The sequence below is a fragment of the Notolepis coatsorum genome (assembly GCF_963971535.1).
Source record: "Notolepis coatsorum genome assembly, chromosome: 7".
In the NCBI taxonomy this organism is placed as follows: Eukaryota; Metazoa; Chordata; class Actinopteri; order Aulopiformes; family Paralepididae; genus Notolepis; species Notolepis coatsorum.
The window spans coordinates 7,322,170-7,394,258 of NC_140171.1; the positions used below are offsets into that span (position 1 = coordinate 7,322,170).

Sequence of the window (72,089 nt, forward strand, 5' to 3'; positions counted from 1 at the left end):
ATATCTTTTTTTTATCATTCTTTCCAAAAGAAAAGAGGCATAGAAGCGTGGCTAACGCTAATGGCACGCATACCAGAGGCTAACTGCCTACTAAAACAGGCACAGAGGCACTGAAAGAGGATTTCACCCGTCTAATGAACACACTAGACTAGACAAATATCAAGATGTATCCATCAGTGGACCAATTGCATGCTTTTGCAGAGCACAAGAAGCGTTCAGTCGACTCCTTCAGACATTAAGCACCCCCCACAGCCCAAATGGAATGATACCTTTTTTTCTTATTAAAAAGAAAATATTAAAAATATTACACTTTTTTTTGTCGACCAATAGTCGACTAACAGCAAATTTTGGCCAATCATAGTCGACCATTCAAATCCTTAGTCGGGGACAGCCCTAAAACATACATTCCTTCAAGACACATCATTGTACTGCCTATATGGTTGATATCTCCGCCACGCTGTGTCAGAGTACCTCTGTGGCGTCTACCATCAAAGTCTGTCTAGAAAGAAGAAGAGGCCTCTGACATCAGCGACTGGGGCGGGGCAGGGGGCGGGGCAGAGTGCACAGTGGCGTGAAGACATCCACCACTAGGGGGGGCAGAAGGACCATGTGCGTCGTCACTCTTTAACCCTTTCACTACCACACTACAAAAAGGGTTAACCCTTTCACAACCACACTACAGAAGGTTAACCCTTCCACTGCCACACTACAGACGGTTAACCCTTTCACTACCACACTACAGACGGTTAACCCTTCCACTGCCACACTACAGACCGGTTAACCCTTTCACTACCACACTACAGAAGGTTAACCCTTTCACAACCACACTACCAAAGGGTTAACCCTTTCACAACCACACTACAGAAGGTTAACCCTTCCACTGCCACACTACAGACGGTTAACCCTTTCACTACCACACTACAGACGGTTAACCCTTCCACTGCCACACTACAGACCGGTTAACCCTTTCACTACCACACTACAGAAGGTTAACCCTTTCACAACCACACTACCAAAGGGTTAACCCTTTCACAACCACACTACAGAAGGTTAACCCTTCCACTGCCACACTACAGACGGTTAACCCTTTCACTACCACACTACAGACGGTTAACCCTTCCACTGCCACACTACAGACGGTTAACCCTTTCACTACCACACTACAGAAGGTTAACCCTTTCACTACCACACTACAGAAGGTTAACCCTTTCACAACCACACTACAGACGGTTAACCCTTTCACTACCACACTACAGAAGGTTAACCCTTTCACAGCCACACTACAGACGGTTAACCCTTTCACTACCACACTACAGACGGTTAACCCTTTCACTACCACACTACAGAAGGTTAACCCTTTCACTACCACACTACAGACGGTTAACCCTTCCACTGCCACACTACAGACCGGTTAACCCTTTCACTACCACACTACAGAAGGTTAACCCTTCCACTGCCACACTACAGACCGGTTAACCCTTTCACTACCACACTACAGACGGTTAACCATTTCACTACCACACTACAAAAAGGGTTAACCCTTTCACAACCACACTACAGACGGTTAACCCTTCCACTGCCACACACACTACAGACCTCCTTCGTTGGCGCCAGTGATGTACTGGAACAGCCTCCTGAAGGCCATGGCGGCGCCCACGCCCATGAAGTAGGCCTCCGCGTCCGTCGACACCCAGCGGGTGGGGCCGTAGTGTCTCACCTGGGGAGACGGACACGCGGATCAATTATTTATGTACAAAATCAGAACAGGTCACACACACACACACACACACACACACACACACACACACACACCGGGAGAGGAACACACACGCATGACACTATGGCCTGGTGGTAGATATGCATAAATAGACACAAACACACACACAGGGGATATTGTGTATATATGTTTTTCTATTTATATAAATATTGGACTAGTTGTTTTGTTATCATCTTATTAATTATTATATCAATATTTTATTTATTTTATGAGAACTGTGTGGCTCTGTTGTAGCCTATATGAAAAGTACAATTAATATGATTCCCATTACTTGGATGTGAGTGAGTGAGTGAGTAGATATAGGCCTCGATAGATGCCTTCAAATCTAGGCTCAAAACCCACTTCTACCTACTAGCCTTTCCCGTTCACTGACTCATGCCCTGTTTGCCTGTTTGTTTGCCTGTGTGCCCTCCCATAAAACAGAGTTGTGATTGTTGTCAATATGTATCTACCCTCTGTACAGCACTTTGGTTGACACAAGTCATGTTTTTTTTTTTTTTATTATTATCTTTCCCCCCCCTCCTTTTTCCGATTTTTCTCCCATCCCACTGTTAGTCATTATGCCAATTCCCAACCCCCTTCCTGGTTGTTGCGCACCCCCCCCCCCCCCCCCCCCTACTGTTGGTCCGGGAGGCCGGAGACTGTCACATGCTTTCCTCCGACACATGTGCAGCCAGCCGGCAGCCAGCCTGGCAGCGCAGATTCTCACTGGGAGAGTGTAACGTGTGGAAGGTCACACTACCTTTCTCCAGATCCTACCCTCGCTGAGCAGGCGCCCCGACCGAACTGTAGGGGTCGCTGTCCACAACGCCCAGGACCCACCCACGGCTTCCCTCCCCCTAACTCAGCCAAACGAGTTAGTATAGCGATCAGCCCGAGCCAAGGCAATGCTGACTCTCCGGGAGTCGAGACCGCAGCCTCTTGCATTGGTGACGAGCACAATCTCCGCTACGCCACCTGACCACCCAAACACATGTCATGTTAAATGTGATTGATTGATTGATTGAGTGAGTGAGTGTGGTTCACTACTGACCTCATATTCATCTGTTTTACACACCAGCTCATAGTCCAGACACTCCTTTGACTCAGTGCAGAAACTGGAGTTGGTACTTGGACTGTAAGAGAGGAGATGGAGAATTATACACACACACACACACACACTCTCTCTCTCTCTCTCTCCATTCTCGCACACTCATGATCTCTCTCTCTCTCTCTCTCTCTCTCTCTCTCACATCTAAATTCTCTGAGTCAAAAGAAAGATGATCTTACCCGACTCCTCCTTCTGCTGCTGACACCACCAGCGCCAACGCCAACAAGCCAGAAGAGAACATCCTGGTAGACAAACACAATCAATTAGTAACACAATGCTGTGTGTGTCACAGAGAGAGAGAGAGAGAGAGAGAGAGAGAGAGAGAGAGAGAGAGAGAGAGAGAGAGAGAGAGAGAGAGAGAGAGAGAGAGAGAGAGAGAGAGAGAGAGACCGACCTTCACGTGGTATTGTGTGAGAGGGGGAGAGAGAGAGGAGAGAGGAGACAGAGATACCGAGAGACCGAGAGACAGAGGAGAGAGAGGAGAGAGAGAGAGTTAGAGAGAGAGAGAGAGACCTTCACGTGGTACTGTGTGAGAGGGGGAGAGAGAGAGGAGACAGAGACAGAGAGAGAATAATGAAATAAAAGCTGGGTACAGGATCTACATGAGCCAAATAACCTCCAATATCATATAAAAAGATTTTATACTTATTTAAATATATCAAAGCAGGGTAGCCGGACCAGCACTCACAGGTTCAATGTTTTTTATTGGCAGCCTGAATCAAAAGCAGACATGTTTCAGACAATGTCCTTCATTGGATTGACATTGGATGAAGGACATTAGTCCGAAACATGTCTGCTTTTGATTCAGGCTGCCAATAAAAAACATTGAACCTGTGAGTGCTGGTCCGGCTACCCTGCTTTGATATACTGAACTTTATGGGATTACAGCACCCAGTGTGAGAACTTGTGAGCACGGTCTAACTTGACTATATACTTATTTAAATAAAAATAGCTCTTTTTGTGTTATTTCCCAATTAGAAGACCTTATTTTTATGTAATTTCAGTCAGTTTGGTAACACTCACTATAACATATATACACTATGAATATCAATCATAAAGATTCATATCAACCTATATGGGGGGGACCCTGATGGAAACAAGAGGGGGACCCTGATGGAAACAAGACAAACGTCTTTTTCAGGTCTGCATCCCCTTAACAATTGTATGTATTGAGCCGTACTGTATTGTACCCATTCTGCAATCTGTTAAATAAAGTTTTCATTCATTCATAATAAAGGTGGGTTTACCCTCCACTACATCCCTGATGACAGGAGGATGTTGACTATGGTCCAACCCTCCATACTCATATACTGCTATGCTGCTCCTTTGGGGACAGGACCGGGGCATTCTTCCCTGGGCTGGGTGTATATGTGATATCTTCTAAGAAAGTAAATCAATTAACAAATAGAATCCAGTTTTCAGTCATGTGATATGGTTTCAACTTTCCCTCAGGGGTGTCAAACTCAATTACCAAGGGGCCAAAATGAGAGCTACAGATCACTTTGCAGGCCGGACACGTATAGGTAAGACCTAAAAAGATGCATTTCCTTGAGGTCACTTGCTTAATTGGTAATTTTGTGTATCTATTACATGTGTGCATCCCAGCTCGATATGTTATTGTAGGCCTATAAATACACTTCTGTTCTGTTCCAGTGCCTGAATGAATACAAGGGAGGCTATATTCGTTTAAAAAGTGGGTAAGGAGGCGTCATTTATGGATATGATTACAGATTCAAATTACATATACTGGTATTAGGATTCAATTAATTATTCACCCACAAGAGGTTGCAAGATTAGCAATCCTAGGCTAAACTTGGAGAACGAGGTAGAACACACGCACAGGAACACAAAACATCTCTGACCTCGGCTTTCACTGGTCTCACGCAAAGCCAATTATTTCCACGGCTTTGATTTCAGATATGTGAAATTAATAAAAAATAATTATGCATTTGCAAGCTAATCATACATATTAGGTTTTCAATGAGTTATTCACCGACAAGAGTTTGTCAGATTAAAGTGCTTCTAGGTTAAACTGGTCGTGGATTTGGAGAACTGGAACACGCAACACATCTCTCTCCCACCTTGGCATCTCTCTCTATACCCTTCACCATGCAGCCGTCATTATTTCAACACACCACCAGTCATTTACACGGGTCTGACTTCAGAGGAGGTACTATATGAATTAGCAATAATTCACTTGAAAAAGTAAAAATTGGATGGGACCAAATAATAACACGGCCTGAGTCGAGGCGATGACTGACTAGCTTCTTTTTTTTTTTTTTATTATTGCAAAACAGAAATTATTAAAAGTCAGTACTCAACACACAATGCATAATGAAACTAACAGTCAAGGTGGCTAAAATTACATGCAAGTACAGAAACAAGACAAAAAAAAAAGTCTATAATAATATTTTACCGTATACAGTGTATATCCAACGAAATTAACAATTATACAAATGCCTTATACAGGATATACCCCTAATACCTATTTTCTAAAACCCTACACACATATGCTCCAGCTCGAACCCCCCCCTCCCGGACCCCTCCTTGTATAGTACCTCCATTATCCCTCACTCCTAACCACACACTACCATTATAAGCTAGCTTTTATTCTCTCCACCACTTCTAACCACATTGACATTTTGGATTCGTTGAGACCCAGAATTCTTGCTGTAGATATTTCTTGATAAATCACATCGAGATATGTAAGAAACCACACTTTCCGGCACATTTTTTCCGGTTGAAACCAGCGTGATGCGATCAGCTTTTTAGCTACTGCGATACCCGATAAAACCAATCTCTTTATCTGTGGATTTACTGCAAACTCAAAAACATCATTCAAAAGCAATACAGAGGGGTGTACTGGTATATTCCAAGATATGACTGACTAGCTTATAGGTATAATAATCTGTAATGCTGTCAAACGGCGACCTCGAGGCAAAAGAGCCCATAGCTTTGTTTACTTTTTTGTTTTGGTCTGACGTGTGGGTCGGAGTTCAGTAAGTTATTATACTGTGAATGTCTCCAGATCTCTCATGGCAGAGCCCGAGGTGTGGCCAGCAGTAGCAACCCCCTCCCGGACCCTACACCGACTGAAATCCAATCCACACATCACACCAAAACAAAAGCTGTAAACAAATCGCAGCACCGAGCATTATTGTGTCACAAGTTTTGATAGCAATCTAGAATCGTATATCTAATCTTATTGCCTATAGCCCTAGGTAATTGTAATGAACTAACGTGTAACACACCTGGGTTCAAACCCAGCTTTCCTGCGTGGATATAGACAAACATCGACTATCCCAGTCAAGGACAAGGCTTCGGGGCCTCTAAGATGCGGGGCCAGGCCAGGCCAGGCGGTGACGTCAAAAAAGCAACGGTACTAAAATTCTTTAAAAACTGGGACTGGTGACACAAGCAGCTAGCAATGGTGGTGCAGTTAAAACATATGTGCTATTTTCTGAAGTTGTTAAGAATACAGACTGCAGTGTGTGGATCTGAGACTCATGGATTAGGAGGAGAATTAAAGATTTAGGTGTGAGTGTGTGTGTGTGTGTGCGTGCAGGTGCTTTCACTGCAGATGTTATGTGGGACACATTATCTTTTCGGAGAGACAGAGAGGGAGAGAGGGAGAGCGAGAGAGCTATTTTCTGCATCATCATGCTATCTATATCTTCTCAACAGCAAAGGCGTTTTAAGGTCACAAAGGAATGGACTCATTAATAACCTTTATTATTACATCCCTTTGTGTCAATTGATTAGAGCTATACCTTTCATACATGGAAGTTAAGATCATTTAGGATTAGGATATAGGCTACAACCCTGTTACCTGACTAATATTAGCAACAGATAAGGGGAACTATTGTAATTAAGACACTGAGCGTCCCTCAGGACAGGTTGGTATATTGATCCAAATGTAGCCGGTGACATGACTTGACCAATTCAATGTATATATGCCATCCAAGTTGCATATTATGCGTAGAATTTATGAAAATATTATTTTAAACATAGTAGGATATGTGGCAATAATAATAATACAAAACATTTATAAAAAAATAAAAAACCCACATGCACACGCATGATCTGGTCAAGGGCGATGGGAAATTATACTGCTATGTCAGAACTAACCGTTGTATATAATAATTACATAAAATCTACTATTATGAGTATGCAGATTGTTGGACCAATTAAGCATATAAGAAAAAAAAAAAAAAAAAAATAGGCTAACTATAAATACATCTCTCAACTACTTCAGCGTGTACTGTAGTCAGACTATCTATGATTTATTTATTGTCCCGCATTTACATTGGCCAAGGTGACTTGCCTCATCACAAGAAGCAGGTTATTATTACAGCAATGCATCAAACTCACATCATCATCATCCCGGTGGTCCCTGCGTGCGTCGCTTCCCGGCAGCGAGGAGGAAAAGACTGCAGTGTGGCTGCCGACTGGTGCGCTCCTCGGACGGGCGCCTGTGGATCCTGCAGACTGCGCTAGAGGAGGAGGAGGAGGAGAGGGAGGAGAGGGAGCCGTCTGGCGGGAGGGGTGTGTGGCGAGAGGGAGGAGGGGGGTGTGGCGAGAGGGAGGGGGGGGGGGTGTGGCGAGAGGGAGGCTGCCACCAAAACACACCGATAGGCTATCATTCAATGTCCCGGGGGGGGGAGCTCTAGTGCTTTCTAGTGAAGTCAACCGTGGCGCAGCAAAAATATGAAATGATCTGTTCAGGCACTGACACTGTCTAGTAGCAGCTCATGTATAGATGTGTGTGTTAAAGGGCCAACTATGAATTGAAAATGGGGGACCCTGATGTAAACAAGACAAACGTATTTCTCTGGTCTGCATCCCCTTAACAATTGTGTGTATTGAGCCGTACTGTATTGTACCCATTCTGCAATCTGTTAAAGTTTTCAATCAATCAAACTGAACTCCACTGATGGGACTCTGCTGTCATTGGATCAGACCGTTGTGCCGAGTCAGCCGAGCAGTGAGACAGCATTGTGCTGCACAAGTTAAGTGGGTTCAGAGACTGTGGAGCTCATCTGAGGGCATGGCTGCCATGAGGGCATGGCTTTAGCCAATCAGGATGCAGTCAGTCCACGTCCAGTCCACCACAGGGACCGGTAGGAGCCTGAGAGAAAGAGAGACAGGTAGGAGCCTGAGAGAGACTGGTAGGAGCCTGAGAGAGAGACAGGTAGGAGCAGTGCACCCTACTCTGGGAACCACTGAACAGGGGCAGATTTGCCCAAAGTCGAGCCAGCGGGCCAAGTGTGGCGCTCCATAGCTCTTGTCCCTCTTTCAAGACTGTGATAACCAAGATATTCTGTCTGGTCTATTTGAATGAGGCACATTTTTTAGGGATGTCAGATATTATCGGCCGATATCGGCATTAAAATGTGATATTTTCAATATCGGTATCAGTTTAAAAAAATTAAATAAAAATTTACATTTCTATAACCTTTATTTACCCAGGCAAGCAAGTAAGAACAAATTCTGATTTTATTTATTGTCAAAAGTATGCATAATGTTGTGTTAATTCCACAACAAGACATATGTAATGTTAATTACCTGAAATTATAAAAAAAAAAATTGGGGGGGAAAACCCTGCATATATCTGTATCGGTTGATATCGGTATGGGAAATTAAGAGTTGGACAATATCGGTATCGGTAAAAAAGCCAATATCGATATTTTTGATGAGTCTCTTATTACAAGGCGTATTAACAAACACCATGACGACGACAGGACCTAAGAAAGTAATAATTTGTAACAAAATAGGAAACGTGTAAAATTTCGTATACATTTTATGTCAAATCACCGTTTCCCAGCCCATACTCCATTTCGTCCCCCCTCCAGGTTTGGGCTACCCCTGGACAAGGGGCATGTGTCCCCCCCCCCCCCCCCCCCCCCGCCCTCCTCGGTGGCATTTGATCCAGCAACAATTAACAAACGAGCCAGTCGTCTCTCCTAAAAACAGTGGGGAGAGCGTCTGGCGCTCGACGTGCAGAAAGAACAACACGGGGACGTTTCACTTATTTCAGAAAATGATTTCCCCATTTCCTTCTCAAAACATGGGCTTTATTGAACAGTTCACACAGACATCAAAACACCCCTCTGTAGCAATAAGCACAACCTCCCCACAACTGACCCCCGTCACCGTCTTATCAAGACCCGCTCCAATATTATACCTACCTCACGGGTTAAACTGTCCCAGCTGTTGAAATGCAGTGCAAAGCCTACTTGGGAGAGAGACTACGCATCACTTGTTATTATGGAACCAGCACAGAACGTACGATATTTTCCGTTATCAAACCAGCAGAGAGGCACGGTATTCTGTTTATGAAACCAGCAGAGAGGCACGATATCCTGTTATGAACCCAGCAGAGGTGCACAGTATTCTGGCAGAGGGGCTTCTTGTGGTTGAATCTCAAGCGATGGTTCCCCTCTTGGAGACACTCGCCTCCGTCTAAACAGATCACAGTATGAGAGACCTCACCCGTCACAACTCATAGCGGTTACAGAGGGCAGGAGGAGAAGAAGAGCGATGATACGGGATCATTGGAACTGAACCGGGTGGCAATAGTGTCCGAGGCACCGTGCTAATAAAGCCTCTATGCAACGCTTATGAAAGTAGTATTATTACGTAGCCTCCGCGTATAATTATTAACGACAAGTCTATCTCTGTAAATTATTTACAAAACGCACATCTCTGCCCCCGTTTCACGTAGTTTCTGATCTTTTATATATAACTGATTATGAATCATTGGAATAAAATAAGCATAAATATCAACACCAAAAGTAAAACCAAAAAAGCAGAGAAAATATGCAAACATTAGTTAGTTTCGTCTCTTCAGCCAAATAAACTGTGGCAAAATAGTCAACAATGGAAACTCCTGGGGGGGGGGGGGGGCTGAACCGAGGAACACCAGCGTTCAGTCACTTTAAAGGAGGTCCACTTTTAAATCAACCCCAGGACTGAATTCTAATATTTCTGAACCGAAATCACAGAAATGGGAGATGAACTCAACCCAGGAAAAAGCTTTAAATGACAGCAGTGGTCCTCAGGAGGACCTGTTCTAATGCTTCTCATAAAAACAGACACACATAGAAAAAAATTAAGAAAAAAAAGAAAAAAAATTAAGATAAAAGAAAAAAAATCAATACTGAAATATATACAACCATATATTTCAATATGGAAGTGGGAAAATATTGAAATATAAAAATCGCATTTATATATTTCAATACAAGTCAAATAACATTGTAAATAAAGCAATTGTCACGTGCGGTGATTAAGTCGTATGATCAAGATGGACCATCGGGGCATTAACCCCTGCGTGGCTGGGCCAGGAGGGGGGGGGGGGCATTAACCCCTGCGTGGCCGGGCCAGGGGGGGGGGGGGTATTAACCCCTGCGTGGCCGGGCCGGGACCCTACCGGAGATTCACATCTAAAGTGATTAGCCTACTTCCTGAGCGCGGGCCGTCTGTGAGACTCGCAGGGGAAACGCTTGGTCAAATTTAGTGTTCTCTCTCTCTCTCTCTCTCTCTCTTACGAATTGCACACGCACACTCACCACACACAGAAAAAGGTACAACTAAATAGTCTGCAGTAGTAGTACCGTTTAAATAGCCAAGTTATAAACACGCAACCAAAGCAAGTCTTCTCTAAAATGATTATTATCTTTGGACAGAGAGAGAGAGAGAGATAGAGACGAAGAGGGGGAAGGAGAGAGATGGAGAGAGAGAGAGAGAGAGACATGAGGAATATATAGAACATCTGAGCTCCCTTCCATTCAATCTCAGACCGTTCCATCCGACCGTGAAGGTAGGGGGCCCTCTCCTCCTGGAATAAACCACTCTGAGTCTCTGGATGGGGGTGTTTCAGGAAACAAAGAAGGTCCAACGACGAAGTCTTTTTTTTTTTTTTGCATAGCCAGACAAGTGGTTCCTATGACAGCAACCACTTAAAGAGAGTTTCAAAGAAGAAGTTGTTTGTAGCGAGTGGAGCCTTGGTCCGTGAACATGCCCCCCTCCACGCCCTCTAGTGGCTGGCCTGGGGATGTTCAGTGGGTCCCTCCCTGAAAACACACCGGCTCCCAGCTCACAAGGTGGACTCCTTCTGGCGTTCTCGTCCGTTGGACGTCTTCTTGACCTTGGATATCCCCTCCAATACACCGGACTCAGTCACCCTGGAGGGGGGGGAGAGAGAGAGAGAGAGAGAGAGAGAGAGAGAGAGAGAGAGAGAGAGAGAGAGAGAGAGAGAGAGAAAAGAAAGAGAGAGAGAGAGAAAAGAAAGAGAGAGAGAGAGAGAGAGAGAGAGAGAGAAAAGAAAGAGAGAGAGAGAGAGAGAGAGAGAGAGAAAAGAAAGAGAGAGAGAAAGAAAAGAAAGAGAGAGAGAGAAAAGAAAGAGAGAGAAAAGAAAGAGAGAGAGAGAGAGAGAGAGAGAGAAAAGAAAGAGAGAGAGAGAAAAGAAAGAGAGAGAGAGAGAAAAGAAAGAGAGAGAGAGAAAAGAAAGAGAGAGAGAGAGAAAAGAAAGAGAGAAAAGAGAGAGAGAAAAGAAAGAAAAAAGAAAGAGAGAAGAGAGAGAGCGAGAGCGAGAGCGAGAGCGAGGAGAGAGAGAGATCAATCAAGGTCCTTAGAAAAAAAAATGTGTGGACATCGACACCAATACGGAAATGCAGTGCCCGGCCCAGGATTACCTACCAGTGTATACCAGCTTGCTAGCTGAACTAGTCTGATTCTCCACCACAGTGTGTACCAGCTTGTTAGCTGAACTAGTCTGATTCTCCACTACAGTGTGTACCAGCTTGTTAGCTGAACTAGTCTGATTCTCCACTACAGTGTGTACCAGCTTGTTAGCTGAACTAGTCTGATTCTCCACTACAGTATGTACCAGCTTGTTAGCTGAACTAGTCTGATTCTCCACTACAGTGTGTACCAGCTTGTTAGCTGAACTAGTCTGATTCTCCACTACAGTATGTACCAGCTTGTTAGCTGAACTAGTCTGATTCTCCACTACAGTGTGCACCAGCTTGTTAGCTGAACTAGTCTGATTCCCCACTACAGTGTGTAGCAGCTTGTTAGCTGAACTAGTCTGATTCTCCACCACAGTATGTACCAGCTTGTTAGCTGAACTAGTCTGATTCTCCACCACAGTGTGCACCAGCTTGTTAGCTGAACTAGTCTGATTCTCCACTACAGTGTGTACCAGCTTGTTAGCTGAACTAGTCTGATTCTCCACCACAGTGTGTACCAGCTTGTTAGCTGAACTAGTCTGATTCTCCACTACAGTGTGTACCAGCTTGTTAGCTGCACTAGTCTGATTCTCCACTACAGTGTGTACCAGCTTGTTAGCTGAACTAGTCTGATTCTCCACTACAGTGTGTACCAGCTTGTTAGCTGAACTAGTCTGATTCTCCACTACAGTGTGTACCAGCTTGTTAGCTGAACTAGTGACTCTCCATCACACCAGCTCCCAGTGTGTAAATACGAAGCAGCATATTCGACTGCGTTTCCATTTCAAGCAGGTCCTGCTGCAAAAGGATTGCCTTCTGGGGTAGATTAGGGGGACTGAGTGACATCATCGATGGGGGGGGGGGGAGGCATGCTTTATGCAGTCACACGTTCCACGGAGACCGTCTCTGCCGCCGTCTCTACTTACACTTCATCCATCTCCACGTCCTCCTCGTCCAGGGGCAGCTGCAGGTAGGGGTTGTTGGACGCGGGGCGGAACTTGTAGCCCGTCAACACAAAGAAGATCAGAGTCGACACCTCGACCAGGAACTGAAGAGGAGGGAAGGAGACATTTGGACCGGAATTACGCCACTTGGCTTCAGAACTGTGTAAGTGTCTAGATCCCATCGCCCAGAAGGATGTATATGAATGTGTTTTTAATTTGTAGGTGGGGGTTAGGGTTAAGGTACAGGATAGGTTTCGAGTTACGGATTCATAGCTTGGATACAAAGTGACAACCTCCAAACGTCCTTCCCGAGCGATGGGCTCTAGACACCACTTTTAGGATTCACTTGGTTGGCTTTATGACAATATGACCGAATCGGTATCTTTTAGACACAAATGGAGCGTTGCATCAGTTTGACCCCACAGAATAAGGGGGGGGGGGGACAAACTACTGTTCCCCTCTTGTTCCCGGCTACGGGAGACGGGCCAGACTGTCCCCCCGGGGGAACGGAACGACCATCGCCGTCTTCCTGTTGGGGCCGAACAATATATCGAATTCATGCTGATATGGCAATATGAAACAACACAATATCTGTAACAGAAAGGGTGCAATATGCAAATGTGTCAAATAAACACACAGCCACATCAAAGGGAGGTCTAAAGATTGAAAAAGTACAACTATAATTAAAAAAAATTATATTGCATGACGTGTTTCTTCCTCCATATCATGCAGCCCTGCGTCCCGTTGATGTCTCTGTGTTGATGTGACGTGTGATGTGGGCGGAGTCTCAGGTGTCTCTGTGTTGATGTGACGTGCGATGTGGGCGGAGTCTCAGGTGTCTCTGTGTTGATGTGACATGATGTGATGTGGGCGGAGTCTCAGGTGTCTCTGTGTTGATGTGACATCATGCGATGTGGGCGGAGTCTCAGGTGTCTCTGTGTTGATGTGACATGATGCGATGTGGGCGGAGTCTCAGGTGTCTGTGTTGATGTGACGTGCGATGTGGGCGGAGTCTCAGGTGTATCTGTGTTGATGTGACATGATGCGATGTGGGCGGAGTCTCAGGTGTATCTGTGTTGATGTGACATGCGATGTGGGCGGAGTCTCAGGTGTATCTGTGTTGATGTGACATGATGCGATGTGGGCGGAGTCTCAGGTGTATCTGTGTTGATGTGACATGCGATGTGGGCGGAGTCTCAGGTGTCTCTGTGTTGATGTGACGTCATGCGATGTGGGCGGAGTCTCAGGTGTCTCCGTGTTGATGTGACGTGTGATGTGGGCGGAGTCTCAGGTGTCTCTGTGTTTGATGTGACGTGATGTGATGTGGGCGGAGTCTCAGGTGTCTCTGTGTTTGATGTGACGTGATGTGATGTGGGTGGAGTCTCAGGTGTCTCCGTGTTGATGTGACATGTGATGTGGGCGGAGTCTCAGGTGTCTGTTGATGTGACATGATGTGATGTGGGCGGAGTCTCAGGTGTCTCTGTGTTTGATGTGACGTGATGTGATGTGGGCGGAGTCTCAGGTGTCTCTGTGTTTGATGTGACGTGATGCGATGTGGGCGGAGTCTCAGGTGTCTCTGTGTTGATGTGACGTGCGATGTGGGCGGAGTCTCAGGTGTCTCTGTGTTGATGTGACGTGCGATGTGGGCGGAGTCTCACCTCGTAACACCACTGCCACTGGAAGGGCACGGTCACCTTGAGCAGGATGGCTATGATCCTCGTGAAGTAGATGTAGCAGACGATCTACAGGGAGGAGCGTTAGGGACCACATGTTGGAACAACTGTAACAATGACAATAAAGATCTATTCTATTCTATGTTGAAGAGTTCACTCAAAGCTAGTGATGCACGATATATCGGCCGCCGATATAATATCGGCCGATATGGCAGTTTTTTTTTACACATCGGTATCGGTCCGATATCAAGATAGGGCCGATATGGGCCGATATAAAAAAAGAATAATAATACATATATATCTTTTTATCTTTTTTCTTAACATGCTTTGGCCTTAAATAGTTTCAAAATATCAGTAATTTCTGAAAATAAGTTACAAAAGTTCTAAAAATAGCTCTTTATTTGATTATCATAAAAAAGTGTTTTCTATACAGAGATATCGACATCGGTAAATGTCGGTATCGGCCAGAACAGCAATATTAATATCGGTTATCGGCCACAATTTTCACATCGGTGCATCACTACTCAAAGCTACATAACGATCTACAAGGAGGAACATTTACATTATGGACCACCACAACTATCCCTTTAAATTGGTCCCATTCTTTTCAAATGTCATATTCTCTACGAAGTCAAAAGTAGATAGCATGATTGGAGATTTAATCATAATCAGAGTAAAAATGTATATTAAATTAACCAACATCCTGAAGGATATAAGTAGAGAAAACGTGTCTCTCTCTCTCTTCATCATCATCATGCACCCTCAAAAACGATACGTGCACATTCTGAAAAGGTCACGCTACACAGATCCAGTATTTTTAGGCGTCCACGGGGTCAAGCGCTGTGGCGTAGATCAGACCTGGTGGACAAGGACTAGGAGCCTCGGTTTAACTTTACCATGACGTAGTAATGTCTGAAGAGCTTCAACTTCTCCAGGTTCATGGCAGCTAGAGGAGGAGGAGGAGAAGAGAACACATCAGAGTCTACACACAGATGCTACAACACATCAGAGTCTACATAGTAGGGATGGGCATTTTTAAGACAAATCCAGATCGATTGATCGCATGCTATACTCGAGTGATCGTGTATTACTCGTAAAGGGTAAAAAAACTCAAATTAAAATTAAAATAAAACATTTTGAATATTTTTTTTTAACTTAATTTTGTTCATTCACGTATATGTTTTAGGAAACCAACAAACAGTTATAATCTTACACATACATGTGAAACAAATATGTAAAAAAAAAATATATATATATTTTCTTTTCATAAAGATTATTAATAATTTAAGATCGCTTTTTCTCATAGCTACGATTAATCGATTACTCACGCCCACCACTACTACACACTGATGCTACAACACCTAGGGGTGTAACGATGCGACCTCACAACGATTCGATTCTATTACGATTCTTCAGGCAACGATTCAATGCATCATGAAATCTCTTCATTTGACCACGATTCGATTCGATTCGATTAATTTTCTATCAGTTAATTCCCCCAAAAAATTTGAATACACAAATGTGGCTGGGGGAACTGATTCACTCAGCATGAATGGACTATAGGTCAATAAAAACAATACACAAAAAAAAAAAACATAAAAGAAAAGAATAATCTTTTTTCCCCGATTATAAATCGATGCATCGAATCGAACACATTAGAATCGATGCATTTCGATTAATCGATGCATCGTTACACCCCTAGAGTCTACACACTGATGCTACAACACATCAGCAACAAGCAACAACCAACGCTACGACAAGTAATGCAACACATATGGTCCTTGCGCTGCCCCCTAGTGGTCGATCATTTCACTCTGCTGCATTACTCTGCCCCAGCCCCGTTTGTGATGTCATAGTGCCTCTTTTCTCTTCCTAGACAGACTCCAAAGAGGCACCCCGTCATCACAGATTGGGGTGGGGCAGAGTATGCCACATGGTGAAAACATCAAGCACTAGGCCATAGGTCTGGGCGATTCATCCAGTTTCAATTTCGACTTCCCAAGATAATAAGAGATAAAATTATTATTATTATAGTGCGTTGCCATCATTACGTCTATGCAGCACACCCTTCCTTCACAGCGCTGCGCGCGCTCCATCCACCCCCCCCCCCCCCCCTCCCCCACAGGAGTTTCAACAGATATTTTGAAATGTCTTTGGCAAGATTCAAGACTTGTAGAAGATGACCGAAAGGGCAGCCTTTGGTCGAGGACAAAGGTAAAAGAAATTCAGTCGTCATCATATGATGTTCTTAAATCAATGAGTAATTTAATTTAATAATTGTGATTTCAATATGAAATCAAAATAATAGTGATTATGATTTCCGCTGTAATCGAGCAGCCCTACTATGGCAGCAAAAGGACCGACGGTTGCATTATTCTTTAAAACCTTACTGGTAATAATGACTAGTGGCTATGTCTTCTTACCTTTGCCGTCAGTGCTGGAGGCCTCTTGTAGGTGACGGATAGACCTGTGAGAACACACACACGTCACTACTGCTCCAGATGCAGGTGCATACAGTGCTCACGCAAACATTTATTCACACTACACTTTGTTTTACAGTGCACACAAACATTTATTCACACTACACTTTGTTTTACAGTGCTCACGCAAACATGTATTCACACTACACTGTTTTACAGTGCTCACGCAAACATTTATTCACTCTACTTTGTTTTACAGTGCTCATCACGCAAACATTTATTCACACTACACTTTGTTTTACAGTGCTCACGCAAACATTTATTCACTCTACACTTTGTTTTACAGTGCTCACTCAAACATGTATTCACACTACACTGTTTTACAGTGCTCATCACGCAAACATGTATTCACTCTACTTTGTTTTACAGTGCTCATCACGCAAACATTTATTCACTCTACACTGTTTTACAGTGCTCATCACGCAAACATTTATTCACTCTACACTGTTTTACAGTGCTCACTCCAACATTTATTCACTCTACTTTGTTTTACAGTGCTCACTCAAACATTTATTCACTACACTTTGTTTTACAGTGCTCACGCAAACATTTATTCACTCTACACTTTGTTTTACAGTGCTCACTCAAACATTTATTCACGACACTGTTTTACAGTGCTCACGCAAACATTTATTCACACTACACTTTGTTTTACAGTGCTCACGCAAACATTTATTCACTCTACACTTTGTTTTACAGTGCTCATCACGCAAACATTTATTCACACTACACTTTGTTTTACAGTGCTCATCACGCAAACATTTATTCACACTACACTTTGTTTTACAGTGCTCACTCAAACATTTATTCACGACACTGTTTTACAGTGCTCACGCAAACATTTATTCACACTACACTTTGTTTTACAGTGCTCACGCAAACATTTATTCACTCTACACTTTGTTTTACAGTGCTCATCACGCAAACATTTATTCACACTACACTTTGTTTTACAGTGCTCATCACGCAAACATTTATTCACACTACACTTTGTTTTACAGTGCTCACGCAAACATTTATTCACACTACACTTTGTTTTACAGTGCTCACGCAAACATTTATTCACACTACACTTTGTTTTACAGTGCTCACGCAAACATTTATTCACACTACACTTTGTTTTTTGACAATTGCCCACTGGGCAGCTCTACTGGAAGAATTGGGGGTGCATTGCTCAAGGGCACGTAAGGATAGTTGTTGAGGAGGAGGAGAAGAGTATGAATTCACTTCCCCCACCCAGAGTTTACTGTTGGTCTGGGGATTGAACCTACAACACAACGGTCTCAGGCCTGCTTCTTCTTGCTACTGCAGTCACCCCGGACTCAAGTACACACACACACACACACACTAACCAGACTACAGGGAACAGGATGGCTCCGCAGCAGATGAGGTCGACCAGGAAGAGGATCTCCTTCCAGAGAGCGTATTCACTGGACCCCTCCTCGGTGGACTCGATGATGATGTAGGCTACGTTAGCCAGCACCTGCGGGGCAACCAGGAAGGAGTCACCACGACCAATCACATAAGGCAGTGTCTACATCCCATAGCTGGGAAGGACGTTCATACACTTATTTTTAATTTGTATGTATGTAGTGGGAATGGTTAAGGTAAGGGAAAGTTTTATAAACAACGTTTTAGGTGGAAACTATGACCCGGCTTTGCAGCAAGATCAAAAAGTTACGATTCTCATAAAAAACTAAAAAAAGTCATTCCAGGCAATGGGGTCTAGAGACACTACTCTCCCATGAGGGCTGCAACAATTAGGCAAAGGCATTGATCATCGGAGATGGGGAATTTAGTTTGCTAGGAGGCTTGTTTGGAAGTGCACACATCCTGAGAGTTGGAAGTCATCTTTGCTTTGTAATTGGTTATATTAAATACCTGAATTTCCCCAAGGGGATCAATAAAAGGTATATCTTATCTTAAATGACTATACATGGAGAATTAAGAAAAAGTGGAAATTCTGTTGCAAAAGGTGAGATTTTCTAGTGGGCATTTCAATGAATTAATAAAATAATTAAGATTTATCAATTAGTTGTCCTAAATTCCATGTCTAGAAACAACCACACAACCACACACACACACACACACACACACACACACACACCCACCTGCAGAGGGATGACGATCATGAAGATCTTCTTCTCTTTGTCAGACAGGATGTACTTGACGAAAGCCCAGCCAGTACCAATCAATGCCAGAGTGATGAACAGGAGCGCCCCTTTGAGCCTAGAGAGAGGACAAACACAAACCACTGCAGCATTACACCAGATAAAGGCCCAATACATAATCCAAACATGAACAAATGAGTAGCCCCACCACAAATATTTAAATAAACACGAATGGAGACATATGTTCATTCTCTAGCTGATCGAGTGAGTGCCTGATACAAAGTCTAACACTAGACAAAACGGTAAATATGAGTTCTTACAGTATTTTATGGCGCCTGGAACACTTTAAAAACCTGCATTTATCGAATCACTTTATTCTGAAATGAACTGTATGTTCTTCGAGCGTAGGGACCACATGTGGAGCACTAGGCCCATATCAGCATGAGATCACTGGCATGAGCCAATATACTGAAGCATGAAAAGTTCCCTTCCCATTTACTTATGTACACAGGGTTATGAATATTAGGGGTGTAACGATGCGACCTCACAACGATTTGATTACGATTATTCAGGCAACGATTCAATGCATCATGAAATCTCTTCATTTGACCACGATTCGATTCGATTCATTTTAGATTCATTTTCTAAGATTCATCCGTTAATTCCCCCAAAGAATTTGAATACACAAATGTGGCTGGGGGAACTGATTTACTCAGCATGAATGGACTATAGGTCAATAAAAATAATAAAAAAAAAAAAATTCTATTAATTTCTATTATAATCGATTCTAACATTCAAATCAATGCATAGATTCTAACACATTAGAATCTATGCATTTCGATTAAACCCCTAATGAATATGTATCCCACTTATAACCTTAACTGGGATGTTAGCTAGTATCCAGTACACATCTATAACCTTAACTGGGATGTTAGCTAGTATCCAGGATATGAATGTGCCCCAGGTGGGAACAGGGTGGAAAGGAACACAACCTGAGCATGACATAAGAGACATGATGTAACTGAGGTCCAAAGTACTGACAGTCTCACTTACAGGTGTGTGATATAGTACATGACGGCCCAGCCTTCGATGGGGTGACCCTTAGTGTTGATGAAGTGAAAGTTGATCTGAGAGAGAGAGAGAGAGAGAGAAATGGCACACTTGACTCAGACTGAGGGTTAAGACTACAGGAAATTAATATATATAATTTATATTGTTAGTACTTCTATTTGTTCATTCCTTCAAAATGCTATCACTAGAGGCACGTTTTTTTCCCTTTTCAAGTGTCTGATTTTACCCACAATTCAGAGTATATGACTATCTAAGTAGATCTTATGTTAGCTTTTAGCATTACTAGTAAGTCTCAGGGATTAGAGCAAAAAAACATCTCCTGACTGAACTTTCTTTGAGGCCAAGTCATATTCTTATTTTAACCTCCACTGTATATTTATATTTAATAGCCTTAGCGTTTTAAGGGAACTAGATTAGATTGCTTTTACGTAATATCAATGCGGTTTTCAATTCATTAAATAAAACTGATACTTTTTGCAAGGGTGAGTGACTTTGTCATACAAATAATCAACTTTTCAGTGGACGTTTTTATTTACATTGTGACAACTGAACAAGCTTATGACTTGAACAAGGAACTAAACAAGGGAAACGGTGCAATAATACATAATAACATTTTACAAAAGCAAGAAGTGCAGTTTACGTACAGAAAACTCTTAAGTGAATGCGTTTCTGCTACTGGATCTACCTGCCTATGGATCATGGTCTATGTATGCTGAAGGTCGATCAGACCAAGTTTAAAAGAATAAAAGTGATTAAATCTTTATTACTTTTGTCCTGTAAAATGTATATGCTTAAAGAGAATGTAGCGTATATCAGCCTATGATTTATGGCAAAGTCAATCCCGTGGGGGTGCGTCATATAGCCTAGGTAGGTGTATATCCTATATAATTTTCTAAATCCGTAGCCTACGGGGGGTTAATTTAAGGCAGGTCGGTCTTTAGAATTATAGCCTTATAATCGTGTTTTCGTTATAATAGCCTAATAATAATAACAACAACAACAACAACAACAACAACAACAACAACGTGTTTTCAGCTAATTTTGCATGACAGTGCCTGCTTCAGAAAAGATTAATCACTATCGGGCTAAATCCAAACTTTGATTTGATCGCAATCTTGATTAGGCCATTTTCAACTAGCTATTTCTAACGCTTGCTGCACATTAAGACACTTGTATGGGCTAATTTGCTTGTGTGACGTTTATAGATGTAGGCTATATAGTTAGGCCTAATAACGTTGGCTCGTGTGCCTATTTGTGAGCTCCCGCACAGACGTGATGGAATTCAAGTTTTTATTGATCACATAGGCAGGCAGCTACACATGGCGTAGGCTACATGGCAGTGAGATTCATTGTTCTTGTATGCTCTCTCTCTCGTATTATTGTTATAGGCTATTGTCAAGAAAGGAAGTACATTATTTTCAATCGTTGGTGTACTACTCACACTGTTCCACTGAAAAGGTCTATTGGTGAACTCCCTGTTCCACTGAAAATGTCTATTGGTGTACTCACTGTTCCACTGAAAAGGTCTATTGGTGTACTCACTGTTCCACTGAAAAGGTCTATTGGTGTACTCACTGTTCCACTGAAAAGGTCTATTGGTGTACTCACTGTTCCACTGAAAAGGTCTATTGGTGTACTCCCTGTTCCACTGAAAAGGTCTATTGGTGTACTCACTGTTCCACTGAAAAGGTCTATTGGTGTACTCACTGTTCCACTGAAAAGGTCTATTGGTGTACTCACTGTTCCACTGAAAAGGTCTATTGGTGTACTCACTGTTACACTGAAAAGGTCTATTGGTGTACTCACTGTTCCACTGAAAAGGTCTATTGGTGTACTCACTGTTCCACTGAACAGGTATATTGGTGTACTCACTGTTCCACTGAAAAGGTCTATTGGTGTACTCACTGTTCCACTGAAAAGGTCTATTGGTGTACTCCCTGTTCCACTGAAAAGGTCTATTGGTGTACTCACTGTTCCACTGAAAAGGTCTATTGGGTACTCACACTGTGGAAGACCAAAGAGATGGACTTGGTGAAGGCCAGAGCTGCCATCAGCCAGTGGATCTTAAACACACTGTACCTGAGAAACATAATAAAAAAGGTGAGGAGAGATAACTTTATTATTTTAGGGTCTGAGCAGCAGTCGAGCATAAAGGGAGAGAGAGAGAGAGAGACACACAACACACAACCCACAAGAAAGGATGTAAAAAGTTAAAATCAACATTTACATAATAAAAAGAAATCAACAAGCTGAGATTATTCGGTTGATAGCGTGCTCTGTAACTTGTGTGTCTGAGTGTACCTGTAACATGTGTCTGAGTGTACCTGTAACTTGTGTGTGTCTGAGTGTACCTGTACCGTGTGTCTGAGTGTACCTGTACCGTGTGTGTCTGAGTGTACCTGTAACTTGTGTGTCTGAGTGTACCTGTAACTTGTGTGTCTGAGTGTACCTGTAACTTGTGTGTGTCTGAGTGTACCTGTACCGTGTGTGTCTGAGTGTACCTGTAACATGTGTCTGAGTGTACCTGTACCGTGTGTCTGAGTGTACCTGTACCGTGTGTCTGAGTGTACCTGTACCGTGTGTGTCTGAGTGTACCTGTAACATGTGTCTGAGTGTACCTGTACCGTGTGTGTCTGAGTGTACCTGTAACGTGTGTGTGTCTGAGTGTACCTGTAACTTGTGTGTGTCTGAGTGTACCTGTACCGTGTGTGTCTGAGTGTACCTGTAACATGTGTCTGAGTGTACCTGTGCTTCATGAGTCTGTCTGAGTGTACCTGTGCTTCATGAGTCTGTCTGAGTGTACCTGTGCTCCATGAGTGTGTCTGAGTGTACCTGTGCTCCATGAGTGTGTCTGAGTGTACCTGTAACATGTGTCTGAGTGTACCTGTGCTCCATGAGTGTGTCTGAGTGTACCTGTAACATGTGTCTGAGTGTACCTGTGCTTCATGAGTGTGTCTGAGTGTACCTGTACCGTGTGTGTCCGAGTGTACCTGTGCTTCATGAGTGTGTGTGAGTGTACCTGTACTGTGTGTGTCTGAGTGTACCTGTAACATGTGTCTGAGTGTACCTGTAACATGTGTCTGAGTGTACCTGTAACGTGTGTGTCTGAGTGTACCTGTACCGTGTGTGTCTGAGTGTACCTGTAACGTGTGTGTCTGAGTGTACCTGTACCGTGTGTGTCTGAGTGTACCTGTAACATGTGTCTGAGTGTACCTGTAACATGTGTGTCTGAGTGTACCTGTAACATGTGTCTGAGTGTACCTGTAACATGTGTCTGAGTGTACCTGTAACATGTGTGTCTGAGTGTACCTGTAACATGTGTCTGAGTGTACCTGTAACATGTGTCTGAGTGTACCTGTAACATGTGTCTGAGTGTACCTGTAACGTGTGTGTCTGAGTGTACCTGTAACATGTGTCTGAGTGTACCTGTAACATGTGTGTCTGAGTGTACCTGTAACTGTGCGACTGTACCTGTAACATGTGTGTCTGAGTGTACCTGTAACATGTGTCCGAGTGTACCTGTAACATGTGTGTGTCTGAGTGTACCTGTACCGTGTGTGTCTGAGTGTACCTGTAACATGTGTCTGAGTGTACCTGTGCTTCATGAGTCTGTCTGAGTGTACCTGTAACATGTGTCTGAGTGTACCTGTAACATGTGTCTGAGTGTACCTGTAACATGTGTCTGAGTGTACCTGTAACATGTGTCTGAGTGTACCTGTGCTTCATGAGTCTGTCTGAGTGTACCTGTAACATGTGTCTGAGTGTACCTGTAACATGTGTCTGAGTGTACCTGTAACATGTGTCTGAGTGTACCTGTAACATGTGTCTGAGTGTACCTGTAACATGTGTCTGAGTGTACCTGTGCTTCATGAGTGTGTCTGAGTGTACCTGTACCGTGTGTGTCCGAGTGTACCTGTGCTCCATGAGTGTGTCTGAGTGTACCTGTGCTTCATGAGTGTGTGTGAGTGTACCTGTACTGTGTGTGTCTGAGTGTACCTGTAACATGTGTCTGAGTGTACCTGTAACATGTGTCTGAGTGTACCTGTAACATGTGTCTGAGTGTACCTGTAACATGTGTCTGAGTGTACCTGTAACATGTGTCTCTGAGTGTACCTGTAACATGTGTGTCTGAGTGTACCTGTAACATGTGTGTCTGAGTGTACCTGTAACATGTGTCTGAGTGTACCTGTGCTTCATGAGTGTGTGTGTCTGAGTGTACCTGTGCTTCATGAGTGTGTAAACCCAGATCATAGCGGCGGTGAAGAAGTCTCCAGCCATGAAGATGTAGAGGCGCGACAGAGGGATCTCTGCTGCAGACAGGTAGCCCCCTGGGTTCTTCTCCGTCACCTCCACCTGGAGAACGTGCAGACACGTCAGTGTGTTATGTACAGTAGTAGGGGTGGGAATCACCAGAGGCCTCACGCTATACGATATCATCACGATACTTAAGTCACGATGCGATAGTATTGCGATTCAAAATATATTGCGATGAGCTGAGTATTGCGATATTAATATTGCAATTTATCAATTTATTACCTTTTTTCAACTGCAAAGTAAAACTTTGTCAACATATTTTATCTAATAAAATAAAGTTTTCAGTCTGTTCATCTCACTTCAATCATTTTTCATTGCAGCAAATGGGATTTTCTCAAGCAGACAGAACACTGTAATCTGTGTTGCATGTACCTGACAAACTGAACTGTTTGTATTAGTCATATTCCAACTTAACTACTGTACTATTACAGGTATTGATATGAACAATGCAACTTCCTTATACAAAAAAAAGAATTCCAACTTAGTTTTAGTTTTAAATACATAAATAATAAAATATCGATACTTGGCGTCCTTGTATCGATAGAGTATCGCCACGCAAAGTATCGCGATACTACTGCATATCGATATTTCCCCCACCACTAATGTACAGTAGACACAGACCTCAGTGTTTCCCCTAGAGTTCACCTGTAGTGGTAAGAAGCACAATCCCATGTAGAACGCGACTCTGGTCATTTTAAATGACAGCCTGCTAGATGAGTAAAACCACATTGGGATTTCAAATGGCTTGCATTTCAAGCAAATATAATATATATAATAATATATGGGCATAATCCCATTTAACTGAGACTTCTGGGTCCACCCGCGCATTTGACACTCTCTAGAAGACTTTCGAAGCTGATGGGATGGAGCGCACCGCTGTGAAGGAAGGGTGTGCTGCTGCATTTACAATACAAGACTAAATGAGAGCAACACGGCATACATAATAATTAATTGTATCTCTATTATCATGAACAACATCGTAATCGTAATTGAAACGAGATGAATTGCCCAGTCATATGCCCTAGTGCTTGATGTTTGCCCCACCCCAACCTGTGATGACGGAGTACCTTTGGGTTAAAAGATGGTTTGGAAGTCTTGTTGTGTGAAAAACCACCTCACAATCATCACGGGAGAAACCTTAACCCTTAATTTTCTTGTGTAAAAGAGTATCCAAAGATGTGGACTGGCATCCATCTACTACGGGTAGGGTTCGGGGGAATCTGAAGAGACAGAGTTGAAGACTACTGCAGCTTCTCTACGTTATCAGTGCTAGCTCCATCAATAGACTTCTAACTCACACCAAATCCTGGCACCACAAACCTCTCTGTGCCTCAGATCCTCCACATTAGAGACTTGTTCACACCTGTAGTTTGTTTGCTTTGTTCCGATTCGGGGACTAATATGATACGATGTTGCACTTGCCCCTTGGTTCGGTTTGTGTTCACACGGCTGTGTTAACAGCGGACCAAAACTTGTAAACAAACACCATGCGCAAGCAAACTGTTTTTCTGGTAATTTTGACGGTCTTCCCTCAGATTTTTCTTCCCTCGCAAATACACAAAAAAGTATCGAAAATGGAGCATCAGCAGCTTGTATGGATAATTGTTTTACTTTAAAGCACCCTCAGAGTCAATCCCACCCCAACACCCATCTCTTCTCCACTACCTTCTCTAAGCTCCATCCATCCGTGTGTGTTTGTGTTATGTTTGTCTCACTGTAAGGTTCTAGAAAAGCACTAAAACATTTATTTTAATTTCAACCATAGGTCAATAGACCGCAGGACTATGGTTTAACTGAAATATAATTATTGAAATACAATTTCTTGGTGTGGTGGGTGACAACCTTACTGTGGTGATCCACCACTGTACAGTAAACACACACACTGGCATACATACACACAAGCATACACACATACTAGGGCTGCACGATTCTTGCTAAAATGCGAATCACGATTTTTCTCCCTAAGAATTGAGATCACGATTCTCACACGATTCTTATTTTTTCAATAAGAACATTTATTGCACTCTTTCTTAAACAGACAACATAACATATATGAAAGTGCTGCTGGACTTAAACACAAGTCTCTTATGACATACAAAATAACTAGGGTCGCTTTTCCTCTCTTACGCCCGTGCTCTCCTCAGTCAGCTCAGGGCGTCCTTTGACAAGCGTGCATAATTTGACAATCGCTCCGTCAAATGACCACTTTCAGTTCTGACCTTTGACCTCTAGCGTCAGAATGTTATAAAGTGGACGGCCATTTTGGATAATCACGTTGTAATCACATTACAAAAACCATTTTTATAAACTTTGGACTGTACGACTCAACTGGAACCCAAAAACAGGAATCTGGCGACAAGTCAACACAAAAGTAAGAAAATACATTGCATGTTGAATTAATAGCGTGTTTTGCTTTTTGATATCGCAACTGGGATTGTTCTGAAGCAAATAAGTCCAACGCGTGAATGCAGCGTGACGTGAATGCATATGGGAATAGGAGCGAGTGTTTTAATGCAACCGATCTCCATTTTGACGCAAATACATCAGAATCGTCGTCATTTAGAAATGAGATTGCATACGTCGTCTATGAATCGAGATCGCAATCTTTTTACGATTAATCGTGCAGCCCTAATACATACACACACAAGCATGTGTAACGGGGAAGCCCGTGGGTATGTCCACAGTCACGGAAACAGGTGTGTTGACGAGTGACTGTGGCAGTGCGGGCTGGTAAATTAAACTCACTTCCCCATAACAGGGTTAACAGACGCATAGGTACGGTAGTTAGGAGTGAATTCACTTCTTAGTGCAGCGGCCTGTGTCGTCGCCCGCGGACGCGGGAGCCCCCCTGTTCGACTCCCCCTCGGGACATTCTCATTTAACATCAAACACAACGCAGACCAATATGATCCGTCACAGTGGTGCCCAGTGACCCGGATGTCCTGAGGGGCGTGAGTTTAGGGAGGTGAGTGTAACGGGGAAGCCCGTGGGTATGTCCACAGTCACGGAAACAGGTGTGTTGACAAGTGACTGTGGCAGTGCGGGCTGGTAAATTAAACTCACTTCCCCATAACAGGGTTAACAGACGCATAGGTACGGTAGTTAGGAGTGAATTCACTTCTTAGTGCAGCGGCCTGTGTCGTCGCCCGCGGACGCGGGAGCCCCCCTGTTCGACTCCCCCTCGGGACATTCTCATTTAACATCAAACACAACGCAGACCCAGTATGATCCGTCACACATACATACTGGCACACAAGCATCCATACACACACACACTGGCACACATAAGACATACCCGCACAAAAAGGTACACAACTTACGTTGAGAGCGTAGCGGAAGTCGAACCCAGGCACCATGTTCTGGCAGTAGTGGAAGTTGAGGTTGTACAGCCCTTGAGCCATCTGGCCAATCGACATGTTGAACTATGGAGGAGAAAAGAGGACCACAGTCAATACAATGTAAACCGGAAAGACTTCTTAAACCATATTATGGTTCCCTTCCCTTCTTAATAAACCACCATCAGGTTTGTCACTATAATAGTTGATAAAAGGCTTAAATATAAATTTATATAATGATCATATTGTAACATTCTAGCGACTCCTGGGCAAACCAGGCGACCAATAACAATCCAAGCCGAAGACAAGGAACAATGTACAAAGAAGAAATATTCCGCCAGACAGCTGTGGGAGTGAGTGACTTATAAATATCTGTGATAATCGTCTTAACCGCCACATAATCTTCAAAACAATAGTTTGTTTATCTGTAAAAGCTAAATATTTAACAATAAAGTGTTAACACATTAGGTGTACCATATACATGTAATTTTCCCATTTATTTATGTACATATATTTACATGTAATGTACATGTTTTTCTCTCATTTGAAAGTGCTTTGGGATAATAAAGCCATTTCTGGTTCAAACCGATTGAATGAAGTCTTGTTTGTGAGCTGCATTACTGGCAGATTGTCCTAGATATACAGTATAATATTACCACAATTTAAATAATGCAATTCCTGAGACATAGAAACATACAAAATATATTAATTCAGGAGACAACTGTTGTACGTAAGGGTTGTATTAACACTCATTTACTAGTATAAAGATAAGCAAAAAAGCAGCAGCATCAGTGAATCACAAGAGAAATGCAGCATGTCAAACGAGTGTCAACGTGTCCAAATTAAACAATGGCTACTAGTGATGACCTAATGGGAGGTGTCACATTTCATAGGTAAATATTTCAACCCATATCCCTTATAGCTCCGTTCTGAAGGGCCACTACCCAGTCGAGTTCAGAACTAGGAGTCAAGAGTCAAAGAGTTTTATTTGTCATGGCATACAAGCATACAGTGAAATGCGGGTGGTCATGCCCGCAGCGATTGTGCAATAATACAAGTAATAAGAATAAGACATAGAATAAGACATAACGGGTATATAATGTACATAAAGTTTACAAAAAGCATGGTAAGACATGCTAAGGTCCTGCGATAGTGCAATACAGTGTTGGCTACGGATGAGGCACTGGGTCTTATGTACACTACTATACAATATACAGTTATACTATATATCCTTATGCTATCTTGCTATATCCATCTATTTACTATACAAGAACCACTCCCGTTCTTTAGTAGGGCCAATGGAAGGGAACTGGCCTTAACCCTTTCACTACCACACTACAGAAGGTTAACCCTTTACTATCACACTACAGACGGTTACCGTAATGTAGTTAATTAATCTACCTATTACTACTCTGGTTACTTCTACTCTCATTCACTCAAAGCAGCCTTCCATTGAGTGATATCAGTGCAAGGCTCTGTCCTGGGCCCTTTGCTATTTTCGATTTACATGCTACCCCTCGGCAATATCATACGCAAATTTGGCATAAACTTTCATTTTTACGCCGATGACACCCAATTATATATACCGGCTATTAAGCCAAATGATTCCTCCCAATTACAAAATCTTGAGGCTTGCCTGCTTGCCGTCAAAAAGTGGATGTCGCAAAACGTTCTACTCCTTAATGCAGATAAAACTGAGATGTTAATTGTTGGCCCCCCCAAACAAGAGGCCTGTTTAACCTTTTAACCTCCGTCTCAGTCTCAACCGGTCCCATGGAACAGCTTCATAGTATGCCGTCTTCTGTCTGGCCTGCAGTGCTGAACCCTCCGAGTGACTTCTCCTGCCCCCCGGGGCATACAGCCCTGAGCTATTGTCTTGTATCTCATCCTGTATCCATACGCTTGCAGTAGTTCTATCTATTACTCTATTTCACAATTGTCTTATATAGTATGATTCCACTGTCACCATGTATGCATATGCTCACTACATGTATTTATTGCTCCATCTCCGCCCACTACAAACATGGGAACTCTCTAACCCCCTCCCATTGCTAGGTTTTAGTGAGTTTTTTTCCTTACCTTCGCGTGGGGTATGGCTGAGAGTGTTGCATTCATTTATTTTGCATTTATTTAAAAATGTTTAGACCTTATGGTGTTCTTGTTTTGTTCTTGACTTATTGTGATGCGTCTTCTTGACTTGTTTAAAGAAGAAGTGTACGGCCCATGGGGACATTAACGTGTGTTGTCGGGCCTTACAAATAAAATTTATTTGATTTAAGTGTTAGAAGACTGAAAACTGTTAAAATTCCATAATTCTACAGTTAAAACCCCATTATCTTCATTACAGAAACTATACAATTTGCAGCACTTTTACTATTGTAGTTGATGTTTTTTTTGTCCTGATAAGTTAACTGCATCTGTATTTGTTTTTTGGATGACTTCGACTTCCACCCGCTGACTCTGCCAAATGAGCCAGTACGACGGCCGGTCCAAGCCGAAGGCAATGCTGAGATTCGATACCGGAGTCTCTTGCATTGGTGACGAGCGCAATCTCTGTTACGCCACCCAGCCGCACTATAAATGTTTCTATTAAAAGGGTTTGCAATTATATCTGCTTATGATATGGTAAAAAGGTTCGTTTCTATCTGCATATGAAATTGCAAATACAGCCTGTGCAAATTACCCATATATTTCCATGTTATTCCCGTTAATTCCCATATATTCCCGTTAATTCCTGTAGGTTTCCAAGATTTTTGCAACCCTATCAAGAGCTCTTCACTGCTATTTTTTTCACCTTCAAATCTCCTTGTATAAAATAAATCCTGGTGTGTCTATGAAGAATAAATAACCATTTGAATGTTGTGTACTCACGCTGAATTTGTAGGAGCCATCGGTTTTGTCTTTGTCCAGAGCCAGAACCAGTTGGTTGTTCTCCTTCTTCCCCAACTAGAGACCGGTACAGGTTAAACAGAGAGGTGAACTAGAGACAGGTACAGGTTAAACATATGGAGGGTACAGGTTAAACATAGAGTACAAAATAGATCAATAATGTGCCATTTTTGTAAGAGAAAATAAATAACCTTACATTTCTTAACTGCACAAAGATAATCAAAATCAATAAAGGATTTCTCCTTTCAAATCCAATTCACGTCGCTACCTCTCAGGGATGGGCATTTCAAGCAAAAATACTATTCTTTATTCACTAAAGGAACTATTCGATATTATTCACTAAGGAACAATTCAACCATTCTTCGAAGATCGGCCATTTCTGAACTACAAACGATATATATATTATAAAGACTATTAGAATGTTAAATGCATATTAGTTTAATCTGTATACTTGGCATTACCAAGCAAGCAGTCCAATATAATGAACATCCATTGGATTATCCAACGTGATTTTCCATAATGTAAGCAGATAGCGATATAAATCAATATCGAATAAAGTTATCGTTACAACTTTACAACACAAAAAGTACAACACTCACCTGGTATGTAGTATACTCCGCTTTCATCGGGATGTCATCCGCTTTAACAGGTTCCACTGGTTCTGGCTCCACTGGTTCCACTGGGTTTGGCTCCACTGGCTCCACTGGGTTTGGCTCCACTGGTTCCGGCTCCACTGGTATAGGTTCGGCCACTGATGTCTTGTTTCCTGGCGGTTTGTCCTCTCCCGGTTTAGAGGCAGCAGAAGCGTCCCTCCTCTTCCTCGCATCTGTTGTGATCACGTGTTTTTGTTTAATGCAAAGTAAAATAGGTCAGGGACAGAGACAAAACATTAAAATAATAATGGCCAAAACAGCAAACGACAACAAATTACTTTCCCCCCTATCTAAATAACACAACGCTGCTGTCGGGACAAAACCTCATAACTCCATTTTTTTTATTTATTTTTTTATTATATAAATCAACTCCGTAGATCATCCTCCATATGTGTGTGTGGGTTTTACAAAGTTTAAACAATGGGAAAGCATTAAACCGATCATCTGTCTAAACCTCCTAACTCTATTCACCCTCAAATCTGTGTTAGTTTTTTTCATCTGCTGAAAAGTTGGGTTTTTGGAGTTATGAGGTTTTGTCCCGACAGCAGCGACAAGCAGCTGACCAGCCTTACAGACGGCACGCTTTGGAACGTTACTGCCACCAATTCGATGTTTTGAAGTCGATTAAAGGCGACACCTCCACTCGGTACCAGTATGACTTTGAGATGGTTATGAGTCTGATGTGACGTCTAGAGTCGCAGTGTAGTATTTTGATGGGATGGGAAATATTCACACTACCGCCATTTATACATACACACTATATATTTATATATACACACACACTCAAAACTGTTGATACTTTTTGCCCAATTGCACAGCCCTGTTCCAATATTCTATCCCACTGTATTTTTATTTAGTGTATATACTCATCGACTACATCGTGCACAATTGTACAGCCCTGTCCCATTTGATTTTATTATTCCATTCTACACTTATTTAATTTAGTTCATATATTCCATTTTATTGTACCTTAATCTGTTAATGTTGCACCAAAAAATGCTCTTACGTCATGCTCGGGTTGGGATTCCTTCCCACCCTGTTCCCAAAGGAATCCCGACCCGAGCACGACGTGAGAACAAAATGGCCACCATGTGAATATGGTCAATGGCTCTGGTGCCAATGAGAAGCAACATACAGTGTGTTGTGAGGACGACCTCTGACCTTTACCTTCTTTCTTGGGCTTTGCTGTCAAGAGGTTGTCTTGGTCACCAAAGGATTTCACAGTGACACTATAACACGAGAGAGAGGTAGAGAGAGAGCGAGGTAGAGAGATATATGTAGAGAGAGAGAGAGGTAGAGAGAGAGAGAGAGGTAGAGAGAGAGAGAGGTAGAGAGAGAGAGAGGTAGAGAGTGAGTGAGAGGTAGAGAGAAGTAGAGAGATAGAGAGGTAGAAGGAGAGAGAGCGAGAGATAGAGAGCAAGAGGTAGAGAGGGAGATAGAGAGGGAGAGAGAGCAAGAGTGAGAGAGGGAGGTAGAGAGAGAGAATAATCAAATAAAAGCTAGGTACATGATCTCGTCAATGGTCACAAGTGCCAAATAACCTCCAATATCATATAAAAAGATTTTATACTTATTTTATTATTTCAAAATAGCTCTTTATGAGTCATTTCCTAATTAGAAGACCCTATATTTCCATTACATTTTCATCAGTTTGGTACCACTCACTATAACACATATATACCGGTATATATATATATACACTATGAATATCAATCATAAAGATTTATATTATCAACCTATAATAATAAAGGTGGGTCAAAGTCAATGAGGACACCAGGCTCAGATTGTGTCTCAGTATTATGCTTCTCACTTGGCACCGGTGCTGAGAGATACACACCTGAGGTGGTTCACGTCGATGATGAAGAGGATGAGGTGCTCGTTGTTGGTCGACTTGATGAGCGTGAGTGGACAGATCTCCGTCTCCTCCGCCTGGGAGGAGGAAACAACACCACACGGTAAGGCTGAGCCCGAAGGTTCCAACGTTCGTTCGTTATGTTAACACTTTGGCTGCCATGGGTTAAATTCATTATCAACCGTAGGTTGCCGGCTCTATTTGTCTATAGAGAAAGTCCCCTTCTTTGCAGGGCTATAACTTTTTAAATTCTATTGCTACATTGCCATTATTAGGGCCCATTCAAAGTCCTATATGTATTGTTCATTGTGTAGCAACGTTAAACTTTTTCATTCACATATTCATAGTAAAGTATGGTCTAATGTATAAGTATGTTTTCATCTCTTTCTGCAGCTTTCTCCAGAACGTGATCTATAGCCCCAAATACATTATATTGATGATGCAATACAGTTTTATGGCAATCAGCGCGATATAAAAAATTCCAACTAGACGTACTTCTAGAAGTTACTACACGTCATCTGATGTTGACCGGATGGGCTAGGGGGCGTTTATAATTCCGTGGGCAGCGTTATACCAATCATCTAATGTGGGTCAAATGTTGATAATAGCAGTTAGTATCAAAGACGGTAACGTTACACGCTAAAACTCACCCCAGTCTCCGCGCGCCGTTGGGCGATCATCGTAGAGTAGAAATTTTATCATTATGGGATGTAGATTTACCCGGTCCATCTCCAGCTTGTATAATGGTATATACGTCCAAATCATGTTGTTTATCGAGTTATTGGCAATCGATCGCTGTGTATTGTGACGAGCTAGAATGCCGGGACCTATAGCGAGTGCCCGGAAGTAATACGGCCGTCCAGCACAACCTCTATGGCACTTCCTGTTAAGCGATTGCGCCGATCGGCCACCAGATGGCGCTCCTGAACCGCCAGAGAGCTCAGTGGGTCCTCCTGGTGGATCTCAGGCCAGCGGAGGGGACATATGAATCCGATCCCAGATTTTTGAAATATTGATATTAAAGACGCTGTAAAGCGTCTTCGGCAACTTGAGCATGGCCGGGAATGACGTGTTTAAGCGTTTCCCGGCACCCAAAGTGTTAACATTCTAATTCTAAATCAAAATTCGAATTTTTTATAATTTTTTTTTATGTTTCTTTTATGTGTCTATTCATTCTGTTTGAACCAATGTGGTTTTTCTTCACAGTTGCAGATAAAGATTAGGCTACACTAATATTATAGTATTAAAAAAAAACATTATATTCATTAAAGAAAGTTGATTTAATAAAAAAGAGGCTCATTTTAATCACTTTATTCAGATTAAGGATTTAGTTTGAGGATATTAAAAAAAATTAAAAAAAAATTGAATTTCGTAAAAAAAAATCGTAAAAAAAAAAGGTCGTTCGTAAAACCCTGACGAAGTTCGAATCCCAAAAACAGGCTTCGGGGACAGCCTTACCACACAGAGCAGCTTTTAAAAAGCAACATGAGCAGAAGGGGGAGCCAAATGGTACAACATGTACTTAGGTAAACGACTTGGCAATAAAGTCATTTCTGATCCTGAACGTATGCCTCACATTCACCCATCATTCACCCACACACCGATGGCAGGCGTTGTGTGTTATGTGGGTAACTTATGGGTCCTTCCTCAAGGACACTTCGACACGCTGCCGGGAGGAGACGGAAACCACAGAGAACCTTCCGATTACCTGACGACTGCTCTACCTCCTGAGCCACTGTCGCCCCTACTACTATAAGACTTCTCAAATGGAATGGCTAAGCTTTTGACACAAAAACTGAACGTATAAGATAGCTAAACCTGAAAAATGTACTGCATTTTATGGCTGTAAAAGCTTTTAGTATCTGAAATATTTGTGGGAAAAAAAAACAAAAAAAAAAAAACAATACCCTGTATTTTTATTCATGCTGGGTAAAGACACTTGTTTAAAGAAGACGTGTCCGGCCCATGGGGACATTAACGTGTGTCCGGCCCATGGGGACATTAACGTGTGTTGTCGGGCCTTACAAATAAATGTTATTTGATTTGACTCTACCTTGAGCCATTCTGTGAATTTCTCCAGACCTCTGTTGGCAGAACCTGAGGTGTGCCCAGCAATAGCAACACATCCTCTATCCCCACTCAACTCCAACCCACACTTCAGGTGAAAAACAAGAAAACTTAACAAAGTGCAATACCAAGTGGGGCTCTTTTGGCTAGATGTCGCAGTTTGACGGCATTGCAGATTGTACCTTTAATCTGTGTTTTTTGACCCATATCAACGTGGGGTAATTTCTGCATACATTCATCAAGAGTTCAATCTGTAGATGGAAGATAAGCTTTTCTGAGCTTTCTTAACCCATCATGAAGTGCAATATAGGCTAGGTCTGTTTTAATCCAATATCTGCAAATATAAACAACCATTTCAAAGCCAAGATATATGGCAAATACAATTAAAAGGCCATATTTACCTGCCGTCTAGTAAGTAAGTAAAACTTTATTTTTATAGCGCCCTTCTCAGCATGAGAGCACAGAGTGCTTCACAGCATTTTAAAACATCAGTAAAAATACAAGAAATAAAACATGCGAAGAGAAGAAAAAAACTTTAAAATGAGCTAAAACAACAGAATAGAAAACTAAAAACAACAAGACATAAACATAAAGAAATGGCTATGGGCGTTTAAAAAGCCTGCCTGAGTCAATAAACTAGAGAATAGTCTATTGCTATTCTTTTTGGTGATGGCGACTATTTGTTTACAGTTTAATCACCGATTGGGCCTTTAACCCTTTCACTGCCGCACTACCAAATGGTTAACCCTTTCACTGCGACAATACACAGAAGGCTAACCCTTTCACTGCCACACGACGGAAGGTTAACCCTTTAACTGCCACACGACGGAAGGTTAACCCTTTACTATCACACAACCGACGGTCGCCGAAAGTGTTAATAGGCCTATATCACAATTATACTGAACCAGCGTTACCCCTGCTTACTTACTGTGTAAGACAGGACTCCATTCACACGGGACTTGGAGAGACTGAAGCCAACCTAGGGAGGAAGTAATGAGTACAGTGAATTAGGGCTGGCAAGGAACTGCATCACATTCACACTCAACAATTAAAAACATTTTAATAATTTGGTACATTGCAGCAGTTTTGAAGAATTTGTGACGGATGAGAACATACCACTTTGAATTCACATTGTCAAATAAAGTTTATAAAGTTTATACTGTCAAATCTTAAGAAAACACGACTAGGCAAGCCTAGTTAAGCCCAAGCCGGATACACGCCAGTGTGGTTATAGTGATTACATAACTACATTATGTCTAAGACAGTGGTGTTACATTACATGCATAAACTACAGCATCCAGTTATGTGCGGCGCTTGTGGGAACATTTGCGAGGTTACTTGCTACCAGGGGCTAGAAAAGGTTAAAGGGGGAAATGAATCCCTAGAGCGTAGTTAAATAATAGACTCTTAGTTAGATAATATTACACACTAGTAGGGAAACTTTCCGGTACATTTCCAGAGAGGTTCTTGAAATATTCCATGGGAAGTTATTAATACCAGTCTTATTGAAAAATGTAAAACACAAAAAGATTTGCAAGATGTCTAATCTTTTAAAATAATAAAACAGCTGCATACTACATGCATCACTATGATGACCGATCTAAAAGCAATAAAAAAAAAAAACCCAAGCAAAACATTCATACATTTTCAATATATATATATATACATAAACATAACAGCCAATACTTATTGTGTGATCAGGTTTGTGGCATCTGTGGTTTATGATGACATCACACTAGCAACAAAACCAAAAATAATTCAGTTTTTCTTTTTCACCAGCAGGGTGCAGCCATATGGCACAGACCGGTACCATGATGATGTCACCCGAGGGGGCCATTCTGCTCAGAGAGATATTATAGTTTATGTCGTCATTGGCTGTTGCCTACATATAAAATCATGTCCTGTCCCGTATTTTGAAGTTTTTTTTTTTTATGGTGAGAACATAGAGAAAGCTCTTTCATTACAGGAAACGTCTTTGTCGTGGGAAATTAAATGATTAGGTAAACCGATGTCCCAATAAAACCTCAATTGAATAAAAGTAAACGAAACACAGACATGGTAATACAACAAAGATAAATCTACAGTAAAGAAAATAAGAATATATGTTTAACGTTACACCGTATAGATTTTATTTAATTGGAGGCGGCAGACATTTCTCAGTTGGTCGCACCAGCACATGATTTGGTCGCACAGTTTTTTTTGTGTGTACAGCATGGTATTAAATCAATGACAATGAATTAATATTGATGAATATTTTAAGTTCATCTTAATTTGCATACCCTACCATTGCATTAATGATTAATAATATTCAGATTAGAATATTTTGCAAATGTCAAGTCTCGAGTCACTGGGGGGGGGGGGGGCTGGGTAGTGTAGAGGTCTAAGCACTCGTCTACCAGCGCAGAGATCCGGGTTAAATTCCCGGGCAGTGCTACCTTCGGCTTGGTCAGTCATCCCTACGAACACAATTGGTAGTGTTTGCAGGTGGAAAGCTAGTGGGGTGTGACTGTGAGTCCTGGTCGTTGTAAACTGCGACTCCTATTGGTTTCCTGTTCAGCAGGGAGAGGATCTGGGGGAGATATCGTTACGTTCCCCCAGTGAAACTCCTAGCCGGCAGGTGAAAAGAAGCAGCTGGCGACTCCACGTGTATTGGAGGAGGCATGTGGTAGTTCTACACACCCTCCCCTGACCGACAGTAGGGCGGGCACAACGACCAGGGGGGGAATTGGCATAACAACTAAATTGGGGGATGGGAGCAAATTATTTAAAAATAAAAAGGTTTCACTGCCACAAGCAGTGGCTCACACAATAGGTCTCCTATATTTTATTTGTTATTGAAATACGACTAGACACGTCAATAAGACAAAAAAAGAGGTGGGGAGAGATACGCTCAAACCAACACTCAGTTTAGCTTGCACAGCAGATGAAATTAAATGAGACTTTGATAGCAGGATGGACAATGTAAACTTATCGTTTACCTTTTAAAACAAATATTGGAAGTTGTTTTTGTTTTAAAATCACACCAGTGCGACCTAAAGGAAATTAATTGGTGCAAACATCACCGGCAGTGTCAGTTTCAGTGAAGTAAAGCCACACAACATGAGATTGTTTTGCTTTGATATGATGCCGTTGTGCTTTTCTTTTCACTTTTGAAGTGCATGCGAGACTGCTGGCTGGGCAGTAGGCGAGATTAAATGACTTATTGTGTCCTCGACTTTAGAGAACGTGCATCCCATGCACTCGGATGTTAAAATGTGAGATTTTAACTTGCACACTCTCAAAAAAGAGTTGCATAAGCGGGCGTCCATTTTAGTCGCAGTCTGGACTGAGCCCTGTCTTGGTCAGCTAACCCACAGTGCTGTGCTCCGAATACTGTGAGAGGAAGGCACTCTGAAGTAGGGACACAGGAAATCAACGTGGTCTCTAATGGAATCAACGAGTACTCAAGTAATCGTTCTGTTGTTTGTTTCTATGATAATTGTGCATTATAATCTAGGTGGGGCAGCGTAATGCCATATAGAGGTTAATAAATAAGTAGCCTGGCAGATACCCACAGACTGGTAATGAGTCTAAGGGTGTGTTCACACCTGAAAGTCTGGGGATAGTCCGGACTTTCTGGTGGACCAAATGTGAAAATGATACATTGTTTGATTTTGGTCTGCGTTCACACTACCCTGTTTTTTTTTTTTTAATTTTTTAATTTTACCAGTGGGCAATGGCCACTAGATGAATTTTTTGGTACACATCAGGTAACATAGAGTGAGCAGAAGTTGGGAGGAAAGAGGGGGGAAGGAGAGAAAGAGGGAAGGGGTGGGGGTGACAAAAAGAGAGGAGAGATGAAGAAAACATAAAAGATAAAATAAAAGACAAACAAAAATAAGATTCAATAATAAAAACAAGGACAAAATAAAATTAGTTTTGTTTGGTGCGGATCTAATTTGTAAACAAAGGACATGCTGTCGCCAAGTCGTTCATCTATTGGACTAGCACTCACAAGCGTAAACAGTTGCCGACAGCGTCTCTTGTGATAAAGCAGAGAGATACTGTCATTACGAGCGTGGCGCAAGTCGACTAGAGAGTAGAGATATATAGAGAGAGAGAGAGACTGTCCGCGCGCTGCGCCAGTCTAGAGAGACCGAGAGAGACTGTCCGAGGAAGAGAGAGAGAGGCAGAGAGAGAGAGAGAGGGGAAGAGAGAGACTGTCCGCGCGCCTGTCATTCATTTGAGTTGGGTCGCGCGCAAGCTGTCACTTGGCGCTGTCACTCATTTGCTCTAGATTAGATACTATATAAAGTTCGATTGCGTTCACACCAACAGCAAACGCACCATGGTCCACTTTGAAACGAACCGAGTCCCAACTTTTCAAGAGGACCATGGTTCGGTTGTTTGGTCCTCATTATAGTTCGGTTTGCGTTCATACCTGTACAAACCAAACAGACTATCGATCTAAAGGGACCATGGTCCACTTAAAGTGGACCAAACAGGGTAGGTGTGAACGCGCCCTAAGAGAATCACTTTCTATGTCTTTGAAATATACTGTGAATTTTAGGCCTACAAAATTATTTACGATTATAATTATTTTGTAATAAGTTTACGATTTATCTATCAAGTAATAATTTACTTGAATACACGTTTGCATCCTTTTGACCCGAGCCGCCTCCCATACCTTCAGCTGCAATAGAAGTAACGTGTAATTACCTTCCTTAATGGTCTAGTATGAAGCAACAAGTTCCAAGTACAGTCTTCAGGCTAAGCGGAGCTAACGCTATCTTTGCTAATGATACTAGCGTTGTTATCCCCGGAGCCTGTTATCCCCAGAGCCTCGCTGGATTCATAGAGCCGCTGTGAAAAGCTCAATAATCACCCAGAAGTGACAGGCGGGACCTGGTGATTGTAAGTAATGAGTCATTCACAAACAACTTATCCAATGGCTCCCTGCTGTGAACGACAGGAAACACTGCTGCTGCGTTAATGAACACATTACTCATTACTCATCGAACACGTCTCTTATTGTCATATGTGCGTTACTAATAAAGTATGTTGTGGAATCTTTGCTTAACCAGTACACTGTCTGAATTAAATGCTCCATCAATAGATGATAGGGTTGTGATTTATGGAAGTAGGCTAACCCAATGAATAGTGTAATGCTTAGCGAGAGTACGATGTAAAAATGCCTTCCAAGTCCATTGCGAACTTGAGTTGTGATAAGAAACACACAGACACACACACACACTTACGGGATACTTTTTGTAGTCCACAATATGCTCAGGGAGGCGTAGGGACAGGAGGTTTACATCCAGAGTACCATTAGCATAAAAACCAAAGGAGTTGAGGTGGATGACAAACCGAGTTTCATTCTGAGAGGGAGAAGGGTGACAGAGGCAAAGAAATGGGAAGGACTGTTCATTCAATAAAGCGCAAAATGTTGACACTCATTTATAATAAAATACAAGATACTTTCTCAATGAAGAAACCCAATCCCATTGCCAAAAGAAAGTCTAACATTCCTGTATAGATACTTTTATACTATGGAACTACACACTACGAATGTATTACATGGCCCATAACGGCCCAAAAATAACTCTTTCTTCCAACATGGCTGTCTGTAACCATTGGTAACCACTTTCAATAGAAAATGCCTCGTTTCTGTGCAGTGGTAGAGTAGGTAAAACACTGGGAATGCATTGTATTACTGTTAAACTGATTTTTTTTTTTTTTTTACAAGATCCAGTAATACGATTGACTATATATTTCTCATATATCAAGACATAGCAACTGTTGTTTTGCACATAGCAACTGGTGTTTCTTTCAATATGGAAGACAAATCAGCTTTCTAAACACCCCGAGTAATGCCTCTATTTATGTGAATTCATACTGTATATTTCAGTTAGTTAGATAGTAAATTATAACACTACCTATGCATACAGCACCTTATGTGACACTGTGAATACCACTGTATTGTTTTTTTCAGTTAGTTAGATGGTAAATTATATTGACTTATTTGTTTACACTGCTTTGTGTTGTTTTTACTACCTGTACCCCCCCCCCCCCCCCATGCTGCTATGATGCCTGAATTTCCCCCAAGGGGATCAATAAAGGAATATCTTATCTTATTTAGTACGCATTGACAAGCTAAGAAAAAAACGTTAAATAATTCTGCTGGCTGCTGCCGACTACCATCTGTTAGGGCGCATCTGGCACCATCTCTATGGGCAGCTTTTGGCTGAACTCAGCTAACGTTGGCCATGATGACAGAGAGATGCCTGAGCAGTCAATGAATACAATCTTAATGTTGATTGATTGATAACTTAATATTAACAGATTGCAGAATGGGCACAACAATACAGTACAGCTCAACACACACAATTGTTAGGGGGATGCAGACCAGAGAAAGACTTTCGTCTTGTTTAAATCAGGGTCCCCCATTTTCAATTCATCATAATAACATACATGTGTCATACAGATAGACAGTACTGCTACATCTATACATTTGACATACCAGATTTACACATACAGTACTGTTTGTGATACAAAAATTGTTTAGAAACAATAGTTTTTTGACGAATTTGACGAAGAACCTGTACATTGGAGGAGGTGTTCTTAACAAAGACTCTACACACTAACGTCACACTAAACTATTCTTCTTACCTTCAGGGCCAGTTTGTGTATCCGTGCGTTACATGATCCAGCCAACACGAGCAGGAGCAGACAGCCAGCCAGAGCAAACCCCCCACCGTCACACCGTGGTGCCATCATAGCTAAACAACACACCTAACTAGTAACCAGTTGGCTAAACTAACTAGCTAGAGATACAAGCTAACGTTAGCTAACAATAATCTAAAGCTAAATGTTGACCAGCTAGCAAGCCAGCTAACATTAGCTTAAAATAGGTTCCGCTGGCCGCTGAGCCTCTGGCGTGGTTTTACGAACGTAACCAACCGTGTAATGTTGTGGTTTCTATAATTTACTTAGAGTTAGCTCAACTACCGATACTTATAACCGACCATAGCTATCCATAAAATGGGTTTGATCTGTTGTCGAACTCCTCCAAGCTGCTTCTTCTTCCCCAGAGCTGAAGCTAGCTGCTGCTGCAGAGTCGCACTTCCGGGTCTCTAGGATCTATCCGTGTAATAACAAGGTTTGGACAGCGACGACAACATCATCATCACAATGCGGAAGTTCCGCAACGTGCTTTAATTTGGCAGGGAACCCTGTTTATTAAAATATGAATGTTAATAATAATAATAATAATAATAATAATAATAATAATAATAATAATAATAATAATAATAATAATAATAATTGGATTTAAAGAGAGAAGCGCCGTTCTCAGACTCAATGACACTGTACAAGGAGAGAGAGAAGCAATATAAAAGAAAGGGTAAATAAAAAATAAGAATTATGAATATATGTGTATAGTAACAACAGGAACAAAACAAATAAGATAAAAAAAATTGGATGAAGTGGTTGAAATTAACAAAAACAAAAAACAGAAAAACAAACAAAGACAACGGGATCTGTGGCTTTAAAAGAAAAGAGTCAAATCACGAATGTTGTCGAACAGAAAGCCATAATAACGCACAATACTTAATACATTTTAATTAGTGTGATTTATATGGACTTTCTCATTATTATCAGCTCGTGAGTGGGTTACTACTTCCGTATGACCAAACCTTTTGAAACAACTCCCTAGTTTCCGGTTAGGACATTAAACACGTGAACAGAACGACCCTCCACGTCAGAAGAACGAGCAGGGTTGAAGTTGAAGGTATCATAAAAACAAGCAATAAGCATACCCAAACATTGAAACATATATGCCTAAAAATATACAATACAAAAAAACTGCTAGAGGTAAATGTATGAGAAAACATGATGACAACATTTTACATAATTAAAGGTGCTATATAGATAACATTGTATTTAATCATTTAAAACAAAAAGAAAGATGTGGACTAAAATAATTGCTCTCCCCCCCCAAACAATATTGATTAATTGATTTTCTGTTTTGTTTTTATAATATTTTTGTGGGTCCAAAATGAATGTTGTTTACATGTTGCATGCCTGTATCCCCTCCTTTCTTCCCATTCATTTCCCCATGTGGAATGCACCTGATTGGATAAATGACATGCTGGTGCATCTAGTGGCTGAATGTTATCTATAGCCAGGGGTGTAAAGTACTTGAGTAATTGTACTTTGTTACAGTACTGTTTTGGGGGATTTGTACTTTACTCAAGTATTATTAGGTTTGTATACTTTGTACTTTTACTCCATTACATTTCAGAGAAAAAAAACATACTTTTTACTCCTTACATTTAAAATGCAGACCTACAAAGTACAAAGTACAAATCTCACAGGTCCAACCATTTTAATTAGTATATTTTAATAGTTTATCTGGCCAAACTAACGTTAACGTTATTAATCCTGTGACCGCAGGTAAACAGCCAATCAAATCCCCATCAATGGAAAATGAACCCGCCCATACCCATGCTGATTGGTTCTTGTGCAAGACTAGAAAGCGGGGATCTTTGATTAAACACCTGCTATCAGAAGAATAGACAGTCAGATCCGCATTATGCTGTGGTTAATATTGTGATATTATTCAGGGTACTCCAGTATTCTGCCTTTAATATTGTGATATTATTCAGGATAATCCAGTATGCTGTGGTTAATATTGTGATATTATTCAGGATACACCATTCTGTTTTTAATATTGTGATATTATTCATGCTGTGATGATGTGAATGCCGTCCATGTTAGTTTACCTTCAATGGAGAAGTGCATTAAATAATTTTTATGCAAAAAAAGTGTCCTCTGTTCTTTCATTTCAGCATTGTCTATCGCAGAACACATTCCATTGTGGGCAGAGTGTATTATGCTTGGTTTCATTCCAGCCTTGCCTAAACACCAGCTGATGATTTCACTAATTGGCTCACCTCTTCAACTAACTCACCTGGTGCAATGTACTGTATAGTTAAAATGAAAACTTGGCCCACGATGGAATGAGTTTGAGACCCCTGGTCTATCCCTTTAAAAAAAAAAACTTTTACTTTTTAGTACTTAAGTACATTTAAAAGTAGGACTTTTTTACTTTTACTCAAGTGTGTTTTTAGCCAGATACTTTGACTTTTACTTGAGTCATATTTTGAGACGGTACCCATACTTTCACTTAAGTATAATTTCTGGGTACTTTTTAGACTATAGCACCTTTAAGTGGCTGTCAAATTTATCGTCATGCAGATTACACTATTGTATATTGTATTGCTGACTCTGACCCGCAACTCTCCTTTAATGCTCTGCAGAGGCACGGTGGTGTAGTGGTTAACACTGTCGCCTCACAGCAAGAAGGTCCAGGGTTCGATTCCCGCTTGGGGACCAGGTTTCCGCGTTGCCAGGTACCCAGGTGGGGGATCTCCCAGGCCTTTCTGTGTGGAGTTTGCATGTTCTCCCCGTGCTCGCAAGGGTTCCCCCCCCGATAAGATAAACCCAATGGAAAAACATGCACAACAACAGATCGCTAACACTGTCGCGTCCCTGACGAAGATGGGCAGGAGCACTTGGATTGGTCCCCAGGGCGCGGCCCACGTCGACGCCCTATCTGCTCCCGGCTGCCCTTGGGGGGGAAGGAAGACGGGATGGGTCAAGTGCAGAGACTCAATCGCATCGGCGACCCAAGAAATTGCATGTGTGTGTTCCTGTGTGTGTGTGCCCCCCATTGCATGTGTGTCGTTTGCATGCCAAATAAAGACTTCCTAAGTCCTGCATTATAGAGTGTAGTATAAAATTGCCAACGCATCACTGTTACATCACTCCCTGCAATTGAGACTATTCATCACAAGCTGTGTCTGAGGAAAGCATGCAGCATTGGCAAGGATCCCAATCAGTTTGCCCTCCTACCCTCTGGGAGGCGCTGTAGAAATCCCTCTTCCAAGTGAAGCATGCTCATGAACTTCTTCCCCTCAGCTGTCATCTCTCTGAACTCTGTACCATGATGACAGCCATAGATATCTATGTTCTATATATATCTATGATGACAGCCCCATCCCCATACCGTATAAACTCTGAACTCCATTGCCTATACTCTAGGCTCTGTCTGTTGCACACTGTATGAACTCTGAACTCTGTTGCCTATACTCAATTTAGACCGATCTACTGCCTTCACTGTCTACAACTGCCTTAATCTTAACTACCTACCTCTAACTATAGACTAAATTAGACTAATATAACTCAATAATACTGTATATATATTTACTGTATATTTATCCACATTTATCAAATATACCTGCATATATTCCTGTTATCTGTATATACTCTGTATATCCTTTACCTACTCTTACTAGTTCTGTTATACCACTGGTAGGCCTGTCCCCGACTAAGGATTTCTATAGTCGACTATGATAGGTCAAAATGTGCAGATAGCCGACTGGCATTCGACTGAGAGGTTGGCTCCTTTCGATCGATTAGTCGACCATTCGACTAGTCGAGGTCAGCCCTAACCACTGGCCAGTATGGCTACTACCATAGTGTATTTATACTTGAATCATTGTACATAATAATACTGTAACACTGTACATGCATCAGATTAGCACTATTACTCAGTAGTACTCATTTATATATATTCCAGTTTAATCACTTGTACATTGTATAATATTGCTCTCTGCAGTTAGATGCCAACTTCTTTTCGTTGTACTGTACTTGTGCTGTATGATGGCCATACATTTCAATCCAATCTAATATAGTTTTGCTGTTTTTCTTTTGCCCCCCATTGACTTCAGTTAATGAAGTATAGATACTGTGTTTGGATTCTCTGTGTCACACAAACTAATACGATTTTTTTTTTTTTTTTTAAGTTTAATAAGTAAAAGGTTTTATTTGAAATAGATGAGAGGAAAGTACGTAAGAACTGCTCAAAACAGATAAAGACAAGATGTGCATGATAAACGGCCAAAATCTGTATGATATGTGTAGAAAAAAAGTATTACATTATAATAAATCTGAGATCATAAAAAAAAAAAAAAAATGAAGTTACTTATTATTCTCTAACAATTTTCCAACACTACATTTGCATCAATGATTTGGCTGGTGTCCTGCTGCAGTTAACTAGTTAACTAGTGAAGTTAACCGGTGCATTAAAAGTGTTGCCAGTAATCTGATGAGCAACGACCCTTGCACCACTCTGAGCAAAGATTGAGGGACGAGCAGAGGAGGAGCCGGCGTCTCCTCCTGCCACGGCTGCCTGTGCATCTGGAGGGGAAGGGACAGAAACGGGGCATCAGACATGGAGAAATAGAGCCGGGTACATGAAATGACTCTTGAGGAAAAAAAGAACAGCCCTGTCTGACCTGCAGAGTCTATAGGCTAAATATCATCTGTAAGAAGTAGGGATGCACCAAACAGCCGATTCCCATTCTGAGAACTAAACTTGAATTTCATATACGAAGACGAGCGCCACTCGCTTTGACAACAAATTACCGCATTCAGGATAACGAATGCCCCCTTTTTTTTTTCTGTGTCAAAAATGTAGAGAATCAAGTGACTTTCCTTTTTATTTCTCTGACTTGTTAAAGGTGCTATAGATAACAATGAGCCACTAGATGTCCCACTACTGGAGCTCCAGCATGTCTCAACTATAGAAGCATGTTTATCTGCAGATCACGTGCATTCCACATGGGGAAAGAGGAAGTAGGGAGGGGAATAGGGGATACATGCACGCACCATGTAAACAACATTCATTTTGGACCCGCCAAATAATTTTTTAATGATAAATACATAAATCAATCATTTATTTGGAGAAAAAGCAATACTTTTATTCTGCACCTTTCTAAAAGCTCTGTGGTAGTATTATTTAGAAGAAGAAAAAAGATTTATCTACATACAAATTAATGTTATCTGTAGCACCTTTAAATGTTTCTCTTGGTATACTGTATCAGGTTTTACTATTGAGGAAATTCTCCTGATACCTACTATACCTTTTAGCCCAGTACTTGAAATATATATTTTTTAATATTTTTCTTATTTTACTACAGTTTTTATATAATTTTGTACTGTAAATAGTTAAAACGTATAATAAATAATAAAGTTGTCCCCCGAAGAGCGGGGGAAGGTGGATGGAGTGCGCTCAAAAAAGGGGGAAAAAAATGTTGTTAGTTCGGAATCTTGGAACTTGTTTGACTTGTTCTAGCGACTCGCTGGTAACACTCTAAAGTTCTTCCAACATTTACTGAATTTAAGTGTATGATTTCCAATCACTGTGTCAACTTGTGACTGTTTTAACTAATGTTTAAAACATTTTATAGCTCATTCTGCTTATTGACTTCCTGAAACGTCTAATTTTAGAATTGTATACCTTGTACATTTTATACAGAATCAGTTACCGTAAGCCCATTCAAGGGTATGATGATGACGTCAATGTTAAATAATATCTGTGTAGGTTAGTTAATTTGCATGCTGTAGTAGTAAACTAAGCTTACTTTAGCCCAATTCTGAATTAAGTGGGCGCGTTCTTCTAAAGAGTCCAATTTTATAGAAATACTTTTATTAGAAATACTTTTATTATCCCGTGGGAAATTTGACACTTACATTTGACACTTATGATTCTGAAGAGGACTGAAGAAGCCCCACGTTTTAAAGTAGGCTACCTTAGGTGACAAAAACGAAAGTGTGACTCGAGGCTGCCACGTTGCGGCGAAACTCATCTGACAATGAAATGAAAGGTGTAACCGGCGCCTAATTACATAGGCCTACTGCACCAGAGATAACATGCAAGTCAATGTAGGTAGGCTACGCCTATTCTCATGCATGAGGCAAATTGTGGGGGGGAAGTGGGAACTGTCTCATTGATTTCGCTGCTTCAAAGCCGAGGAGCCAAACCAGTAACAAGTTCCCTTTTTTTTTTTTTTTTTTTTTTTTTATACTCGTTTATGGTGTACTATTTGTCAAATAAACAAATCTAAACATTGTGCATCGACAAAAAAGCTTTAATAAAATTGAGCGCGAGTAACCTAAATGATGGAGAGGAGAGAGAGAGATTTGATTGATTTTGGGGCTCATTATTACACTTATTGGACCGAAGCCACATTTCCCGAGTCTAATTCAAAATGTATGAACCTGTACTTTTCATATCGTGCCTGCGGCCCTGGTCACATAATTTCCAAGGCAAAATAAATAGGTCTAATTCTAAATAATTATCTCATATAGCTGAATGAATGAATGAATGAATGCAAACTTTATTTAACAGATTGCAGAATGTGTACAATACAGTACACCTCAATACACACAATTGTTAAGGGGATGCAGACCAGAGAAAGACGTTTGTCTTGTTTACATCAGGGTCCCCCATTTTCAATTCATAGTGAAGAGCGCGCTTTGCTGCTCGTTTAATAAACTTTGAGTAGAGGCAAAAAAAATAGCCACCACCTATTATTTATTTTCATATAGTAAAACTTGCCTGCTGTCGATAACTTTGACTCCAGTTCCTTTGCATTGTTGTTGCAGCCGATCGCCGCCAGTAGCTTGACGGTCTCTTGAATGGCACGGGGTTCAGTGAAGACTTGAACCAGTTTATCGGCGAGATCCAGGCAATCAGCGTTCTGGACCGCATTGCGACTCACGCGTGGTTCCTCTCTGCGATCGATCAGTTTGTTCCGAAATCTTTTCAGGTCCCCGTCGCTCAAGTCTTCCAATGCCTCCACTATAAAGGCATGGGCGGTTTTGGCCATGTCTGTTCAAACGTGAAATATACAACAGCGCAGTCTCGTTGAGTCCAAAACGAAAGTGAGTTACACAGACAGACATACAGTTACATAAACACGCTAAGATACGGAACTAATAATGCTTCCTGCAGGGGCGAACTTTCCTCTATAGGGAGGGAGGGACAGGGGGGCCCGGGGCCGGGGGACATGTGCAGTGTGCTAGGGAGAGTCCGACTTCTTGATTGATTAATTGATTGATTGATTGATTGATTGATTGATTGATTGAAAAGTTTATTAACAGATTGCAGAATGGGTACAGTACAGTACGGCTCAATACACACAATTGTTAAGGGGTTGCAGACCAGAGAAAGACTTTCGTCTTGTTTACATCAGGGTCCCCCATTTTCAATTCATATAGACATATATGACATATACACGACATACAGATAGACAGTACTGCTACATCTATACATTTATGACATACCAGATTTTTTGTTTACCACATGCCCCCCCCCCAACATCCTCCAATGTACAGTTTCCCCATCCAACCTCCCCAACCTCCTCCAATGTACAGTTTCTTCCCCCTCAAATGTATACTCTCTTTTTTAGACCCTTTTTGTATCACAAACAGTACTGTATTTGTAGATCTGGTATGTCATAAATGTATAGATGTAGCAGTACTGTCTATCTGTATGTCATATGATGAATTGAAAATGGGGGACCCTGATGTGAATGAATGAATGAATGAAAACTTTATTTAACAGATTGCAGAATGGGTACAATACAGTACGGCTCAATACATACAATTGTTAAGGGGATGCAGACCTGAGAAAGACGTTTGTCTTGTTTCCATCAGGGTCCCCCATTTTCAATTCATATAGACATTTATGACATACACAACATACATGACATTTATGGCATAGGGACATATAGGTATTTAGTACTGATACATTTGTGACATAGGCGGTATTCAAATATACAGTACTGTTACCCCTAGATCCTGACAGAGTATATACATATGATGGGGAGGGGACTGTACATTAGGAGGGGGTGGGTGGGTGGGAGGGAAATATACATACGGCGGGGAGGGAATATATACATGCGGTGGGGAGGAGACTGTCTATTAGGAGGTGGTGGGGGTTTTGGGCATTTACGGTGGCCAGTTTCGAATTGCAGCCTCCCGTAGGTGCTCTTTAAGAGCGGTTTTGAATGTGGGCAGGGATTCACTTTCCTTTACAGCTTTGGGTAGGGCGTTCCACATTGTTGTGGCATAATTGCGAAACGTGTTTAGTCCCTTGTTTGAGCCGAATCTGGGTTTAACATGATTTGTTGAGCTTCCTCTGGTGTAGTGGTTGTGGTATTCACTGACCTTTGGGAAGTATTTTGACATGTACATGGGCACCCCGGTCGTATAGTGTATCTTGTAGACCAGGCCCATTGCAAGTTGCTGTACTCTGTCGTCTACTCTAAGCCATCCTAGGTTGTCAAAGTGGGCAGGGGTGAGGTGGGTTCTGGGGTTCAGGTCAAGTAGTAGTCTGACCAGTTTGTTTTGTGATGTTTGTAATTTTGTTTTAAGCGCCTTTGAGGTGCTTTGGTACCATGAGGTGCACGCATATTCATAGTACCCTTGAATGAGTGCTCCTGCCAGAGTCTTCAGGGTATTCTTGTTTACCAGAGAGGAGATCCGGTACAAGAATCTAGTTCGTTGGTTGACTTTTTTTTATTACATTGGATGCCATTTTGTCACAGGAAAGATTTTCCTCTAGGATGGAACCCAGGTAGGTAATTTCGTCTTTCCTTGTGACAATATTGTCACCCACTGTAACTGAGAAGCCGTCGGTCTTGCTGAGTTTGTTATTTGAACCGAAGAGAATGGACTCTGTTTTGCCCATGTGTAATGATAGTTTGTTATCAGCGAGCCATATGCATATTTGTAAACAAGACGAAAGTCTTTCTCTGGTCTGCATCCCCTTAACAATTGTGTATTGAGCTGTACTGTACTGTACCCATTGATTGATTGATTGATTGAAACGTTTATTAACAGATTGCAGAATGGGTACTGTGGAATAATATAATGATTCATTCCCCAACTATCTCATTTAGACATTCCCCTCCCCCTTCTCCCCAATCCTGTGCCCCCCCCCCCCCCTCTCCCCAATCCTGTATCCCCCCCCTGTGAACTATATGACTCTAAGACTCCTCCCAACAACATTCCAGTTCACAGGGGGGGGGGGGGGGGGTACAGGATTGGGGAGAGGGGGAGGGGTCACAGGATTTGGGAGAAGGGGGAGGGGAATGTCTAAATGAGATAGTTGAACTCTTCGGTTCAAATAACAAACTCAACAAGACCGACGGCTTCTCAGTTACAGTGGGTGACAATATATGTCACAAGGAAAGATGAAATTACCTACCTGGGTTCCATCCTAGAGGCTAATCTTTCCTGTGACAAAATGGCAACCAATGTAATAAAAAAAGTCAACCAACAAACTCGATTCTTGTACCGGATCTCCTCTCTGGTAAACAAGAATACCCTGAAGACTCTGGCAGGAGCACTCATTCAAGGGTACTACGACTATGCTTGCACCTCATGGTACCAAAGCACCTCAAAGGCGCTAAAAACAAAATTACAAACATCTCAAAACAAACTGGTCAGACTACTGCTTGACCTGACTCCTAGAACCCACCTCACCCCTGCCCACTTTGACAACCTAGGATGGCTTAGAGTAGACGACAGAGTACAGCAACTTGCAATGGGCCTGGTGTACAAGATACACTACACGACCAAGGTACCCATGTACATGTCAAAATACTTCCCAAAGGTCAGTGAATACCACGATCACAACACCAGAGGGAGCTCCACAAATCATGTTAAACCCAGATTCGGCTCAAACAAGGGACTAAACACGTTTAGCAATTATGCCACATCAATGTGGAACGCCCTACCCACAGCTGTAAAGGAATGTGAATCACTGCCCACTTTCAAAACCACTCTCAAAGAACACCTATGGGAGACTGCAATTCTAAACTGGCCCCTGTAAATGTCCTAACCCAACCCCCTCCAATGTACAGTAAATGACCAAGTATGGTTTTGTAAATATTCCAATGTACAGTGTTCCCCCCCCACCCCTCCTACCCAACCCCCCCCCCCCCCAACCACCTCCAATGTACAGCCCCCCCCCCCCCCCCCCCCCACCCCACCTACCCAACCTCAACCTCCTCCAATGTACTGTTTGTACGTCAAATGTGTATATACTCTCTTTTCTGGACTCTTTTTGTATCACAAACAGTACTGTATTTGCAAATCTGGTATGTCATAAATGTATAGATGTAGCAGTACTGTCTATCTGTATGTCATGTATGTCATATATGTCCTGATGAATTAAAAATGGGGGACCCTGATGTAAACAAGACGAAAGTCTTTCTCTGGTCTGCAACCCCTTAACAATTGTGTGTATTGAGCTGTACTGTATTGTACCCAGCCATTCTGCAATCTGTTAATAAAGTTTTCAATCAATCAATCAACAGCCTGGTGTAAGATGGTTATTACGCAGATATATGGTTGAATACAAAATATAGGCTGGCCAAGGAAATGGGTAGATCAGTGTACTGTTAGTAGTACCTATAGGCTAGACAGGTCAGGCAACACAGAACTCATAAATTATTATAAATATTATTATGAGTCATAATAACATTTAAAATGCGCATAAGGCTAGATCTAAGCTTGTTTTAGAACAAAACACACTATGAAAATCCTTGAAAAATACAATATGGCTACACAACAATAAAAAAAGTCTCCAATCAAGGGCTCTCCAACGCGCTCTCTTACGCGCGCTGCGTAAAGTGCCTATTATAGTGCCGCCATTACCACATGGGGGACCCTGATGGAAACAAGACAAACGTCTTTCTCTGGTCTGCATCCCCTTAACAATTGTATGTATTGAGCCGTACTGTATTGTACCCATTCTGCAATCTGTTAAATAAAGTTTTCATTCATTCATTCATTCACAATAAAGCACTACTAATATTAGAGCAGTTTGAGGGGAAAATATACTTACTTGTTAAAAGTACACGACGCTACTACCACAATCTCCAGAGGATGACGCAGACGCACAACTGCAGCGAGTAGATGTTAGTTTCGATTTAAAGTTTCCGGGAAACTTCTTGACTGAAATGCAGAGAGACTCTGTGCGCAATCTGCGCGTGCGGAGGTTGGGAGTAGGTGCGTAAAAGTGCCGATGGACTGGTCTCTCCGCCTTCAGGGGACTAATAGGCGTGACTGAATTCCACACGTTTGGTCGAAAACTCCACCCACTGCTTCCTCATCGGACTTCTCTCTGTGTCCTGGTGTGTGTGTGTGTGTGACTGACAAACTGAATGCGCTAATAAGACTTACAACAACAAATACAAACAACACAATACAACAAATAGCCTATATGACACGAATCGGAATTGAGTTTGGTGTGAAAAGAACAACTTAACCGTTGTACCGTCTTTTACTAGTACTCTGCTATAGTGATCTCCCTTGCCTATATTACTAACTATATGCTAATTATGTCTAAACTACTATGCACTCAAGACTGTAGCACCCAAGTTCGAAGAACAATTTTACTGTTAATTTTACTCTGAAAGTCCAGAGTTGCACCCGAATTCCTGCTGACTTGTACACAACTTGTAAGTCGCTTTGGATAAAAGAGTCAAGCTAAATTACTAAAATGTAAATGCTATGTAAAATGTAAATGCCCCCCCCCACCCACCCACCCAACCACCTCCAATGTACAGTCCCCACCCACCCCTCCTACCCAACCCCCCCCCCCCCACTCCTACCCCCCCCCCCCCACACTCCTACCCCCCCCCCCACTCCTACCCAACCCCCCCCCCCCCCCCTGATACCGATATCAACCGATATATGCAGGGTCCCCCCCCCCCCCCCCAACCACTTCCAATGTACAGTCCCCCCCCCACCCCCACCTACCCAATCCAATGTACAGTTTCTACGCCTAATGTATATACTCTTTTCTTTCTGGACTCTTTTTGTATCACAAACAGTACTGTAATTGCAAATCTGGTATGTCATAAATGTATAGATGTAGCAGTACTGTCTATCTGTATGTCATGTATGTCATATATGTTACGATGAATTGAAAATGGGGGACCCTGATGTAAACAAGACGAAAGTCTTTCTCTGGTCTGCATCCCCTTAACAATTGTATGTATTGAGCTGTACTGTACTGTACCCATTCTGCAATCTGTTAATAAAGTTTTCATTCATTCATTCATTCAGATGTTAGTTTCGATTTAAAGTTTCCGGAAAACTTCTTGACAGAAATGGAGAAGTATGCAACTGCAGAGCCGCAGAGCGGCGCTCTCAGGACCGGCGGTCTGACGGCTCGGGCACATTGAACGCGCACGAATTTCACGCACGGGTTCCTAGCGGGATCGCGCGCCTGGCCAGACAGCAGTGTGCTAGGGAGAGTCCGACTTCTTGATTGATTAATTGATTGATTGATTGATTGATTGAAAAGTTTATTAACAGATTGCAGAATGGGTACAGTACAGTACAGCTCAATACACACAATTGTTAAGGGGATGCAGACCAGAGAAAGACTTTCGTCTTGTTTACATCAGGGTCCCCCATTTTCAATTCATCATAACATATATGACATATACATGACATACAGATAGACAGTACTGCTACATCTATACATTTATGACATACCAGATTTGCAAATACAGTACTGTTTGTGATACAAAAAGTGTCCAGAAAAAGAGTGATACATTTGACGTAGAAACTGGACATTGGGGGAGGTTGGGTAGGTGGGGTTGGGTGGGGGGGGGGGGGGGGGCGGGTAGGGGGGACACACTGTACACTGTACATTGGAATACTGACAAAGCCATACTTGGTAATTTACTGTACAACTGGGTCGATAACTTTGACTCCAGTTCCTTTGCATTGTTGTTGCAGCCGATCGCCGCCAGTAGCTTGACGGTCTCTTGAATGGCACGGGGTTCAGTGAAGACTTGAACCAGTTTCTTCTTCTAAATTCATGCTATATTATGTTATTATGTTATTTGATACTATCTTGTCTAGCACAGTCTCTGGAGCGTAACAGTAAGAAGCATTTTGTATGAAAGTATTCTGTACTTCTGTATGACAACTATTAAAGAACTAGAACTAGAACTTATAGGCGAGATCCAGGCAATCAGCGTTCTGGACCGCATTGCGACTCACGCGTGGTTCCTCTCTGCGATCGATCAGTTTGTTCCGAAATCTTTTCAGGTCCACGTCGCTCAAGTCTTCCAATACCTCAAATATAAAGGCATGGGCGGTTTTGGCCATGTCTGTTGTTCAAACGTGAAATATACAACAGCGCAGTCTCGTTGAGTCCAAAACGAAAGTGAGTTACACAGACAGACATACAGTTACATAAACACGCTAAGATACGGAAATAATAATGCTTCCTGCAGGGGCGAACTTTCCTCTATAGGGAGGGAGGGACAGGGGGGCCCGGGGCCGGGGGACATGTCCCCCTCTAGCCTTCAAATAAGCTGAGACCAGCAGAAAAACGTGTTTGTAAGTGTTAAGGTATTTTATGACTACACACAGCACCACGGTTTAAAGGAGGAAGGGTGATCTTATCTCTTTTCAAACAGATATACTGAGACGGAGCAGGATGAAAATCATACAGGAGGCCGCACTCCTTAAATTACTGAAAAGTGTCTTAAATTATCTATGCATTATAGGCAAACGAGTCAATATCTATGGCATGATTTGGCATTAATTTAGAAGATTAAAAGGATACTAAATATTTATAGTCTAAAATGTAAAGTACATATAAATAAACATAACGTTCTCTCTGATTATAAGAACAGGTAATGAGGATGATCAAACGATACAAGAATTGTTTAGCCTATGTAGATTATGTTTTGAATTAGAAATGACAATAACCACATGATTGTAATTAATCTGATAAAGTCTTTTTCAGGTATAATAGAAAGTACAAACAATAATAAAAGAAGCGATGTGTTTGTCTTTGAAAATTACCAAACAATATATATGTCTATGGTGGAATTGATAAGTGTACTGTTTTAACCAGGATAAAATTAATCTCCTCTAATACGGGCAGTGGTGCAGTCGTAATATGGGCCAAGGCCAAACGCCACGTGCACGCGCATACATGTCTCTCTCCTCTTTCATGAGGCGGAGCTGGGGACGAGACGGGCGGTCTTTTGTCACATAACACACACACACACACCTACACACACACACACACACGCACACACACACACACACACACACACACACACACCTACACACACACACACACACACACACACACACACACACACACACACACACACACACACACACACACACACACACACACACACACACACACACACACACAATGAACAATGAACACTGAGTGCCACAGAACACTGATCTATCCACACACAAGCACACATGAGCACACACACGACACGCACGCTGTGCACGCTCACACACTAGCAGCCACTTTAACACTTTAACATGAGCAGACACACACTCATGCCGCACACGCCCACACTTATGGCCAAAAAGGAAAGGTCACTTTAAATTAGTATAACAGCAGTAACAGTGTATTGCACTACCAAAGCTACCTAGCATGTCCTATATGCCCTGTAAATAACTATGTACAGATACCGAGATGTCACACCATGTTACCTGTTACCTGTTACCTGTTTATTGCACAATGTTGTTTTTTATTGGATTCTATCACATGTTGTACCACTGTATTGCACATCGTTGCGGGCAAGACCACCCGCATTTCATTGTATACTTGTATGCCGTGACAAATAAAACTCTTGACTTGACTTGACTTGACACACACACACACACACACACACACACACACACACACACACACACACACACACACACACACACAGTCTAGGTGATAAGTGCCGGCCGGGGTATACGGCGCGACGAGTCATTTTTGTGTCGTCGCGCCGTATACCCCGGCCGGCACTTATCACCTAGACTTTGCAGAATAATAGGATGCGCGCACTTCTGCCTCAGTGACGTAGCCTAAACGGCGTTTAACCGCGCTTGACCACCACTGCATGCCTGAATACGGGGAAGAGGAGTGTCTGAAACAAACTTCCCCAGTTATCAAAGTCCAGACCAGGCTGCAGAAACAAATGAGTGGGGGGGGCATAAAATGTTCTCGGGGGGGGGGGGGGGGGGGGGGCACAAATGGTTTTTCAACACAGGTTCCCTTTTATACATTTCAGCTGGGACAGCGGCGCTGTGGCTTGCTTGGCGCTACCCACGGTGCTGAACTAAACAGCAAAGAGGCAATTGAAAAATCAAATTTCTCTCAGTAACAGATGTACAACATCACAGAGTACTCTCCTAGAATTATAGTATACCTCACGGGCCGCTGAACTCCTGTTACCATAGTAGCTATACCTATTCCCCTGTAGTCTGGCTAAACCGAGTGTTTGTTTGATTGATTGATTGAAAACTTTATTAACATATTGCAGAATGGGTACAATACAGTACAGCTCAATACAAACAACTGCTAAGAGGATACAGACCAGAAAAATACTTTAGTCTTGTTTACATCAGGGTCCTCCGTGTGTGTGTGTGTGTGTGTGTGTGTGTGTGTGTGTGTGTGTGTGTGTGTGTGTGTGTGTGTGTGTGTGTGTGTGTGTGTGTGTGTGTGTGTGTGTGTGTGTGTACATTGTCATTGAATGTTGGTAATATCAGTGGTATATCTGTCATTTCTTACTTCTCCACATGATTTATTTGTAATTGTTGTTACTTGTTTGTTATTAAAGAAGAACCCGTGACTCCACTCAAACTCACAGTGTGAATGTTTGTACAACAGGCAACTTGTCTTACATTTTCTCTTGGTCAGTGAATTGGGTTCAACACAGGAAAGATGCCAGTTGACACATCTTGTAGCTGTGAACTCGCATGCGTTGCTCTGCTCATGGGACGGGGTTGCACGCCGTGCACGACTCTGTGAGCAGAAGCACGCGCACGCACATGCACGGACGTGCACGCGCGTGCACCCAGGAATGCGCTGCACTCGACTGATGCCCCAACTCGCTAAGTACTACTTTGCATAACAATACGGCCGGTCGTCAGGTGTGTTCAAATACGTTCTCAGATCTCAGCGATGTGTTTGTCTTTGAAAATTACCAAACAATATATATCACTGATTCTTGAGAGTCGGGACAAAACATGTCCTACATAGAAAAGTCTAATTTATATAAAAAATAAAGAAATTAATAATGATTGACATACTCACAAAGTTCAATCTAAAGGTATTGTGTATACTGATGTTATGTTTTAGCACATATATTTGTTTTTTGGGGGATATTTGTTTAAATGTATAATCTGTGGTTAGAAGCTCCCATGTTAATTTTCTTGTCCTCAGCAAGGGTCACATTATTGACCAGCCCAAAAAAGCTTGAAAAACCTCTCCACTTGTGAAAACATACATATCAAATCAAGGATAAGGGTTATAAATGTATAAAACAATGCATGCCATGAAACTCAAATAATATTTTCCATAGAAATCTGCCTATCAAAGTTGTGTCCTCAGTTTATGTCAACTCCGTCAGACTTTTTCATAAACCTAATTAAATCAGGCAATAGCATGGCCAGCTCTATCCCCGAGGACCCCTTTTCCTTTTCCTGCCTGTGGTGAATGCAACTCTACCACACATGGTCTGGTAAATTTGATACTTTTTGATATTTTAGACAAACAATGTCAATATTCCTATGGTCACAGCTGGAACATGTCAACACCATCTCTCCGTTATTATACTTTTAAAAAACAATAGTGGATTGAATTCAAGTGTTTCAGTGAGATTATTAAGACAGCTAGCAACTGCCAAAAAACTAGCTAGCTGCAGTGCACAATACAGGCTTGGAGGGAAAATGTGTGCCTTTTTGTCAACTCCGTCAGACATCAACTCCGTCAGATTTTGTGTCTGACGGAGTTTACAAATCCATCAATAACCTCATAATATGCTATTATTATACTATTTTTGAACATGGTAAAGGATTTAAATGTTATTTCAGAGTTGTATCTGCACAGAAGTGTGCATATAATAGCATGCATTACAATACACTTCTGACTTTTAGAGCATGTGCAGGCTGTGGTCTGCTTATTGAATAATTGTCTTACTTTCCCAGCACATGTGTTAATACATAAATATAAATATATCACTTGTCTACGTGGTTGATTGATTGATGTAAAATCATAATGGTGCAGTGTGTAGTTTTCACTACCAAACATTTACACTCTTGCCTCTTATAGAGCAGGGAAGGAGTTCCATGTTGCCCTTTCATATCCCAGAAGGGATACAAGACAGAAGAAAACAGTTATTCTTGTTATTATACTGTTTACTTAGATCATCAGAGCAAAGGTGAACGGTGGTAAACTGTGGATATTTCATCTTAATATCTTTATAATAATTCTTAATATAGGACTGGTCCATGTATCTCTACTGTAGATTGCTACATCATCCTTTATCTGACTCTTTCCATCCATAGTGTAATACATTATGGTATGGAGTGATCAACAGGATCATATTTTGCTAGTCAGTTGTCTCAATCTTATCAGTTGTCACAAGTGTAGAGTTCAAGAAAAATCAGGATCAGATAAAAATCAGATCAGGATATTCTAGATAACAATGCCAGAAAGTGCAGGGAGTCTCCCAGACAGGAAAAAGCAACGAAGTAAAATGCGAAAAAGGCATTCAAGAGAAATAAAAACGATGAAAGAATATTACAAATGTAACAAAGCAACGAAACAACCTGATAAAAACAATAATGCGCAGAAAAAAGGCTACAAATACATCACCACTGGACTCACCAGGCACGGAAACAAAGAAGATGCTATCAGGAAGCAAAGTAAGGAATCCGAAAATCCAAAAGGCCCTTCTATTCCACAACATCCCCAGAAGAGAGCTGAAGACAAACAAACAAACTCCTGGCCCACGGCGCCAAAAACCAGCACTGAGTGTGTCATCAGGCACGATTCTTAAAAAGTATCGTCTTCTTCAACAAATGAAAGAGTTTGGGTTAACCTACAAGTTAATGAGAGAAAATGAGCAGCCTCAGAAAAAGCCAACATTAATACAGGGTATAACGCAGACTGTTCAGGATTTCTTCCTGAACTCTGCACGTGTGACGACGGATAAGACTGACACAATCACCAGGAACAAGATCAAGCGGCACATAATGATCCTGCTAGACTCCATGCTCAACCTCCACACTGAATTCCAGATTAAGAACCCCACTGTAAAGCTGAGCTATTCTTCATTCTGTGCTCTGAGGCCCTTCTATGTCACAGCACCAAAAGCATCTGATCGGAAGACATGTCTGTGTCAAATACATGAAAATGCATGCTTAATGCTCGAGGTCCTTAAAATGTCTGGTGTTGTGAAGTCAAACAAACTGGATGACAGTTTTCAATTAGTTTGTTGCTCTCCAGCAAGTGAGGCCTGCCTTCTTCGCGCCTGCTCACGACGTCTAAACAAAGGTACAGATACAACCCAAGAGCAAGACAAAATGTTCAATGGAGGCAGTGGGAGAGAGTACAAGAAGACACACGCAATGGAATCGACATCAACACTAAGCTCGTCGAACACCGAGGCAGCCTTTCAGATCTCATCAAACTCTATGACCAAAAACTCAGAAAGGAAACCACAACACATGTGTGTTCAGTGAGAAACCAGTCAAAAGAATACAGCAACACAATTGAGTCCTGTGATGAGAGTACAGCAATCGTCCACGTTGACTTTTCAGAATCCTGGAAATTCAAATATAAAGCTGAAGTTCAGGCCTGCCATTTCGGACAAAATCTGCCACAGATAACACTCCATACCGGAATGTATTACACTAAGGGTGGAAAGGTAGGGTTTTGCACACTGTCAGAGTCAAAGAGACAGGATGCTGCGGCAATCTGGACACAAATGGATCCAGTCCTAAAAGATATCAAGACAAAATATCCACAGGTTACCACCGTGCACTTTTGGTCTGATGGTCCAAGCAAACAAGAACAAGAAGAACTTTTTTCTTCTGTCTGGTATCCCACCTACACTGGGGTTTGAAAGGACAACGTGGAACTTCTTCCCCACTTCTCATGGTAAGGGCGCACCAAACGGCATTGGCGGAACAGTAAAAAGAACAGCTGACAACCTAGTCCTGAGAGGAAATTATGTGACGGATGGACACATATTCTTCAAAAAGGTCTCAAACAGTCTGAATGGTGTTCAGCTGTATCACATTGTGGAAGAAGACATGCAAAGATACGACACACTTCTCATGAATCCTCTCAAACCGGTTCCCTCAACAAGACAAATACACCAGATCATCGCACATAAGGACAGGATCCACAACAGACAACTATCCTGCTTTTGCAGCGAGATGTTGGATTGCCAGTGCTTCTGCCCAGCTACCTCCTATTACCATGGCAACCCAGGAGAACAGCAGAGTGATACACGGATGGCAAGGAAGAAGAGACCTCTGGCCATGTTGTGGGAGGAGATGGAAAATGAGATGGAAGAGGGTATGGAGATGGAAGATGTAATGGAGGAGTTGGACGAAGAACCTTTGACAGGTCCTGAGGGTACGGTGACAGTAATGACTGTTAGCAGCCTTAGTAATGGAGACTGGTTAGCAGTAGTATATGATGACCACTGGTGGCTAGCCAAGACCATCAATGTGGATAATGAGCAACAAGATGTGAAAGTGGAATTTTTGCATCCCCATGGTTCAACAGAAAAGGTTCAGCCCAAATGTGGCAAGAAGGATGTCTGTTTCTGCCCAGTTCAAGACATCATAGTGAAACTAATCAGAAATGCAGAAGGAAAGGAAGAGGAGAAGTGGGTGAGAAAGTAGAGATCAGGAAGTGGTGTAGAGGAGGTAGATGAAAACAGGGACGAGAAGAAGGGGTCCTGTTCTCCATTACTGTTTTTGTTGTTGGAAACGGTGCATTTTGTAATAGTTGGAAACGGTGTATGTAAAGTTTGTTGTTTATTACAATTGAGTTAACAAAATGTTCAGTATAAGACAAGGAGTTATTAGTTCTTATTATTGTCACTTCCATCTGTTTAAAAAATTTAGCAGAGATGCAAATCCAATTTTGTCAACTCCGTCAGTTTCTCGTCAACACCGTCAGATCTTTGTCAACACCGTCAGATGTTTATTTTTGTTAATCTTGGGGAAAATACTAATTCCTTCTTCAGTTTATGTTGTTTAAGTAATAAAGGAGCATTAGATCTTCATCCTCTTGTGTCTTATTTACTTAATGATATTTTTTTTATCATATCAAAATTAAAAACAAAGTTTGAAAATGCTAATATTTCTAACTCTGGGTTTTCAGAATAGTGTGAAATTACACCTGAGGTTTATATATTATATTTTATTGCATACCAGAGTAACTAAACACTATTACAACATACTTCAGAACTTTAGATTCTTGTTGGACTGGAATAATTAGAATTATATACTTTTTTGTGTGTCTGACGGAGTTGACACAAATCAAGTTTCAAAGGTGTGAGGTTTTGCCCGCTGCTCACTACCTTTTCTCTGTTTCTTTAAGCCTATACTGTTTATTTCCCTTCTATACTGTTTATTTTCCCTTCTCACTCACTCTCTCTAGCCCCCACCCTCTCGTTCCTTACCCTTAGTGGCCACACCTGTTCGATATTCTATTATCTCTCGCACCTGTGGTGGCAGGCTAATTAGTCCCCCTGTGGGCTTTAAATACCAGGGCGCTTCCCCTCGTTTTGGCGTGGGGTCGTGTTGTAAACTTGCCGAGTCATATTCTCTAAACATCTAGACTCTTTCGGGAGATCCTCTGTCTGCCTATGCTGTTCCATTCTCCGGCGTCGAGATGTTTGCTCCAGCCTTCGCCAGCTGTCGCCGTTGCCTGTGGGGGAGACTGGTCTGCGCTCCCTGTACTTCCACGGGAGGCACCCCAGCGTTCCACTGCAGACCCCCGCGCAGCTGTTCGTCCTGACGCACATCCAGACCAGCGCAGACGCTCTCCAGTCCTCAACGCGCATCTTCCAAGAACCCTCGAGCTTGGCACGCTCTCCAGACCAGCGCGCAACGCGCATCTTCCAAGGACGCTCGAGCTTGGCACGCTCTCCAGACCAGCGCGCAACGCGCATCTTCCAAGAACCCTCGAGCTTGGCACGCTCTCCAGACCAGCGCGCAACGCGCATCTTCCAAGGACGCTCGAGCTTGGCTCGCTCTCCAGACCAGCGCGCAACGCGCATCTTCCAAGGACGCTCGTGCTTGGCACACTCCTCCTCGCAGACGCACCCCGACGCGTCTCTCGGTTCCGGTGCGCACTCAAGCAGTGGCGCACCACTCTGTTCCCCGGCTCCGACAGTCGGCTACCCGGTGACGACACCTTCGCCACCGCCGCCTGTTCCAGCACCACTCTGTCCTCGGCTCGGACTGCCGGCTCCCCGGTGGCGATACCCTCGCCACCGCCATCGCCACCGCCGCCTGTTCCAGCACCACTCTGTCCTCGGCTCGGACAGCCGGCGCCCCGGTGGCGACGCTCCCACCCCGCAGCTGCTGTCCCTGTACCTTTACGCATACGCCTGGAGCGGCCCAGATGATTTCCACCAGTCCTCCCCAGTTCCTCCCTGTTCCCCAGCCCGCCTCCGCGGGCCTCAGTCCCCTCTGTCTCTAGTTCTCCCCTTCTAGTTCCACCTAGTTCCTGGTCCCAAGTTCTCCCCTTCTAGTTCCACCTAGTTCCTAGTCCCTAGTCCTCTATCCCTAGTTCTCCTAGTCCCTAGTCCTCTATTCCTAGTTCTCCTAGTCCCTAGTCCTCTATCCCTAGTTCTCCTAGTCCCTAGTCCTCTATCCCTAGTTCTCCTAGTCCCTAGTCCTCTATCCCTAGTTCTCCTAGTCCCTAGTCCTCTATCCCTAGCTCTCCTAGTCCCTAGTCCTCTCTCCCTAGTTCTCCTTGTCCCTGGTTTACCTAGTCTCTAGTTCCTCTGTCCCAAGGCGTTCCCTTAACCTTCCCTTAGGCGTTCCCTTACCTTCCCATAGTGTTCCCTTTTCCTGCCCGCCTCTTAAAGGCACCTTCCTTCCCCTCATATTATATTCCTGTATTTGTGATTCTCCCTTAAAGGGACAGTGCCCTTTTCCCTGTTTTTCCCTGTTGTTCAATAAATATCTGTTTCTTGGCAAACCATCATACCTGTCTTGTGTTGTGCGATTGGGGTCGGTTACAAACCATAACAGTACGACCCCACCAAGTCTACGACCCCAGCCAGCACAGACTGTGTATGTTGAGTTTGCCTTTTTTTTTCTTGTCCCCTCTAGCTCCCCTGTTAGCCCTGTTAGCTTCCCTGTTAGCCCAGTTTAGCTTCCTTGTTAGTCCTGTTTAGCTCCCTTGTTAGCCTGTTACTCCCCTGTTTAGCCCAGTTTAGCTTCCCTGTTTAGCTTGTTAGTCTCCCCGGTTAGCTCCCCTGTTTGCTTCCCGTTTTGCCCTGTTTGACCCCCCTGTAGCTAGCCATGCCCTGGCGGCTAACCCAGTCCCTCAGCAGGGCCCCTGTCTGCTAGTCTTGCCCCGGCTGCTAGCACAGCCTCTATGTTTATGCAGCCCTTGCTGCTGGCATGGGCCCTGTAGCTAGCCATGCCCTGGCAGCTAACCCAGTTTCCCTCTGCATGGCCCCGGTCTGCTAGCTTGGCCCCGGCTGTTAGCACAGCCTCTATGTTAATGCAGCCTTGCAGCTGGCATAGGCCCTGTAGCTAGCCAGGCCCAAGCAGCTAACCCGGTCCCTCTGCATGGCCTCCACTTTTTTGTGTAGTTTCTCCCACTGCTAGGACTGCCCTTCAGCTAGCAAGGTCAGTATTCCCACAGCTAGGACTGTCCTTCCAGCTAGCTTGTTCTCTCATGCTGGTCCAGCCCTGTCTGCCAGCCTAGCTCCGGCAGCTAGCGCAGCCTCTATGTAGATGTAGCAGTACAGCTAGCATAGGCCCTGTAGCTATCAGTGCCTTGGCAGCTACCCTTTCCCTCTGCTAGCCTAGCTCGGCAGCTAGCGCAGCCTCTATGTTGATGTAGCAGTACAGCTAGCATAGGCCCTGTAGCTATCAGTGCCCTGGCAGCTACCCTTTCCCTCTGCTAGCCTGGCTCCGGCAGCTTGCGCAGCCTCTATGTTGATGTAGCAGTACAGCTAGCATAGGCCCTGTAGCTATCAGTGCCCTGGCAGCAACCTTCCCTCTGCTAGCCCTTTCCCGGTGCTACCATGGTTACCCCTTTGCTACCCTGCTTGCCCCTCAGTTCCTCTAGACCAGTTTCTCTAGACCAGTTCTCTAGACCAGTTCTCTAGACCAGTTCCTCTAGACTTGTTCTCTAGACCCAGTTCCTCTAGACCAGTTCCTCTAGACCAGTTCCCCCAGTTACCCCTCGGCGACCCTGTTTCTTTTGCTAGCCCCACTCTTGTGGTGGCTTCCCCTGCTGGCTTGGCCAGTACCTCTTGTTTTGCCCCCTGCCACTCTGTCTGTATTTGTTTTGGGTCGCCGGGTGGCTCCCGTTGGAGGGGGGGATACTGTGAGGTTTTGCCCGCTGCTCACTACCTTTTCTCTGTTTCTTTAAGCCTATACTGTTTATTTCCCTTCTATACTGTTTATTTTCCCTTCTCACTCACTCTCTCTAGCCCCCACCCTCTCGTTCCTTACCCTTAGTGGCCACACCTGTTCGATATTCTATTATCTCTCGCACCTGTGGTGGCAGGCTAATTAGTCCCCCTGTGGGCTTTAAATACCAGGGCGCTTCCCCTCGTTTTGGCGTGGGGTCGTGTTGTAAACTTGCCGAGTCATATTCTCTAAACATCTAGACTCTTTCGGGAGATCCTCTGTCTGCCTATGCTGTTCCATTCTCCGGCGTCGAGATGTTTGCTCCAGCCTTCGCCAGCTGTCGCCGTTGCCTGTGGGGGAGACTGGTCTGCGCTCCCTGTACTTCCACGGGAGGCACCCCAGCGTTCCACTGCAGACCCCCGCGCAGCTGTTCGTCCTGACGCACATCCAGACCAGCGCAGACGCTCTCCAGTCCTCAACGCGCATCTTCCAAGAACCCTCGAGCTTGGCACGCTCTCCAGACCAGCGCGCAACGCGCATCTTCCAAGGACGCTCGAGCTTGGCACGCTCTCCAGACCAGCGCGCAACGCGCATCTTCCAAGAACCCTCGAGCTTGGCACGCTCTCCAGACCAGCGCGCAACGCGCATCTTCCAAGGACGCTCGAGCTTGGCTCGCTCTCCAGACCAGCGCGCAACGCGCATCTTCCAAGGACGCTCGTGCTTGGCACACTCCTCCTCGCAGACGCACCCCGACGCGTCTCTCGGTTCCGGTGCGCACTCAAGCAGTGGCGCACCACTCTGTTCCCCGGCTCCGACAGTCGGCTACCCGGTGACGACAGCTTCGCCACCGCCGCCTGTTCCAGCACCACTCTGTCCTCGGCTCGGACTGCCGGCTCCCCGGTGGCGATACCCTCGCCACCGCCATCGCCACCGCCGCCTGTTCCAGCACCACTCTGTCCTCGGCTCGGACAGCCGGCGCCCCGGTGGCGACGCTCCCACCCCGCAGCTGCTGTCCCTGTACCTTTACGCATACGCCTGGAGCGGCCCAGATGATTTCCACCAGTCCTCCCCAGTTCCTCCCTGTTCCCCAGCCCGCCTCCGCGGGCCTCAGTCCCCTCTGTCTCTAGTTCTCCCCTTCTAGTTCCACCTAGTTCCTGGTCCCAAGTTCTCCCCTTCTAGTTCCACCTAGTTCCTAGTCCCTAGTCCTCTATCCCTAGTTCTCCTAGTCCCTAGTCCTCTATTCCTAGTTCTCCTAGTCCCTAGTCCTCTATCCCTAGTTCTCCTAGTCCCTAGTCCTCTATCCCTAGTTCTCCTAGTCCCTAGTCCTCTATCCCTAGTTCTCCTAGTCCCTAGTCCTCTATCCCTAGCTCTCCTAGTCCCTAGTCCTCTCTCCCTAGTTCTCCTTGTCCCTGGTTTACCTAGTCTCTAGTTCCTCTGTCCCAAGGCGTTCCCTTAACCTTCCCTTAGGCGTTCCCTTACCTTCCCATAGTGTTCCCTTTTCCTGCCCGCCTCTTAAAGGCACCTTCCTTCCCCTCATATTATATTCCTGTATTTGTGATTCTCCCTTAAAGGGACAGTGCCCTTTTCCCTGTTTTTCCCTGTTGTTCAATAAATATCTGTTTCTTGGCAAACCATCATACCTGTCTTGTGTTGTGCGATTGGGGTCGGTTACAAACCATAACAAAAGGGAAACATGTGAATTTGTTGAAAATGTTTTTCTATGTAGAGCCCGCACCTTTACATGGTTAAATAGCTCAGACCTTTCTCTACATGAATATATAACTCTAATCAATATAGTGTGTATTCTCAAAATATAATATTTAAAAAGTGTTTTGTCCCGACTCTCAAGAATCAGTGATATGTGTCTATGGTGGAATTGATAAGTGTACTGTTTTAACCAGGATAAAATTAATCTCCTCTAATACGGGCAGTGGTGCAGTCGTAATATGGGCCAAGGCCAAACGCCACGTGCACGCGCATACACGTCTCTCTCCTCTTTCATGAGGCGGAGCTGGGGACGAGACGGGCGGTCTTTTGTCACATAACACACGCCCAACACTCCACACACACGCACACACACGCACACACACACACACACACACGCGCGCACACACACACACACACACACACACACACACACACACACACACACACACACACACACACACACACACACACACACACAATGAACAATGAACACTGAGTGCCACAGAACACTGATCTATCCACACACAAGCACACATGAGCACACACACGACACGCACGCTGTGCACGCTCACACACTAGCAGCCACTTTAACACTTTAACATGAGCAGACACACACTCATGCCGCACACGCCCACACTTATGGCCAAAAAGGAAAGGTCACTTTAAATTAGTATAACAGCAGTAACAGTGTATTGCACTACCAAAGCTACCTAGCATGTCCTATATGCCCTGTAAATAACTATGTACAGATACCGAGATGTCACACCATGTTACCTGTTACCTGTTACCTGTTTATTGCACAATGTTGTTTTTTATTGGATTCTATCACATGTTGTACCACTGTATTGCACATCGTTGCGGGCAAGACCACCCGCATTTCATTGTATACTTGTATGCCGTGACAAATAAAACTCTTGACTTGACTTGACTTGACACACACACACACACACACACACACACACACACACACACACACACACACACACACACACACACACACACACACACACACACACACACACACACACAGTCTAGGTGATAAGTGCCGGCCGGGGTATACGGCGCGACGAGTCATTTTTGTGTCGTCGCGCCGTATACCCCGGCCGACACTTATCACCTAGACTTTGCAGAATAATAGGATGCGCGCACTTCTGCCTCAGTGACGTAGCCTAAACGGCGTTTAACCGCGTTTGACCACCACTGCATGCCTGAATACGGGGAAGAGGAGTGTCTGAAATAAACTTCCCCAGTTATCAAAGTCCAGACCAGGCTGCAGAAACAAATTAGTGGGGGGGCATAAAATGTTCTCGGGGGGGGGGGGGGGGGCACAAATGGTTTTTCAACACAGGTTCCCTTTTATACATTTCAGCTGGGACAGCGGCGCTGTGGCTTGCTTGGCGCTACCCACGGTGCTGAACTAAACAGCAAAGAGGCAATTGAAAAATCAAATTTCTCTCAGTAACAGATGTACAACATCACAGAGTACTCTCCTAGAATTATAGTATACCTCACGGGCCGCTGAACTCCTGTTACCATAGTAGCTATACCAATTCCCCTGTAGTCTGGCTAAACCGAGTGTTTGATTGATTGATTGATTGATTGATTGAAAACTTTATTAACATATTGCAGAATGGGTACAATACAGTACAGCTCAATACAAACAACTGCTAAGAGGATACAGACCAGAAAAATACTTTAGTCTTGTTTACATCAGGGTCCCCCATTTTCAATTCATCATAACATATATGACATATACACGACATACAGATAGACAGTACTGCTACATCTATACATTTATGACATACCAGATTTGCAAATACAGTACTGTTTGTGATACAAAAAGTGTCCAGAAAAAGAGTGATACATTTGACGTAGAAACTGGACATTGGGGGAGGTTGGGTAGGTGGGGTTGGGTGGGGGGGTGGGGGGGGGGGGGGGGGTAGGGGGGGGACACTGTACACTGTACATTGGAATACTGACAAAGCCATACTTGGTAATTTACTGTACAACTGGGTTAGGACATTTGTAGGGGCCAGTTTCGAATTGCAGTGTTTTTGAAAGTGGGTAGTGATTCACATTCCTTTACAGCTTTGGGTAGGGCGTTCCACATTGTTGTGGCATAATTACGAAACGTGTTTAGTCCCTTGTTTCAGCCGAATCTGGGTTTAACATGATTTGTGGAGCTCCCTCTGGTGTTGTGATCGTGGTATTCACTGACCTTTGGGAAGTATTTTGACATGTACATGGGTACCTTGGTCGTGTAGTGTATCTTGTAGACCACCCAATGGCTGAATTGGGTCACGAGACCGCTGCCATCTTAGCGCCAAATGAATATAAATATAGGATTGATTGATTGAAAACTTTATTTAACAGGTTGCAGAATGGGTACAGTACAGTCAAGATATTGTGTGAGAAAAAGTATAGTTAATTTACTCATACAGCTCACAGTGCGACGAATTGCAATACTCCAATTCAGCCATTGGGTGGGAGGCGCTGCTGAGCGGTCGCTAGACCGCCGGTCTGCGTCTATTTTTTTACCAACGGATTTCCAGTTCCGCGTTCGCGTTCTGCGATCTGATTGGCCACTGATGTTTCTGGTGCGATCTGATTGGACACTGACGTTTCTGGTCATGTGACATGTGCGCCCAATCGCGTGACGCCTGTGTCTTTGCCCATTTCCGCCTCGAACGGCATGCAAACTACCTAACGCCTAGTTTATCACTGGTTAAGCTTAGGCGACTCTTTCGAAGTTGGTTAAGGTTAGAGTTTGGAATCAGGGCTGGTGTTCTATCGCCCTGCTCCAAGACAAACTCTAACCTTAACCAACTTCGAAAGAGTGCCTAAGCTTAACCGGTGAAAGAAACAGGCGTCACACGATTGGCCGCACATGTCACACGACCAGAAACGTCAGTGGCCAATCAGATCGCAGAACGCTCACGCGGAACTGGAAATCCGTTGGTAAAAGTATTGACACCGCCGGTCTTCGCTCTGAGGCTCTGCAGTTGCATACTATTGGAGAAATGTGGAAGATTAACAATCCAGAGAGACTCTGTGCGCAATCTGCGCGTGCCGATGGACTGGTCTCTCCGCATTCAGGAGACTTATAGAAATTAATATGTGCCATAATAACTGGTGTTATTTGTCTAATAGCCTTCAAAAATATACCACAGTATACAAGTCTATTGGATCATGTGCAGCAGCACCCTCACAGCCGTAGATACAAACAACCACTTAATGCTAAGGCTCTCATGATGTCTCATCCACATTCATTCATTTTCTCCCCTCTCTCTCTCTCCCATGAGCTCAATGTAACGCAGTGGTCTATCCTCCCACAAACAGCTCATCGAACTGTAATTAATACAACACAATTAAGCGTTCAGTACCCACGGTTGACATTTCATGGAGGACAAGTTCAAACTCATTTGTTCAAAATGCATTCATGGAAGACAATTTTGGGATATGCGCGAGCGAGATTATGTGCCAAATTAATGTTAGCATTGCTTTATTTGTTGTTGGTGAAATGCCCCTTCAATATTTAGGCTGCATTGATTTGGGCTAATTTGATGTAGGATTCAGGAAAGCATCTATATTAATGACCAAGAACATAGCTGTTGACTATATCATGCATGACCTAAACTATATAAGAAGATTAAATGCATTTATTAAAGGGGAACTATTTTACTATTTCTTTCACTATTTGGGCACTTTTACACAATTCCTGTGAGTTTATGGAACACCTCTGTAATTATATATATTTTTTAATTCATTGTTTTGTATTTCTAATCAAGTCCTCAAAAACAGCATTTTTCTACCTCAAGATCTCGAGCCGTTTTGAGCCTGGCCACCTAAACCACTGCGCCGCGGCGCCGGCGCCTGAACATTATCATGCAGCGGTGTCTTTCTGACATCACAAATCAGCACATTTTCAGATGACTCAGTTCAGTGAGTTTCAAGTTCAAGTTTCAAGTTTCTTTAATAGTTGTCATACAGAAGTACAGAATACTTTCATACAAAATGCTTCTTACTGTTAAGCTCCAGAGACTGTGCTAGACAAGATAGTATCAAATAACATAGTATAGCATGTAGTTTAGAAGAAGAAAATGAGGTCACAGTGTTCGGTATAGACATATGTACAATGTTCTGAGTTACCATATAATATACAATACTATGCAGTGTACTAATGTACAGTACTATATAGTGCAAAGCAGAAATGGGATGAGGTACAATTTAGGTACAATTTACAGTAAGGTGTACGAGTTGTAGTGCAATCCTTCATCAATAAATATAAAGTGTGGGGAGTGGGTGCTACAGTGTGTTTGTTTAAAGTGGGTGTGTGCTATAAAGTGTGTGGAGTGGGTGCTACAGTGTGTCTGTTTAAAGTGAGTGTGTGCGTGTGGATGTGTGTGCTATGTGCGTTTGGTGGTTGTTGTTGTGTAGTGTTCATTGTTCGTTTAGCAGTCTGATGGCCTGGGGATAGAAGCTTCTTCTGAGTCTTTCTGTGCTCGCCTTGAGACTCCGGTATCGCTTGCCTGACCGCAGCAGTTCAAAGAGGCAGTTGTTCGGGTGACTGGAGTCTTTAATGATTCTCTTAGCCTTGCCCTTGCAACGCTTGTTGTAAATGTTCTGGAGGGTGGGGAGCCCCCCTCCAATTGTGCGTTCGGCTGAACGTGTCACTCTTTGTAGTCTGCTTCGGTCTTGTGCAGTGCTATTCCCAAACCAGGAGGTGATGTTGCCAGTCAAGATGCTCTCTATTGTACATGAGTAGAAGTTCTTAAGGATCTTCTGACTGACTTGGAACTTCCTTAGGCGCCTGAGGAAGTAGAGGCGTTGTCGTGCCTTCTTCACAACACTGTCAATGTGTGTGGTCCATGTCAAGTCCTCGGATATGTAGGCTCCGAGGTACTTAAAGCTGTTGACTCTCTCAACCGGTGCCCCGTCGATGCTGAGGGGGCTGTAGTCCTTGACCCCCAACCTCCTGAAGTCCACAATCATCTCCTTTGTTTTGCTGACGTTCAGGGAGAGGCTGTTATCCTGGCACCATCCCGCCAGGACCTTGACCTCTTCCAGGTAGGCCCTCTCGTCGTTGGCAGAGATCAGGCCCAC

At 43.0% G+C, this 72,089-nt stretch overlaps 1 protein-coding gene and 1 long non-coding RNA gene across 2 annotated transcripts; both read right to left on the minus strand.

Moving 5' to 3' along the window:
- Positions 1-8,919: 8,919 nt before the first annotated feature.
- gpr108 (G protein-coupled receptor 108) lies at positions 8,920-42,086 on the minus strand. Its single transcript, XM_084318597.1, has 18 exons — positions 41,634-42,086; positions 40,223-40,342; positions 35,914-35,964; positions 32,904-32,995; positions 32,234-32,295; positions 31,013-31,239; positions 30,396-30,470; positions 27,510-27,611; positions 24,095-24,228; positions 21,879-21,954; positions 19,858-19,931; positions 18,805-18,922; positions 18,046-18,176; positions 16,637-16,680; positions 15,110-15,159; positions 14,199-14,282; positions 12,523-12,644; positions 8,920-11,050 (listed from the first exon to the last, which is right to left on the minus strand). The coding sequence occupies exons 1-18, from the start codon at positions 41,739-41,741 to the stop codon at positions 10,963-10,965; spliced, it is 1,758 nt and encodes a 585-aa protein (XP_084174723.1). The 5' UTR covers positions 41,742-42,086; the 3' UTR covers positions 8,920-10,962.
- A 3,726-nt stretch (positions 42,087-45,812) lies between these two features.
- Positions 45,813-52,901, minus strand: LOC311232038. Its single transcript, XR_014619901.1, has 3 exons — positions 52,729-52,901; positions 48,430-48,702; positions 45,813-46,226 (listed from the first exon to the last, which is right to left on the minus strand). It is a non-coding gene; the product is annotated as an uncharacterized lncRNA (long non-coding RNA).
- Positions 52,902-72,089: the final 19,188 nt, after the last annotated feature.

Excerpts from the sequence above, each read along its gene's own strand:
- gpr108 (XM_084318597.1), bottom strand. The coding sequence starts at position 41,741 with ATGATGGCACCACGGTGTGACGGTGGGGGGTTTGCTCTGGCTGGCTGT. Across the intron at positions 40,343-41,633 it reads TACACAAACTGGCCCTGAAG|AATGAAACTCGGTTTGTCAT; the intron begins GTAAGAAGAATA and ends TCTCCCTCTCAG. Across the intron at positions 35,965-40,222 it reads TGGACTACAAAAAGTATCCC|GTTGGCTTCAGTCTCTCCAA; the intron begins GTAAGTGTGTGT and ends CTTCCTCCCTAG.